This window comes from Lactuca virosa, chromosome 3, assembly GCF_052849685.1.
Source record: "Lactuca virosa cultivar CGN04683 chromosome 3, Lactuca_virosa_CGN04683_v6, whole genome shotgun sequence".
Taxonomy (NCBI): Eukaryota; Viridiplantae; Streptophyta; class Magnoliopsida; order Asterales; family Asteraceae; genus Lactuca; species Lactuca virosa.
Genome location: NC_136428.1, coordinates 126,428,588 through 126,500,676, shown reverse-complemented (window position 1 = coordinate 126,500,676; position 72,089 = coordinate 126,428,588). Strand labels below are relative to the sequence as shown.

The following is a 72,089-nucleotide window of genomic DNA, read 5'->3' as shown; positions in this document are numbered from 1 at the left end:
ATGTTGTACGTGTTAAGGAAAGGATGAGTGTCTCCACAGCAGGTGGCTGTCGGTCAAAGACCGTGTGTGGCATGAAGATTAGTGGTGAATCCTGAAGGAACATATTGTTGTATCTGTGTATGATGCGGTAAGTAGGAGATCAGTGGTTGAGACAGGACATCGTGAGGTTCTGTGATGGTGTACCGAGGTATCCGAGTATGATGTTCTAAATTTCTGATTATTTTGAGACTTGAGTTATGGGATGATGAGTGGTGTATCAGGTGTCTACGGTTCCAGTGGGAGCCCTTTCAGCTAATTGACATCAAGCGGGATTATTCGAGAATGTGGATTGTAGCAGGGAAAGGTGTTTTGTATGGCGGGTGTTGTTAGAAATAGAAATGCATAATTTGGGTAAGTGTGTACACCTATGGTTGGTCCGCAGGGCATGAGTTAATGATCGCAGTGTGGCGTCGACCTGAGGATGAGATTGTGAAGTGATAAGAGCAAGGGCGGTGATTCTACGGGGAGCCGTAGTACTCACTAATCAGTGAGAGGTTGTGGTGATGTTACGGGGATCCGTAGTACTCACTATTCAGTGAGAAGTTGTGGTGATGCTACGGGGAGCCGTAGTACTCACTAATCAGTGAGAGGTTGTGGTGATGCTACGGGGAGCCGTAGTACTCACTAATCAGTGAGAGGTTGTGGTGATGCTACGGGGAGCCGTAGTACTCACTATTCAGTGAGAGGTTGTGGTGATGCTACGGGGAGCCGTAGTACTCACTATTCAGTGAGAGGTTGTGGTGATGCTACGGGGAGCCGTAGTACTCACTATTCAGTGAGGAGTTGTGGTGATGCTGCGGGGAGCCGTAGTACTCACTAATCAGTGAGAGGTTGTTGTGATGCTGCGGGGAGCCGTAGTACTCACTATTCAGTGAGAGGTCGTTGTGATACTGCGGGGAGCCATAGCACCCACTAGTCAGCAAGAGAATGTTGTGACGAAGTACTCTATGATCAGAGCGTGACGCAGAAGAGTTTTGGTGTTGGGTAGCCCTAATATTTCAGTTTGTGGGAGTTTGGTGGTCGAACTAGGGGCGAGACTTGTTAGGAATCGGACCGGGTACACGCAGCGGAAACACACTATCACACACTCACAAACGAAACGAGAAAATAAAGCAAGAAGAACACAAGAATATTATGTGGTTCGGATTCGGTGTAAATCCTACGTCCACGGGCTGCAACTAGATTTTCTTATTAACTCAATAAGATTACAATTTATAACTCTACAAGTTATATTTGATGCACACTTTCTCTGCTACACAACACACATATATATAGCTGTATATGTGCATAAACTTCCAAATATATATTATTATATATATTGCTTTACGCCAATAAAATAAGAGAAAAGTAAGAGCACACAAATGTTAAACAATTGTTGGAAATTGACGTTCACCAATTCTATGGCCATCTTCTTTGACCACCTTTTCCTCCACCAATTTTCTCCACCAACCAACAATATCCCACTTGGAGAAAATAACCCAACAATTCTCCAGTAATCTTAAAACAACCAAGTCTTCCAAGCCTCCAGTTCCCAAGAACAAGCTAAACTTAGTCCAATTTTTCTAATTGCAGCCGCCCCTCATCATCATCTAGAAGGGCCAGTTGAAGTTCCCACTAGCTCCAACTCAGCCGTGGCTAATCCCACCACCGACTCATCCTCTGTCTCAACCGGTTTGGACACTCCACCAGATCCATAGATACACCGAGGACCACTAACACTCTCCAAACATAGCAAACATCCAACAGGAGAGAATTTTTCAGTCTTAGTCTTCAAAACCCAACAGCTCTTTGTAACTTTACCCGAAACACGTCCCGTGCTCCCATTGTCACCAAATCCCCTGAATGGTTTAGACTTTCAAACTCGTTCAGCTAACATCTCTTTGGCTCCAGAGTTCATGTTTGCAAAATGAACTCTCTTAGCACCAGATTTAGCGAACCAGATTTTGTCATTCTTAACCGCGACGGTCATACTTCCCTCAGTAGGTACCTCAACCATATACAATGACCCACACTTCATACCATGAGCAATCACCGAATTACCATTGACCACCCTCCATTTACCACCACCAAACCTTACTTCCAGTCCTTGTTTATCCAGCTGACCAACAGAAATCAATTTCTTTTTCAGCTCCGGAATCACCCTGACATTCTTCAGGTTCCATGTAGTTCCCAATGAAGTAACCAGATCAATATCTCCTATGCCCGTTACTTGAAGCTGTTGGATTAGTGTCTAAGCCCGTAACCATATTTGGTAAATACTTGACCCGGTTGTGCATGGTCCTTTTTGGGTTGCCTTCACCAAAGCAACTTGACTGGAGAAATTAAATAGAGAGGTTATTATGATTTATTAATATGTTATAAGAATAATATATTAAAGGAAAAATCATATTTGATTAATTAATATTGGTCAATAATTAATTAGGAACTAATTTTGTGATCAAGTGTAATTAATTAAACTAGAGGGGCTGAATTGTAATTATGAGATAGTTGCAAGATAGGGCAATAATTATCCTTATTAAAGGATGAACGAATTCAAGGATAAGGATATCCTTAAAATCGTCCAAGGTCCAAGAGATAAGGGTTTTTCAAGGCTTATCTTGTGGTTGCTTGGTGGGCAAGCAACTGTATAAGGATAAGGACTGAAACCCTAATCTAAACCCTATATAAAGACCCCTAGGCCTTGATAATTCGTGTACATGCTCCTAAGAGGTCCCAAGGACGAATTCCCACCTCTTCCCTTCTCTATCTAAAGCCTCTTCAATTGCTTGTGGTGTTTGTGAGCCATTAGAGGCACTACACTTGTGATGCTTGCTTTCAAGACTAAGGGTTTGAAGATTTAAGTTGTTATTGCAATATAACAACAAGAGGTATGTAATCTAACCTTATATATTAATTTCGAAAATAGCATTGTACTTTAGAGTTTTATTCTTGTGTTCATAATGTTGTGTATCTAATAGCAAAACATAGATCCAAATCTAGGGTTGCATGCACACATAGGATTGTTTGTATAAAACCTATCAGTGGTATCAGAGACATTGGTTAAATTGTTTTCAATTAGCATTATACAATTGTATGAACTTGACAAATTTGGGTTTATAGCCAATAAACCCTAGGAGGCATAAAAAATTCGAGATTAGGGTTTCCTAACCCTAATTTGCGAAAATTGTAGAAAGGTTTTTTGAATCCTTTCCTTTTAACCCTAAGATTTCGAGATTTGCCTCCTTCCCCAAGATAAGATCCTAAATTTTAGGGATTTGGATAATCCCATATCTTGTAATTATCCTTTAATAGTTAAATATGGTAATTAAAGATCATGAATTATCCTATCCCTATTTTCGAAATTTATAGAGGGATTTAAGGGATTAGGATAACTTAAATGTTTAAATGGTAATTATCCATATGATTTAGATAATCCCTTATGATTTGATAATTTAAATTAATAGTTTAATTTAAGATAATTATTAAATCAAGAGTTTTAATATTTAAAATTTTAATGGTATTAAATTTTGAAAATTTTAAATTGAAGATTAAAACCCTAGTATTTCGAAATGTTTAAAATACATCCTATACTATTATATTATTACAAGCTTAATAAATATATATGTATAATTAAAATGCTAGTCTTACCGTTAGTAGGTTACCACATTTGTTCTGAATTGCAGGGACTAAGAAGAAATAGGGATGTGGAGCATGGAAGAATAAATCTAATCATGGGGAACAGAAGATCGTCGTCTGTGACCAAGATTGGAGTATATTCTTTGGTGCTTAGGAATGGTTTATGTTTAGATTTAAATAATTGTTGCTACTCGCCAGAAATGGAAAGAAACATCATTTCGTTTCATGGTTTGTTTAGACAAGGATTTAGATTTTCTTTTAATAATGAGAATCGTTCAATTTATGCTTATCTGAATGGTGTCTTATATTTTGAAGCAATGTCATGTAATGGAATTTATGAAACTGTTATGATTGTAGATAACCTAGGAAATGATGTTTTATGCATGGATTCGTCCAATAGTATGGATAAAGCATGTTTGTGGCATTGTCGTCTTGGACATGTCAACAAGAAGCACATAGCCCAACTCCAAAAGGATGGAGTGTTGGAGTCATTCGACCTTAGGGAAGATGACACGTGTGAGTCTTGTTTACTTGGAAAGATGACCAAGTCACCCTTCACTAGTTCTTGTGCAAGGGGTGAGGGATTGTTGGATCTCATACATACCGATGTATGTGGACCCTTTAGATCCACCACAAAGGATGCGAACCGCTTCTATGTGACTTTCACCGATGATTATAGTAGATATGGGTATATTTACTTAATCAAGCAAAAGTCAGAAACGTTTGAAAAGTTCAAAGAATTCAAACATGAAGTGGAGAATCAATTGGGCAGGAAAATCAAGATGCTTCGATCCGATCGAGGAGGAGAGTACCTAAGTCTTGAATTCTACGATTATCTTAAAGAATGCGGAATCGTTTCGCAATTGACGCCACCTAGGACACCGCAGTTGAATGGTGTGGCAGAAAGGCGTAATCGAACCTTGTTGGACATGGTTCGTTCTATGATGAGTCGTGCTTCACTACCTATCTCTTTCTGGGGGTATGCCTTAGAGACTGCCGCCCATATCCTTAACCTAGTCCCTACGAAGAAGGTTGCCAAAACACCTCACGAGATGTGGACAGGGAAAGCTCCCTCGTTGGCACATATCAAGGTTTGGGGTTGCGAGGCTTTCGTAAGACGAGATACTCACGACAAGCTCGAACCTCGTAGTGAGCGATGTATTTTCATCGGCTACCCGCAGAAATCCTTTGGATATCTCTTCTATAGACCAAGTGACAATGTTGTCTTCGTTGCAAGGAGTGGGGTTTTCCAAGAGCGAGAACTCATAAGCCAAGGAGACAGTGGGAGGCAAATCGAACTTGAAGAGATTCAAGAGTCGAGTGATGAAGGAACCTCTACCGCTGGCACTCAACCCGAGGAGGAAACTCCGGTTGAACCAATTGACAAGTCCTTACCTCTAAGACGTTCCAAAAGAGTTAGAGTTCAACCCCAGTTATATGGTTTTCATATTACTACCGAAGGGGATACGTATATTAGTGATGGTACACTAATAAATCTAGATGAACCTAAAAGCTATAAGGAAGCCATGGCAGGCCCGGAGTCTGCGAAATGGAAGGAGGCAATGGACAGCGAGATTCAATCCATGTATGATAACCAAGTTTGGAATTTGGTTGATAATGTGCCCGGACGTAAGACCGTTGGGTGCAAATGGATCTTCAAGAAGAAGACCGACGTGGATGGAAATGTACACACATATAAGGCGTGATTGGTTGCGAAGGGCTTTACTCAAACTCCCGGAGTTGACTATGATGAGACCTTCTCACCAGTTGCAAAAATAAAGTCTATTAGGGTGATGCTAGCCATTGTTGCATTTCATGATTATGAAATATGGCAGATGGATGTCAAGACCGCTTTTCTTAATGGAAAGTTGGATGAGGATGTTTACATGGCTCAGCCAGAGGGTTTTGTCGATACGAAGCATCCGAATAGAGTGTGCAAGCTTGAGAAGTCCATTTATGGGCTTAAGCAAGCGTCTCGCAGATGGAATCTTTGTTTCGATGAGAAAGTCAAAAAGTTTGGATTTGTACGAAGCGAAGATGAATCATGTGTATATGTCAAATCCAGTGGGAGTATAGTTAGCTTCCTCGTTTTGTATGTCAATGACATACTACTCATAGGAAACGACGTCCCGACACTGTAGGAGGTTAAGTACTGGCTCGGAAAGTGTTTCGCTATGAAGGACCTCGGAGAGGCTTCCTATATTTTGGGAATAAGGATAGTGAGAGAACAAAGTAAGAGACTAATAGGACTTAGTCAGAAAACTTACTTAGATAAAGTACTAAAACGTTTTAGTATGGAAAATTCGAAGAAGGGAGAATTACCGATACAAAGTAATGCCAAGTTGAGTAAGACTCAAAGTCCGAGTACAGAAGCTGAGATAGCATAAATGAGCCGAGTTCCATACGCTTCCGCAGTTGGCTCAATCATGTATGCTATGACTTGTACTCGCCCTGATGTAGCCTTTGCTTTGAGCATGGTTAGTAGATATCAAGGGAAACCTGGCAGAGCCCATTGGATTGCGGTCAAGAATATACTTAAGTACCTTCGGAGGACGAAGGAATGGTTTTTAGTCCTCGGAGGGAGTGATGACTTGAAGGTGCGAGGGTATAGTGACGCTAGTTTTCAGACCGACAGGGACAACTACCGTTCGCAGTCGGGCTGGGTATTTACCCTGAATGGAGGAGCAGTTACTTGGAAAAGTTCCAAGCAGGAAACAGTAGCTGATTCAACGTGCGAATCAGAGTACATTGCAGCAAGCGAAGCGTCAAAGGAGGCAATATGGTTGAAGAACTTCATCGGTGATCTTGGAGTTGTACCTGCCATACAGGAGCCTATGGAAATTTTCTGTGATAATGAAGGAGCGGTTGCCTTGACAAAGGAACCGAGGGATCATGGTAGATCTCGTCATATCGACAGGAAATATCACTTTATTAGACATCGAGTAGAAGAAGGACAACTCATGGTCAAGAGGATATCATCAGAAGATAACCCAGCAGATCCGCTTACGAAGGGACTGAGCAGGGTTAAGCACTTGCAGCATGCTAGGAGTGTTGGGCTGAAGGATGATATTAGTTTAGATTAGATAGTATTAGAAACATATAATAGATAAATGTAATTAACATTTGATGATTAAATAAAGGAGTATTATTTATGAGTAATGTTACTGTCTTATGTTAATTGTTTGACTATTGTTTCACTTTGCATGTTTTGACTTCCAGAATAATTGAGTTATTAAGAATAATTGAATTATTCGAATGATCCACAATCGTTCATATGTTGGAAGTAGATATGAAAGAAGATTGTCATGAATTGGTATGTAGATTGTCTAAATGGTATTAGACATAGCAAAGGTTTGCTGCAACGTTCATGAGTGCTTATGAACTAGTTTTGAGCATTGGAACAAACTCGCGCTTGCTGGGATCACCTTATGGAATGTGATAAAAAGGGTGATCGCAAGACGATAATATCATATGGTCTTAAAACCTAGATATAGGGTTTATTATTTACTAATTGGTTGTGCATTGATAATGCGAAACCGCATCAGTAAATTGATGTTATAAAACGCATTGTTGTGTATAGCTTATTAGTGGATAAGTAAATGCATATAAGTCGAAGTTTATCTATTACTTTTATCCTAAGAGGGTAAAAGTGATATCACGGCCGCTCGATGATTTGATTTGACTTATGTGCCGGGCCCGGTCAGGACTGAATTGATGTGTTCAATTAAGTTCTATGTCAAATGAATCTGAGATCGAGAAACCAACTGCTGGACAATTAGTTCCGTAAAAATTGTCCGCACAATATCTAAACAGAGGACTGTACGATCCCTTATCTAAAGGACAGGTTACTGATGAGATCAGAGTTCGACAGCATCTTTGAGAGCTACGATTGCTAATCGAGTTGCACATTACATTTGTGGTTACTAGACTTATCCAAGTGGGAGACTGTTGGATTAGTGTCTAAGCCCATAACCATATTTGGTAAATACTTGACCCGGTTGTGCATGGTCCTTTTGGGTTGCCTTCACCAAAGCAACTTGACTGGAGAAATTAAATAGAGAGAGAGGTTATTATGATTTATTAATATGTTATAAGAATAATATATTAAAGGAAAAATCATATTTGATTAATTAATATTGGTCAATAATTAATTAGGAATTAATTTTGTGATCAAGTGTAATTAATTAAACTAGAGGGGCTGAATTGTAATTATGAGATAGTTGCAAGATAGGGCAATAATTATCCTTATTAAAGGATGGACGAATTCAAGGATTAGGATATCCTTAAAATCGTCCAAGGTCCAAGAGATAAGGGTTTTTCAAGGCTTATCTTGTGGTTGCTTGGTGGGCAAGCAACTGTATAAGGATAAGGACTGAAACCCTAATCTAAACCCTATATAAAGACCCCTAGGCCTTGAGAATTCGTGTACATGCTCCTAAGAGGTCCCAAGGACGAATTCCCACCTCTTCCCTTCTCTATCTAAAGCCTCTCCAATTGCTTGTGGTGTTTGTGAGCCATTAGAGGCACTACACTTGTGGTGCTTGCTTTCAAGACTAAGGGTTTGAAGATTTAAGTTGTTATTGCAATATAACAACAAGAGGTATGTAATCTAACCTTATATATTAATTTCAAAAATAGCATTGTACTTTAGAGTTTTATTCTTGTGTTCATAATGTTGTGTATCTAATAGCAAAACATAGATCCAAATCTAGGGTTGCATGCACACATAGGATTGTTTGTATAAAACCTATCAGAAGCATCTCGTCATTTGCCAACCGTACCTTCCCAAAATCTCCTTCTTTTAGATTCACCATCGTTTCCCCGTTGTCCATGGCGTGAAACGAAGCCCCTGAATCCATGACCCAAGAGTCTACAGAACTTTCCATACTGAGTAACAATGCATCATCCCCAGAAAAATTCTCAGCATCAGCAATGTTCAATTCTTTCTTTGGACATTGACTCTTAACATGTCCCACTTCTTAACAGTTCCAGCATTTCACATTCTTCAAAGTTCTAGAATAACTTTTTCCCCGACTCCCACTGCTCCCACTATTCCTGCTATTCCCTCTACATCTTCCGACATTTAATAAATCAGAAGAGGAAGATCCACCTTGATTCTTGCGTCTGATATCCTCGCCTAGAACCAAATCTCTAACCCCTTCAAAAGTCATACCACTGGTCCCCACAGAACTTGTAACAGCAGTAACTGTTCCGGACCAGCTATCAGGTAGAGAAGCTAGTAGCAGCGAAGCTTGAGTCTCATTATCAAATTTAATTCCCACAGATGATAATCTGGACAGAATTGAATTTAGATTGTTAATGTGAACCGTAACTGAGCCTTCCTCATTCATCCTTGTAGTGAACAGCTCCTTCATCAAGAACACCTTGTTAGCCGCCGATGGTTTCTCATACATATTTGACAGAGCCTCCATCATACCACGCGTCGTGGTTTCATTCATGATGTTGAAAGCAACGCTCTTCGTCAACGACAATGTAATAACCGCCTTGGCTTTCTTGTCCTTTGAGTTCCACGCATCTTCAGCAGCTTTTTCCATTTTCTCCGGTTTGTCTCCGAGTACCACGTCCAAGTCTTTCTGACATAGCAATGCTTCTAATTGCATTTTCCACCAGCTAAAATCAGAACCATTGAACCTTTCGATTATAACCTTGTCTTCAGCCATTACGGCAAACAAAAAAAAATAAGGTACACTCGTGTGTGACAGAAAAACGATCGTACCCTCCAAAACCTCGCTGACCAGGCTCTGATACCAGTTGTTAGGAATCGGACCGGGTACACGCAGCGGAAACACACTATCACACACTCACAAACGAAACGATAAAATAAAGCAAGAAGAACCCAAGAATATTACGTGGTTCGGATTCGGTGTAAATCCTACGTCCACGGGCTGCAACTAGATTTTCTTATTAACTCAATAAGATTACAATTTATAACTCTACAAGTTATATTTGATGCACACTTTCTCTGCTACACAACACACATATATATAGCTGTATATGTGCATAAACTTCCAAATATATATTATTATATATATTGCTTTACGCCAATAAAATAAGAGAAAAGTAAGAGCACACAAATGTTAAACAATTGTTGGAAATTGACGTTCACCAATTCTATGGCCATCTTCTTTGACCACCTTTTCCTCCACCAATTTTCTCCACCAACCAACAAGACTGGGGTCTCCATATTTGTCGGGAGTCGTTATATTCTGAATTGAGTAATGGTTGTCACAACCAAAGGGAAGTGGATAAGTGAGGAACGCATGAGTTGCAGGTCATGAGTCATGACTTGAGTGGTTCGTTGGGACGAGTGGCTCCAATTCTGTGCCGGATCAGACTCTCGAGTTGAGTTCGATTCTAGTGGTGTATTGAGTAGACAGAATGAGATTCTAGATTCAGAGATTCATTTCATTTGGAAGGGGGTATTGTTCCATCTGGTGTCTTAGACCGGAGTGGGTCAATTCGTTGGTATGAGAAAACCGCGAAACGCATGGAACTAATGAGTAGTAGACGGCAGAGATCGAGAGTGAGTCGAATTCCGTATTCGCTTGAGGTAAAGCGAACTTCGTGACTTGTGTGTCACACTGGGCCGAGATAGTAGTATTGATAAGGAAGTCAGTGAGACGTTTTGGTACATGCAATGGGTAATCTTTGGAGGTTCAATTACGGGGTCGGGAGATGACATGGTGCTCAGTCTTGAAAGGGATATTGAGAAGGGAGCCGAGGTTATGTTTGTCAGATGTCGGAGGACGCTTCTGAACAAGCATGATCATTTTTCGTGCCTGAGGTCAAGATGTTGAGGGTTCGTGTTCAGAAGGGTTGTGATTGCAGTACAGTGGATGAGTCTCTGGTGTGTTATGATCCTTTCATTCCTTGGTATATGATCTGGGTTGTTTATCATGTCTGGGACGAGTGATCGGTAGCCATTTTTGGGCATGGACTTGTTTTTATCGGTCCCCACCAGAGAATCAGAGGTGCAGTGAGCTATCGGGATTTATTATTCGAGGAGCGAATAACGTGGTGACATCTGGAGAGAGCGGTCTGGCTGTGTTTCAGGCTACTAGAGTTTCCAGATTCTTGAGAGTCAGGAGGGGTAGCGTAGTGGCAATGGGTCTGTCCTTTTTCAGGGAGGAGTTCCTGTTTGGATTCAGGTGCCCAGAGAGGAAGATATATGTGTGGTATAAGATCATTTCGATGGTGCTGTTCGGTTATTGGATTAGTTCTATATGTTGTTGAGAAGCGATTTCGAGGGCGAAATCTAATTCAAGTGGGGAGAATGTAACATTCGGTTTACCAGGTATATTGTTTTGAGTATTTAATTCAAGGACTTTGGAGGGACTCGACGAGTCGGTGCCTCAACTCGTCGACTAGGGTCGCGACTTGGTGACGTGGTTAATGAATGGACTCGACGAGTCGGAGAGATGACTCGTCGAGTCAGCACTGTTGACAAAAACCCTAATTCTCTCGGGCATGGGCCTATTTAAAGGCTCTTAAGGCCTCCTATTGCGGCTACCTTTCAGAAGAGAGAACCCTAAACGAGTCCTTAATGTTTTGGGCAAGAGAGAGAACCATTTTGAGCTTCTTGGTGGATGGTTTGCAAGGAAGAAGGAGGTTTCAAGCTAAAGGGGACAGAGGAGGTTGTAGATCCGCGATTTACAACCTAGGAGCATCAGTTGGAGGTATCAATTCGGACCCCTTTTGTTCCCTAATTGTGTAGATCTTCCTTTTGAGGATTAGCCCTTGTATTATCTTCTTGGTGGGGTTTTGATTGCATCAAACCCCTCTTGTGAGCTGGTAGCATAGATCTGGACCTTGTAAGGTCCAGAAAGTCAGAAAGTAGAAAGCCATTGTTGTGCAACCATGGGGTTTGGAGGTTAGGAAGCTTTAATGGAGTCTAAATGGCATATTGAGCGAAATATGCCATGCATGGACATCAAGATCGGACCTTTACGTGACTTTTGGGTCCTAGAAGGCCATATCTATAAGTTAGAGAAACAGATCTGACCTCAGAAGGTCAAATGAGTGTTGCCATGGAGGAAACTCGCCGATTCGTGATCAGTGGAAACCCGTCGAGTGAGAGGTTAACTCGACGAGTCGAGTGGGGCCTTAGGAGGAGTCTGAGGGCATTCATGGACTCGCCGAGTCACCTGAGTGCACTCGGCGAGTCTGTTCAAAGTTAGACCGTTGACTGGAGTTGATTTCAGTTGACCTTAGGGTTTGGTCAAACTGATTCAAGAAAGGCTATGGAGGGGTAGAATGGTCTTCTACCCATTCTTTAGAGATGAGGGTATAAAGAGAGTATTGATTCGAGATATTATCATTTTGATAGGCGGAGGCTAGATCGGGGATATCGAGCGCGAGAGTTTACTAGAAATCATCGAGGTGAGTCTTCTCACTATACATTACCTAGAGTGGTAACTATCTGCAGACCGGAGGGTCTTATGTGTTATGTGTATGTTTGAGTTTATGTACATTGTGATATATGTATGTTATGTGTTATATAGACCGGACCGGAGGGTCCAACGATCTAGACCGGACCAGAGGGTCCAACGATTTAGACCGGACCGGAGGGTCCAACGATTTAGACCGGACTGGAGGGTCCAACGAGCTAGACCGGACTGAAGGGTCCAACGAGCTACGGGACTGGAGGGTCCCGCTGAGACACATTGACCGGAGGGTCATACCGAGTTATAGCCTCGAGTGGCTTATGTGCTATGTGTGGTATATTGGGAATCTCACTAAGCATTTATGCTTACCGTGTTATCTGATATGTGTTTCAGGTACCAGCGAGGGTCATGGGAAGGCGCCGGCATGATTTGTACACACTGACAGAAGATTATGTGTTGAGATCTGGGATATGTTTTATTGTGATGACATTGATACATGAGATTTTGAGAATATTATATGAGTTTTATTATGTTTGAAGAATGAAAAATTGTTTTAAAATTTACGTCGTTACAGGTTGAGGGCCTAGGGTATTCCAATCCGATGGTTGACTAGACTCGTAGTATGCTATTTATGATTATATGTATATTATTGTGTGTATGGGTATTTTGGGGGAACTCACTAAGCTTTGGGCTTACAGTTTCAGTTTTTGTTTCTGGTACATCAGATGATCGCGGAAAGGCAAAGGCGTGATCGTAAAGCTCCTCATGTTTATGACTTGTTTCTGGGATACTCTGATATTATACTATTTTGAAAACAAGTTTTGTAATAATTAATGGTTTTGAAATATTTTGAAAAAGTTTAAATTTGGCATGATTTTTATGGATGTTACAAGAATCCTGAGTTTTCATTACCCTCAATACTCCATTGCACCTTGGCTTTCTAGGCCAACTTTAACTGGGAAAAATTCCCTAAAGTTCAATGCTCACTAATCGATGAAATACGCCTCTCATAAATATCATTAGAACCATCAAAGTCTATAAGTTGTGTGTCAAACAAATCAAGCATATCATACAAACCCTTTCAACACACCTCCACCTATGATCAAGAGAAACTAAACCAAACCCTAAGATTATGTTTAAGAATCTAAAATTTTTTCTATAAACACGACCCAAGGATTATCCACCTCCAAATTAGGAGTAGCCTAAGAAATTCTCACCACATCATCAAACCCATGAATACCAAACCAAGAATGAAACAATAGGAAAAAATAAGGACCATAGTCTACCATGTGCTCCATAGTGATCAATAATTTTCTTCTTTAAAACCATCCCCAACAGGTGAGGAAAAGACTCATAAACCATAAGTAGCTAGAAAATTATCAACCTTACTAAACTTTGACTACAACTTGTCACACCACATGAATCTAGGACCACCTAAAGTAATATCCACAAGATCCAAGACATCAATAAACTTATTATAAACCATCACAAGAGCCGTGGAAAACTAAGAACCAAGCCTCTCACACTCATCTCAGAACTCAATGAAACCCCCCATCACAACACATTCCCCATAATTAAATTTAAACTCATAGCCCTTCCCACAACTGCCTCGTCATGTAGTACATACACTGAAATATATAACACCATAAGATCATAGTGAATCAGCTCCGCCTCAACCAAAACAAATCAGTCATGAGTCACCATCCAAAAACTATGAATAAGATCTAGATTTCAAATAACCAAAATACCACTTGAAGCACCCCGAGAGGGGGCCACTAAAAAAGACGAGACAAATGTCCCCAACCAAAAACAAATCAATCGACTACATTATTATGTCGACATATACATAACAGATAACATATATTAGTAACAGATAATCATATCAATAGTCAAAAATTAACAGGCAAATCTATAGTTCACTATCGCATAATAATATCCTATATACCAGGACTCAGTACTAAAAGATCTACAATTCATCATAGCAATATCCTCAAACCAGATACATAACTTAATGGGCTGGCATTGGTGCCTTCGATCCATAAGTACAGTGAGAAAACTCACCTGAACCACTTGACAGAAGCCCAAACGCTCCCTCAGCAACAACACAGCCAACCCAAGCTTCCTAAAACTAAATCGAGACCATTTATGCTTAAATACAAAGTAAGATGGTACGGTAAGAATCACCAAAGATAAGGTTTTGGGTCAAAGATATATTTTATGTTAAGTTTTAAGCTTTAGGTGGAGACAACCTAAAGGTAAATTTGTAGCGTAGAAGAGAAGTCTCATGTATTAGTAACAATGGATTGAACTTTCATGTCTCCTCATGAATCATATTAGGGATGCTCACCAATGGGATCCAAGTGATTACTCGTGGCGACTCATATACCTCCTAGCGCAATGCTCCAATTGTCTTCCTTGTCGGTGTTGAAATGATTTTCCTAGTTGTAACTCTAGTATGATGGCGATAAATAGGTATTGAGGTATAATTGGTATTGGTTTCGACTTAAGATTATTACTAGTGGCTATCTAGCTACTAACCTTACGTCTAAAGTCAATAGCTACTAAGGAATAATCATTATCAATACTAAGTGGATTGCTCCTAGAGTGGCTAGTGATATAACCTAACTTGTTAGCCTAGTACTTGATAATGGATAAAAATATTTCTAAATAAAGGCATTGTGATAATAGTGAACTTAGTTTCTAAGTGTACCTAGATGAATGCCTATAATATGCAATGCCCATACACACCGAAAAAATTTGTTTTTCAAAAGTTTAAGTTGAAAATCGTTTTGAACATATTTCTACTATAACCGTTTCCAACCTCGCATTAATTTTCCTTAATTAAGCGTAGTTGACCAGGATATACTTAATTAAAGTCCAATAATGCATACTCGAATTAGTTATACCAGTAGTATGTTTAGTATCTTAAACACTTTTTGAAATTTTTTGCCTATAGTTGTGGTTCTGTAAAGGAAAATCAGTATTCTCTATAACCTTTGGCTCTGATACCATTTCTGTCACACCCCGCTAAAGCAGAAACACGAGGCGCAACAGTACAAAGGGTCTCATAGCAAAAGTTAAAAGACAACACCAACCATAGTATTAAAAGTTTTACAATATACATTAAATTTGAACAACTTTTAAAAGTAATTACAACGTATAAAAAGAATCACACATGCGAATGCTCCTACAAGTGACATGTCTCTATGTGCCACATACCCGATTATTCCTGAAAAAGCATGTAAAACGAGCGTCAACTATAAAATAGTTGGTGAGTTCACAGGTTTATGCTAATGTTAATGTCTTAATTTTTTTTCCTTGATTACATTTTCCTGAATTTAGTCATTTTAAATTGACATTATAATGTTCATAACAAATTTTATGGAGTTTTAGGTGTTAAAGTTTATAAATTTGAGTTTTTAGGGCTTTTAGGGTTTTGCTAAACTTTGGATATCAAAATAAAAATGAATATTTGAGAATTCAAATTACTTTTGAGTCTTATAACTCTTTTATAGTTATAAATAATGTTTGTAATTTGTTTTTTTCGGTTTATTGGCAATTCTATGTAGTGGTTCCGAGATTCAAGTGAAGCTGAAGAACGAAGTATACTAGTCATAGTTTCAACTTTGAATTAAGTTCCTACGAGACTCAGATCTAATTTATAGTACTAGGTCAAGTGCATGATGTGTCTATATGATTCATGCAAAGATGTTCAAGTCAAGGAATGACCTGAATTTGGATAGTCGCTACAGTTAAAGTAGTTGTAGAATTCACATATCAATGTGAATCTAAGTACACTATCCTTCATTTCTAATTGTTTCCAAGTTTCTAGTAGGTTATAACTTAGCTTCTAGCTACTAAGTCTAGCATGTGTCGTGCATATACGTGAAACTAAGTTTATTCAAATCTAAAACCGACTCGAATTTGGACGGTTGTCACAGTCTCCCCAGTTGAAAGAATTTCGTCCCAAAATTCAATTCGTGAAGTATTCAATTAGAGCTTAGTCAACTCACTGGCTTATTTCAAGAGGCTTACAGAATTATCCAACCTTATTAGGGTTCATTTTGATAAAAACCAATCCAGTGGAGATATATCAGATAGCTTTGGGTCTATCCAAACTTATATTACGTAGATATCAGTCACAATAATTTTCACGGGCAACTTTCTCAAAACTGGAGTAAATGCAAGAATTTGACAGGCTTAGTGATGGCCTATAACAACATCAATGGTAGCATACCACCAGAGTTTGCAAATTCAACTAAACTACAAAGGATTGATCTTTCTTACAATCATTTGGTAGGGGAAATCCCAAAGGAGTTTGGGAAGATGAAAAGTATGTTGAATTTGTCCTCGGCTAATAACAACTTTCAGGTATTACTCCTCCAGAGCTCGGAGCTTTAGAACTCCTTGAAGTACTCTATCTATCCACAAATAGATTGAATGGACCAATACCAAGAACTATTAGTCAATGGGAACATATCCACTCTTTGAATCTTAGTAATAACAAGCTTAGTGACAAAATACCATCAGAGATTGGTAAATTAGTTCAACTTACCCAAGTTTATTTATCTCAGAATTTGCTCACACAAGAGATATTATTTGAAGTTCAAAGTTTGAAAAATATGCAAAAGTTGAACCTTTCTCACAATAGACTATCTGGTTCTATTCCTAACGCTTTTACAAGTTTGCCTAGTGGGATTGAAATTGACATGTCCAACAATAAGCTCACAGGTCCAGTTCCCCTTTACTCTAACTTTGTGAACATGTCCTTAATACCCTTGGGGTACAAGCATTAACGAACATAAGGCATCAAAACATAATGAAACTCTATGGATGCTACTCCCATGCCCGCCATTCATTTTTTATTTATGAATACCTTGAAAAGGGAAGCCTTGGATCGATCTTCAAATGCGATGTCTTAGCAAAAGAATTGGATTGGTTGAAAAGGGTCAATATTGTAAAGACTATAGCTAATGGTTTGGCTTATATGCATCATGACTGCTCACCTCCTATAATTCATAGAGGCATTTGCATTGCCAACATCCTTCTTGATTCTGATTATGAGGCACATATTTCTGATTTTGGCACGTCCAAGCTTTTAAAGCTAGACTCATCCAACTGGACCACAATTGCAGGCACCTATGGTAATCTTGTGATTGTAGTTCAACATCTTCTCAAGTTTCATGATATATATAAATATATATACGTATTTATGTTAGAATCTTTTGGGATTGAAGTAGTTTTTTTTAATGTTTCATTGGATGTAGAGCTTGCTTATACGATGGTGGCAACCGAGAGATGTGATGTGTATAGCTTTGGGATTGTGGCACTAGAAGTGATCATGGGAAAGCATCCCGGTGAACTACCAACATTGTCTGCTGATTTTCTGGTGTTAGCCTGGGACATTTACACAAGATAACTAACTAAAAAGTTCAAATAAAAATAAAAACATACATGTTTTCAACTATTAGTGCAGTTCACATCACTTTAAAATATGACTCCAATTCAGAGTTTATGTGGGTAAGTTTGGTATAACATGGATTTGACTGGTTTTATGTCATCTCCCATTCATTTCATTTGAACATGATATGGCATAACATGGATGTAATGTTAAATGATTTTATGTATAAAAAAAAGTCAACAGAGAGAAACGAAAGGTGCTCTGTTTGCCTTTCTAGTTGCTTGTAAACAGAGAGAAACGAAAGGGAAAGGATGGACCACCACCATTACCTAAAAAATGTGGCATCCATATTCTATATGAAGTTATCATGTCACCACCCACTAGCTGTGAGCCTATGATACAGAATATGAAGGGAAGAAAAAGTTGAGTGTAATTCTTAGCAACTGGAAACACACATAATAAAAGGGAAGGTAAAAAAGGACCTCCACAATAACTTTCAGATATAAGAGGAAAGGTGCTATGTTTGCAAGACACCCAACTTATGTTATGGACAACCGAAAATAAAAGAAAGACAAATAAAAGAGAAGTAATAATAGATTGTCAAAGTGTAGCAGAAGGTACGAACATTTTCATCACATATCGGCATGGTTAGTCTATAGAGCTGATGCTTCGGGGCCTCCACATTAGCTGAACTGGTGAGCGATATTTGCAGGGACTGGATATGTATTGTTTAAAGAGGAAGGATTAAGGTTGTCAAGGATTATATTATTTTAGAAAAGAAATAAATTAAAGGAAAATTGATTCATTTATTCTTTCAAGGTGAAATTGGAGAAAACAAAACATAGACTTCCCTAACTACCGAAGGTTGCTGATTTAGTCCAATTTTAAAAGATTTATTTTGGATAATCACCTCTCGCGTTAAAGCGATCGCGACGCTGTGTTATTTGAAGCTAATTTGTTAGCCATTTGAGGTCCTAATTAAGGTAAAACCTTGCTTTTGAGTTTTAGGTTTATAAAGGGGAAATCATTGATTAATTCCAAAATTTATACGAATAGATGAATGATTTTAGTTTTGGATGTTTAGAGGATTGTAGCATATTATTAAGAGGTTATGTTTGATTCTGATATACGAAATCCTATGTGATTGTCAATAACTGATGAAGTTTGGACAAATTACATCAAAAAATTTGAATTGTTATTACAAGATTGGTATTGAGTGTTGCTTTGAGATGGTAATGTGAGATAAGGTTAGATATGTAATAGATTTGAGATAACCAGTAGATAGGGTGTGATTCTGAAATCTCTATTCTAATAAAAGAATTAGGTGTAAGACTCGTGTATTATACGAGTTGATTTTAAAAAAGATTAAACATTAAATTAAAGTGTAAACAAAAAATATTTTTTAAATGTACAATTTTTAAAATAAGAAAAGAAGAAATGTATTTATTGCAATTTAATATCATATATATGATATTTAATACTTTACATACATAACTATATGACTTTAATTTTAAAATTGAAACAAATCAAAAATTGACAAGTGTATAATATTTATTTCAAAAATACCACAAAATGATAAGTGTCAAAACTCATGAGATATTGACATGTGGCAAAAAAAACATTCATTTATTAAGGAGGATAGGTTGATTTTTCTTTTGTCATGTGTCACCTTATTAGACATCCTAATTAATGTCATGCCACATGTCAACCTATTAATTCTCCATTTTAAATTTCAAATTTTAAATTTTCACTCTAACTACACTAAATTAAATAATATTAGAATAAAAATTAAAATAAATGTAATATAAATTATAAGGTCGTGTATTTATTTAAATGAATGATTATAATTTTATACATAACTAGAAAAATATCTCTTAATTAATAATTTATTTAAAATAATTGATTAATAATTTTGCGTTTTCACTATGAAAGTTTAATTAACTTTGTAACCGTGGTTCTCACGGGTTATAAACTAGTTGGAAAAAAATGGTATCCATCCTATAATTTCAGTGTATTATCATGTTAAATTGTTTATTATATAATAAATGGAAGTTTGAATTAGAAAAGGTGCACAAGTACTACTTATTACAGTCAACGACAATGTCAAATTTAGAACCAACAACCACGTGGTTCCTTATATAAATAAAGCAAAAATAGGTAGGCGTTTTAGCATAAATAAGATAGGTTCTACATTTTTTTATAGACAAAATTGCAAAAATGGTCCCTGTGGTATGCATTTTTTGGGGGTTTTAGTCCAAACCACGACTTTTTTGGATTGGTGGTCCTTTTGAGCTAGTTTCGTTGGGTTTTTGGTCCCTCTGAATAGTGAAATGACTGTAATGCCCTTCTGATATATATATTTTTTGTTTTTTCTATTTAATTTAATATTTTATTAATTAAAAATATGGGGTCCTCTCTCTCTCTCTCTCTCTCTCTCCACAAAAACGAAATCAGCCCTTGTCATTACCTAATCCTCCAAAAACAAAATCCATATTCTTCGTCTTCTCTATCTCTCGTTCATCAGAAAGGTGTCGACTTCAACGATTCTTCTTCACATCATCGTTGACTCTTTAGCTTTCTCACAACGCCTCTTACCTGTTATCTAAGTTTGTGGGTAAAGGTGGAAGTCGATATGAGTCCATCAGCCGACAAGAGGAAAGGGGGCAGAGTCGAGTGGTGGGTGTCAATTGCTTGCGATGATGAATGTTTTCTTCTTATTCTTCCAGATGTTATTGCACATCGCCATGGCTTTTACAGCTGTTGTTCCTTCATCGAGTAATAAAGCATTTGACATGGGTAAACCAGTAAGATCTGTTACCATGGTTTGGAAATTGAGCAGGGATTCGAGCCTTCCCTGTGCAATTTCAGCCTGGTAGGGAGTGTATTGGGTGTACCAACCAGGGTTTTTTCCATAATGTTCCTCAAAATCACATAATACCCCATACCAATAAATGACTTATAAACCCTATTTTTGGAAACAAACCCATGAAAGTTTCTTTCTGATCTAACAATTCTGTCACGAGAAAGGTATGGATATAACGAGGAAACATACCTCAAAGATGAATACAACGCATGGGATGGTCTTGGTTTGTGAAACCAGGCGCTTGAGAATGGCTTTGTTTGCTAGCAGAGATTATTTGGGGAAGAAGATGGATCGGGTGGTTTTTTGACTTTTTGGAGAGAGAGAGAGAGAGAGAGGTGGGCCCCTTTTTATTTTTTTAGTTGTTAAAATAAATAAATAAATATTAAATTTTAAGAAAAATGAAAAATAAATACCCCAAGGGTATTATAGTCATTTCAATTTTTGGATGGACCATTTTTCACATACAAACCACTCCAAAATGACCATGAATCCAAAAAACTCGGGGTTTGGACTAAAAACCCAAAATTTTGCATACCACAGTGATCATTTTTGCAATTTTGTCTTTTTTATATATATTTGTTGTATTAAAAAAAAGATAGGCCTAGGACCCACTTTTGGAGTCTAAAACTGATTAATTAAGGGATAATGACTTAAAAGGGTAATGTAGTTTTCGATTTGTACACATTTGGCCACTGAGTTTTTTTTCGTCCACATTTACCCCTTCAACTTGTTAAACCGTACACATTCAGTCTTTATGACCGGCTACTTCAGGTTAGCCGGTAAAAATGACTTAATAGGGTAATATATTTCTCACTTTGTACACATTTAGTCCTTAATATTTTTGTACACATTTAGTCCTTAAATTTTTTTTATACAAAATAAGTGATTTTTGTTTTTGTACTCATTAAGTACTTATGAATGATTACTTTAGGTTTTCTCACGAAATCTTACGTGAGAAATTCATTAATGAAGTGTTTGAGCCTTTTGATGCTTATGTCCATCGCAATCTCAACTAGTTGGTTGCTTAGGTCATGTGTTCTGAACGTCATAACTTCTTCATACGATCTCGGATTTTAACGATCTTTATATATCCATGCGAACGATCTTTATATCCACGTGTTCGTATTTTAGTTTACTACAACATTTATTTAGATTACTCCCATTAAAAAATAATATATTTTTACTTACGATTTTTATATCCATACGCAGGGGCAAATTTAGTCTGGTCTCGGTGTTGCACCTGCAACACCTGTTTTTTCTGTCTGCATTGGAAGAATTTTCGATTTTTTTCGTTTATACCTATTTTTCATGTATCAGCAACACCTATTTCATCTCGGAAACACCTACTATGTATTCATGCGTCTACCCCTGTCTATATGTTTTTTTATGAATGCATGTATGAATGTTTTTTTATAAAATCGTAAGTAAAAATATATTATAGTTTAACAAGTTGAAGGGGTAATATGGACGAAAAAAAAACTCATTGACCAAATGTGTACAAAACGAAAAATACATTACCTTTTTAAGTCATTATCCCATTAATTAATGAAAGAGGGATTAATTAGAATGATGTTAATTGAGTTGGAAGGAAGTGTGTAGTTGTCCGAATATTTATGTAGTGCGGCAATCATATTCATATTTCATACGTAAGGGTTTAGTGGGCTGCTATTTCCTGAAGGCCAATTATTTTAGTGGGCTGGGAATCGGTCCAAGTCATACATTTAAATTAGAACACAATCTTTTGGGCTGCTATTTTAAGTTGTAGTGAACTGCACGTTTTATTAGGCTAATGAATGGCTGGATGTTGTTTGTTGGGACTAGCTTGTTAATGTTGGTTAGTTGCACCACAGTGGTTAGTAATTATTTCTAGTTAGATTAAATTGAATTGTTAATGTTTTGTGGATCATTAATTTAAAATGAAATAATCATAGTCTAATTATTTAGATTATTCTACTTTAATCTAAATACTAAATTGGATTGGGGTTTGGTGATTAATTGGTAATGTTATAAAGTTTATATGTTTAAAATCTTAAGGTTGTGATATTGTAAAGTAATTAGGTTTAGAGGGAATTAACAAATATGATGATTTAAGAGATTGGGGATTGTTACGACTAGGGTGGCAAGTCTCGATCAAATCCCTAACCCGACACTAACCCATCCTGACAATAAACGAGTCAACCCGCCAACCCGTATATATATATATATATATATATATATATATATATATATATATATATATATATATATATATATATATATATATATATATATATATAATAAATTGTCCTAAATATGTTGAATTGATGTGTGATTGCCCAAGAATGACACGACTTTGATGGAATGTTGAACATTATGTGCAGGTAATTCTATTTGACTAAAAGTGGGCGGAACCTGCAACAAAAATGTGCAAAAAGGAGGCTAACAAACAGGGAGATGAATTGTTGAATTAATGAAGGAAAATGTTATTGGGAAAATTGACCACTATTGACTATTTTGGTCACATCTCAAGCTCTGGAGCTCCGATTGACTTGATTCAAAAAGTTTCGGAAACTAAAAACAATTTCCCACAACTTTCATCTTTTGTGTTTTTATCGATTCTACGGTTTTCATCACCAGAATGTGCTCGGAAGATGAAGGACGTGGATTAGGCGTCAAAGACGCCCCCTAGGTCGTCTATCCATTTTAGGCCATTTTCAAGTGAAAATCAAGTACAACAGAAGACATCTAAAATGTCCCGAAGGACGCCCAGGCATCCCACACAATTTCTAAGACGCCTACAACGACGTCAACGTGGAAAATTGATCAGAAAATATATTTTTCAGCACCTATTTTAAAGAGATTTAACCCTAATCAATGGAGGACTTCTCTCCTGCGATTTTCCACAGTTTTGGAGGCTTCCAAACACATTCAAACCTTCTCCAAACACGTTCCTAATCATCAATTTCCAAATCAAAGGCGTTAAACCATCAAATTCGTTATCATTCAACGTTTGAAGATCGTTCAACCGGCGGATCTACATCATTTCCATCAAGCTCCAGATTTGATTACTTCATCCCCAAGGTTTCATCGTTCCATAGTTGATTGATCATTAAACTTCATTGGTTTTATGATTTCAAGTTGGTTTGTGAGTTTTAGTATAAATTCCATTGTTTTTATTGAAGTTGTGTGTTTTGTTAATCGTATGGAAGGCTAAACCACCTAGGTTACTTCCGGGAATGTTGTAAGATGCTAGGATGAACATGTTTTGATTATTATTTTTATTCTAGTTAAATTTAGATATTGTTTCATGATTAAAGTTATGATTTTTATTTATAGTAATTGAAGTTGGGTTTTCTTATTGTGTGATATTGCAAATTAAGATAGTGTATTGTTAATTCACTAATCATTTTGAATTCAAGTAGTTTAGGAACTAAGATGATCGGTTGAATCCACATACACTATTTCAAACTTGTATTATTATATGTTCAACATTGTAATAGGTAATCGTAAGACACATCATCGCCAAACCACTAATTGTTCCTAATCCAATTAGACATAAGGAGTAAGACAATTAGCTGAACCAATATTATGTGTGCCCAAAATTATTTATTGCATGTGAGTGAAGCTTAATTATGTCCCGAAGACATCTAAAATGTCCTGAAGGACGCCCAGACGGCCCACACAATTTCTAAGACGCCTACAAGGACGTCGACGTGGAAAATTAATCAGAAAATATATTTTTTAGCACCTATTTAAAGGAGATTTAGCCCTAATCAATGGAGGACTTCTCTCCTGTGATTTTCCATAGTTTTGGAGGCTTCCAAACACATTCAAACATTCTCCAAACACGTTCCTAGTCATCAATTTCCAAATCAAAGGTGTTAAACCATCAAATTCGTTATCATTCAACGTTTGAAGATCATTCAACCGGCGGATCTACATCATTTCCATCAAGCTCCAAATTTGATTACTTCATCCCCAAGGTTTCATCATTCCATAGTTGATTGATCATTAAACTTCATTGGTTTTATGATTTCAAGTTGGTTTGTGAGTTTTAGTATAAATTACATTGTTTTTATTGAAGTTGTGTGTTTTGTTAATCGTATGGAAGGCTAAACCACCTAGGTTACTTCCGGGAATGTTGTAAGATGCTAGGATGAACATGTTTTGATTATTATTTTTATTCTAGTTAAATTTAGATATTGTTTCATGATTAAAGTTATGATTTTTATTTATAGTAATTGAAGTTGGGTTTTCTTATTGTGTGATAGTGCAAATTAAGATAGTGTATTGTTAATTCACTAATCATTTTGAATTCAAGTAGTTTAGGAACTAAGATGATCGGTTGAATCCACATACACTATTTCAAACTTGTATTATTATATGTTCAACATTGTAATAGGTAATCGTAAGACACATGATCGCCAAACCACTAATTGTTCCTAATCCAATTAGACATATGGAGTAAGACAATTAGTTGAACCAATATTATGTGTGCCCAAAATTATTTATTGCATGTGAGTGAAGCTTAATTATGTCCCGAAGACATCTAAAATGTCCTGAAGGACGCCCAGACGGCCCACACAATTTCTAAGACGCCTACAAGGAAGTCGACGTGGAAAATTAATCAGAAAATATATTTTTAGCACCTATTTAAAGGAGATTTAGCCCTAATCAATGGAGGACTTCTCTCCTGTGATTTTCCATAGTTTTGGAGGCTTCCAAACACATTCAAACATTCTCCAAACACGTTCCTAGTCATCAATTTCCAAATCAAAGGTGTTAAACCATCAAATTCGTTATCATTCAACGTTTGAAGATCGTTCAACCGGCGGATCTACATCATTTCCATCAAGCTCCAAATTTGATTACTTCATCCCCAAGGTTTCATCATTCCATAGTTGATTGATCATTAAACTTCATTGGTCTTATGATTTCAAGTTGGTTTGTGAGTTTTAGTATAAATTCCATTGTTTTTATTGAAGTTGTGTGTTTTGTTAATCGTATGGAAGGCTAAACCACCTAGGTTACTTCCGGGAATGTTGTAAGATGCTAGGATGAACATGTTTTGATTATTATTTTTATTCTAGTTAAATTTAGATATTGTTTCATGATTAAAGTTATGATTTTTATTTATAGTAATTGAAGTTGGGTTTTCTTATTGTGTGATATTGCAAATTAAGATAGTGTATTGTTAATTCACTAATCATTTTGAATTCAAGTAGTTTAGGAACTAAGATGATCGGTTGAATCCACATACACTATTTCAAACTTGTATTATTATATGTTCAACATTGTAATAGGTAATCGTAAGACACATCATCGCCAAACCACTAATTGTTCCTAATCCAATTAGACATAAGGAGTAAGACAATTAGTTGAACCAATATTATGTGTGCCCAAAATTATTTATTGCATGTGAGTGAAGCTTAATTATGTCCCGAAGACATCTAAAATGTCCTGAAGGATGCCCAGACGGCCCACACAATTTCTAAGACGCCTACAAGGACGTCGACGTGGAAAATTAATCAGAAAATATATTTTTTAGCACCTATTTAAAGGAGATTTAGCCCTAATCAATGGAGGACTTCTCTCCTGTGATTTTCCATAGTTTTGGAGGCTTCCAAACACATTCAAACATTCTCCAAACACGTTCCTAATCATCAATTTCCAAATCAAAGGTGTTAAACCATCAAATTCGTTATCATTCAACGTTTGAAGATCGTTCAACCGGCGGATCTACATCATTTCCATCAAGCTCCAAATTTGATTACTTCATCCCCAAGGTTTCATCATTCCATAGTTGATTGATCATTAAACTTCATTGGTTTTATGATTTCAAGTTGGTTTGTGAGTTTTAGTATAAATTCCATTGTTTTTATTGAAGTTGTGTGTTTTGTTAATCGTATGGAAGGCTAAACCACCTAGGTTACTTCCGGGAATGTTGTAAGATGCTAGGATGAACATGTTTTGATTATTATTTTTATTCTAGTTAAATTTAGATATTGTTTCATGATTAAAGTTATGATTTTTATTTATAGTAATTGAAGTTGGGTTTTCTTATTGTGTGATATTGCAAATTAAGATAGTGTATTGTTAATTCACTAATCATTTTGAATTCAAGTAGTTTAGGAACTAAGATGATCGGTTGAATCCACATACACTATTTCAAACTTGTATTATTATATGTTCAACATTGTAATAGGTAATCGTAAGACACATTATCGCCAAACCACTAATTGTTCCTAATCCAATTAGACATATGGAGTAAGACAATTAGTTGAACCAATATTATGTGTGCCCAAAATTATTTATTGCATGTGAGTGAAGCTTAATTATGTCCCGAAGACATCTAAAATGTCCTGAAGGACGCCCAGACGGCCCACACAATTTCTAAGACGCCTACAAGGACGTCGACGTGGAAAATTAATCAGAAAATATATTTTTTAGCACCTATTTAAAGGAGATTTAGCCCTAATCAATGGAGGACTTCTCTCCTGTGATTTTCCATAGTTTTGGAGGCTTCCAAACACATTCAAACATTCTCCAAACACGTTCCTAGTCATCAATTTCCAAATCAAAGGTGTTAAACCATCAAATTCGTTATCATTCAACGTTTGAAGATCATTCAACCGGCGGATCTACATCATTTCCATCAAGCTCCAAATTTGATTACTTCATCCCCAAGGTTTCATCATTCCATAGTTGATTGATCATTAAACTTCATTGGTTTTATGATTTCAAGTTGGTTTGTGAGTTTTAGTATAAATTACATTGTTTTTATTGAAGTTGTGTGTTTTGTTAATCGTATGGAAGGCTAAACCACCTAGGTTACTTCCGGGAATGTTGTAAGATGCTAGGATGAACATGTTTTGATTATTATTTTTATTCTAGTTAAATTTAGATATTGTTTCATGATTAAAGTTATGATTTTTATTTATAGTAATTGAAGTTGGGTTTTCTTATTGTGTGATAGTGCAAATTAAGATAGTGTATTGTTAATTCACTAATCATTTTGAATTCAAGTAGTTTAGGAACTAAGATGATCGGTTGAATCCACATACACTATTTCAAACTTGTATTATTATATGTTCAACATTGTAATAGGTAATCGTAAGACACATGATCGCCAAACCACTAATTGTTCCTAATCCAATTAGACATATGGAGTAAGACAATTAGTTGAACCAATATTATGTGTGCCCAAAATTATTTATTGCATGTGAGTGAAGCTTAATTATGTCCCGAAGACATCTAAAATGTCCTGAAGGACGCCCAGACGGCCCACACAATTTCTAAGACGCCTACAAGGAAGTCGACGTGGAAAATTAATCAGAAAATATATTTTTAGCACCTATTTAAAGGAGATTTAGCCCTAATCAATGGAGGACTTCTCTCCTGTGATTTTCCATAGTTTTGGAGGCTTCCAAACACATTCAAACATTCTCCAAACACGTTCCTAGTCATCAATTTCCAAATCAAAGGTGTTAAACCATCAAATTCGTTATCATTCAACGTTTGAAGATCGTTCAACCGGCGGATCTACATCATTTCCATCAAGCTCCAAATTTGATTACTTCATCCCCAAGGTTTCATCATTCCATAGTTGATTGATCATTAAACTTCATTGGTCTTATGATTTCAAGTTGGTTTGTGAGTTTTAGTATAAATTCCATTGTTTTTATTGAAGTTGTGTGTTTTGTTAATCGTATGGAAGGCTAAACCACCTAGGTTACTTCCGGGAATGTTGTAAGATGCTAGGATGAACATGTTTTGATTATTATTTTTATTCTAGTTAAATTTAGATATTGTTTCATGATTAAAGTTATGATTTTTATTTATAGTAATTGAAGTTGGGTTTTCTTATTGTGTGATATTGCAAATTAAGATAGTGTATTGTTAATTCACTAATCATTTTGAATTCAAGTAGTTTAGGAACTAAGATGATCGGTTGAATCCACATACACTATTTCAAACTTGTATTATTATATGTTCAACATTGTAATAGGTAATCGTAAGACACATCATCGCCAAACCACTAATTGTTCCTAATCCAATTAGACATAAGGAGTAAGACAATTAGTTGAACCAATATTATGTGTGCCCAAAATTATTTATTGCATGTGAGTGAAGCTTAATTATGTCCCGAAGACATCTAAAATGTCCTGAAGGATGCCCAGACGGCCCACACAATTTCTAAGACGCCTACAAGGACGTCGACGTGGAAAATTAATCAGAAAATATATTTTTTAGCACCTATTTAAAGGAGATTTAGCCCTAATCAATGGAGGACTTCTCTCCTGTGATTTTCCATAGTTTTGGAGGCTTCCAAACACATTCAAACATTCTCCAAACACGTTCCTAATCATCAATTTCCAAATCAAAGGTGTTAAACCATCAAATTCGTTATCATTCAACGTTTGAAGATCGTTCAACCGGCGGATCTACATCATTTCCATCAAGCTCCAAATTTGATTACTTCATCCCCAAGGTTTCATCATTCCATAGTTGATTGATCATTAAACTTCATTGGTTTTATGATTTCAAGTTGGTTTGTGAGTTTTAGTATAAATTCCATTGTTTTTATTGAAGTTGTGTGTTTTGTTAATCGTATGGAAGGCTAAACCACCTAGGTTACTTCCGGGAATGTTGTAAGATGCTAGGATGAACATGTTTTGATTATTATTTTTATTCTAGTTAAATTTAGATATTGTTTCATGATTAAAGTTATGATTTTTATTTATAGTAATTGAAGTTGGGTTTTCTTATTGTGTGATATTGCAAATTAAGATAGTGTATTGTTAATTCACTAATCATTTTGAATTCAAGTAGTTTAGGAACTAAGATGATCGGTTGAATCCACATACACTATTTCAAACTTGTATTATTATATGTTCAACATTGTAATAGGTAATCGTAAGACACATTATCGCCAAACCACTAATTGTTCCTAATCCAATTAGACATATGGAGTAAGACAATTAGTTGAACCAATATTATGTGTGCCCAAAATTATTTATTGCATGTGAGTGAAGCTTAATTATGTCCCGAAGACATCTAAAATGTCCTGAAGGACGCCCAGACGGCCCACACAATTTCTAAGACGCCTACAAGGAAGTCGACGTGGAAAATTAATCAGAAAATATATTTTTTAGCACCTATTTAAAGGAGATTTAGCCCTAATCAATGGAGGACTTCTCTCCTGTGATTTTCCATAGTTTTGGAGGCTTCCAAACACATTCAAACATTCTCCAAACACGTTCCTAGTCATCAATTTCCAAATCAAAGGTGTTAAACCATCAAATTCGTTATCATTCAACGTTTGAAGATCGTTCAACCGGCGGATCTACATCATTTCCATCAAGCTCCAAATTTGATTACTTCATCCCCAAGGTTTCATCATTCCATAGTTGATTGATCATTAAACTTCATTGGTTTTATGATTTCAAGTTGGTTTGTGAGTTTTAGTATAAATTCCATTGTTTTTATTGAAGTTGTGTGTTTTGTTAATCGTATGGAAGGCTAAACCACCTAGGTTACTTCCGGGAATGTTGTAAGATGCTAGGATGAACATGTTTTGATTATTATTTTTATTCTAGTTAAATTTAGATATTGTTTCATGAATAAAGTTATGATTTTTATTTATAGTAATTGAAGTTGGGTTTTCTTATTGTGTGATATTGCAAATTAAGATAGTGTATTGTTAATTCAATAATCATTTTGAATTCAAGTAGTTTAGGAACTAAGATGATCGGTTGAATCCACATACACTATTTCAAACTTGTATTATTATATGTTCAACATTGTAATAGGTAATCGTAAGACACATTATCGTCAAACCACTAATTGTTCCTAATCCAATTAGACATAAGGAGTAAGACAATTAGTTGAACCAATATTATGTGTGCCCAAAATTATTTATTGCATGTGAGTGAAGCTTAATTATGTCCCGAAGACATCTAAAATGTCCTGAAGGACGCCCAGACGGCCCACACAATTTCTAAGACGCCTACAAGGAAGTCGACGTGGAAAATTAATCAGAAAATATATTTTTAGCACCTATTTAAAGGAGATTTAGCCCTAATCAATGGAGGACTTCTCTCCTGTGATTTTCTATAGTTTTGGAGGCTTCCAAACACATTCAAACATTCTCCAAACACGTTCCTAGTCATCAATTTCCAAATCAAAGGTGTTAAACCATCAAATTCGTTATCATTCAACGTTTGAAGATCGTTCAACCGGCGGATCTACATCATTTCCATCAAGCTCCAAATTTGATTACTTCATCCCCAAGGTTTCATCATTCCATAGTTGATTGATCATTAAACTTCATTGGTTTTATGATTTCAAGTTGGTTTGTGAGTTTTAGTATAAATTCCATTGTTTTTATTGAAGTTGTGTGTTTTGTTAATCGTATGGAAGGCTAAACCACCTAGGTTACTTCCGGGAATGTTGTAGGATGCTAGGATGAACATGTTTTGATTATTATTTTTATTCTAGTTAAATTTAGTTATTGTTTCATGATTAAAGTTGTGATTTTTATTTATAGTAATTGAAGTTGGGTTTTCTTATTGTGTGATATTGCAACTAAGATAGTGTATTGTTAATTCACTAATCATTTTGAATTCAAGTAGTTTAGAAACTAAGATGATCGGTTGAATCCACATACACTATTTCAAACTTGTATTATTATATGTTCAACATTGTAATAGGTAATCGTAAGACACATTATCGTCAAACCACTAATTGTTCCTAATCCAATTAGACATAAGGAGTAAGACAATTAGTTGAACCAATATTATGTGTGCCCAAAATTATTTATTGCATGTGAGTGAACCTTAATTATGTCTAGATAATTAAATTCGAATATAAGGGAAGAAAAATGTATTTGTCTAACCATCTGAACAGTTGAACCGGATGTACCATGTTTTCTTATTCATAATATTTGTTTTAACAACCTTTTGCAATATAAAGTTTCTAGCTGTTTAGTTTAGTTTTAGTTTAATTTGATTTTGTAACAATTACAAGCATTAGTTCTTTTTTTTCTATATTTAACACAAGGTTTGACCATAATCTCCTCGTAGATTCAACCCATACTTACCCTAGCTATCTAGTGTGTGTGTGAGAGATTTATTTTTGACCGAGACAATAACTTCGATCACCTATGTTTGCGGTGCCCTAATAAAAAAAGTAAAAAACACATATCTTCATTTTTAGATACTCACTAGTCATGGACAAAGAACACATCCGCTTTGTATGAATGTTTTCAGTTTTCAATTTTATTTTGATGTTAATGACTTTATGAATTTATGCTGAAAACCTCTTTTTTTGATGTTAATTGCTTTAATCACTTTATGACTTTAGGTTGAAAAAACCTCATTTTTAATGTGTTGCTTATTTATTAAACGAGTTATATGGGTTGAGTTCGACCCACTAACTTGTGAACCCGTAAACCCATATACTAAAATGCGTTATATGGGTTGCGTTGGGTTGAGGTTCCCTACCCACCAAAATGTGACCCACCATCCCGCTAACCCATATATTATATGGGTTGGGTTGAGTTTATGTTTTTTGACCCGCCAACCCAAACCCAACCCGATTGCCAGGCCTAGTTACGCTCAATTGACATGATGTGAGTTTAAATGTTTATATATGATGATTTAAGAGATTCATGATTGTTACGGCTCAATTGACATCATGTGAGTTTAAATGAGATAAATGGATCCCCAATAGTTGATATCATTGGAACTTGTTTTGTTTCTCTCTCTACAAGTTTTGCCGTTAGAAAAATCCTTAAAAAATTTTGCGATTTTATAGAAGTTGCATCATTTTCACAATATATGCAATGAAAAAGCCATTTTATGAAAAGTTTGATTCACTATTCTATTTTTAGACAAATTTTCAAAAATGGTCCCTGTGGTATGCATTTTTTTAGGGTTTTAGTACAAACCTTTACTTTTTTGGATTAGTGGTCTTTTTAAGCTAGTTTCGTTGCAGATTTGGTCCCTCTGGGGTATTTATTTTCTATTTTTCTTTCATTTTTCTTAAAGCTAATAATTATTTATTTATTTAAACAATAAAAAAATAAGAGGGCTCACCTCTCTCTCTCTCTCTCTCGTTCATACCTCACCAGACCAACCTTCCCCTTCCTTCTTCTTCACTTACAACCAAGAACCACCGATGTCGGCCACCAGAGCAGCTCCCTCCGCCACTCCCCGCTGCCATGGTAAAAACCCACCACCACCATGTTTATTTTGTCGAGTACAGCAGCCCCAAACATCCTCCAAACATCTCCGATCCTTACTCCTTCCTCCCCTCGTTTCTCACACATCGACCTCGCCAGATGAAATAAACAGAAGCAGTGGGAGTCGCCGGAGCGAGCACCAACGGTTGCCACCGTCGTTCTCAGCCCACTCCGCTCTCCCATGTCATGACCCACTGCTTCGACTGCCTTCCTTCTTTCTATCGAGATAAATCACAGTAGCCGTCACCTCCTTCATTTATGTCGGCTCTTAGGTCTTTCACAAGCTCCACCATTTGACAGTTGTTGGAATCACTACCCAGATTTTCCAATAAACAACATTATATACAAAAACAACTTCAAACCAACAAATTAAAGTCCATCCAATGTACCTGGAACGAAATCGGGGATGAGAGGGCCAAATCGGAGACAAATACACCGATGTAGGTACACACAAAAACATTCAGAAAAGCACAACCAGTATTTCTCAGAAGCTAAACACCCACCAAGAAATTAAAAACCATAAAGTGATAGAGAGGTGGGAATGGGTCTGATAAAAAATCATCAATCTTGAGTCTCTTTTTGTTGAAACAAGGTCTGTTAAAAGAAAAATAGAAAAGGACAAATGTGGAAGAAGGAAGAAGATGAGGGTCAGGGGAATTGGGCGTGTTTTCTGGAGAGAGAGAGAGAGAGAGAGAGAGAGAGAGAGAGAGAGAGAGAGAGAGAGAGAGAGAGAGAGAGAGAGAGAGAGAGAGAGAGAGAGAGGTCATCTCATTTTTAATTATTAAAATGAATAAATAATTATTAAACATTAAAAAACGGATTTTAAAAATAGAAAATAAATACCCCAAGGGTATTAAAGTCATTTCAGTTTACCGATGGACCAAATCAGCAATAAAACTAGCTCAAAAGAGCCATTAATCCAAAAAATTTGGATTTGGACTAAAACCCAAAAAAAATATATAACACAGGAACCATTTTTACAATTTTGTCCTATTTTTATTCCCAGGATACATGGCCTTTTATAATAAAAGTTAAAAATATTAGCTTGGTGAGTGGGCGTTGTTCACTTTTCTTTTTTCGTCATTTTTTTGCTTATCTTATGAAATAACCCACTTTTTTCTTTTCGTCATTTTTTGCTTATCTTATGAAATAACCCAAATGATAATCACAACTAATTTCTAAACGATCTGCTTTTCCCTTGTTCAGTTAATATACAAGGTTCGTTCATTTATTTTAGATTCTTTTGAAGGACCATAAGAAGTCTTCTCCATTGATCCACTAACTTAGATTGGACCCGAGAACATTAATTTCTGAAGTAAAATTTTGTCTTCTTCAAATGAAAAGGGTGGCTATTTAAAGATTGAAAATTCAGTTGACGAAGACATTTTGATAGCAACTTTTTCCGTCATAAGTTTTCGGTTTTCCATGTTAACATATATATATATATATATATATATATATATATATATATATATATATATATATATATATATATATATATATATATATATATACACACACACTAGCCGTTTACCCGCGCTAAGCGCCGGGCGGCAAAATGTTTCTTTCGGAAGATAGTTTTAATGTGATGATTAGTTTCATTTAGACGTGAGCTATTCATTGCGGCCATTTGGTCGACTATTTTGTGTCGAATAGTTCATTTCAACAGATAGTTTCTTGCTAGGTGCGTAGTCATACAATACGACAAAAGTTGAGTCTACATCTCAAATAATTCATCTAATAGTTCATACTTGATTTTACAATATATAAATAACAACAATATGCAATCATGTAGTTTTGTACATTTATAACATGTCCAATATATAAACTACACCAATCTGCAATCATGTTGTTTCATCTGCTAGCCCTGCATTAAACATCAAATAAGCATCTAAGATACATATTTGAAGAAATTGTAAAATAATAAGTTGTTGATTGTACCTTGTTAATCACATAACACTTCTTTGTACACAACGTTTGATGTGTAGATTCCATCATTATCAAACGTTTTTTTCGGCTTTACTTAATACCTTGGTATTGACACGTGTTATTCCTCTGGACAACGCCACATAAAGCTGGCCATGTGAGAATACCGATTCTGGTAGATAAACACCTACATTTGGAATTGTTTGTCCTTGAGCTTTGTTGATTGTCATAGAGAAACTAAGCTGAATTGGAAACTGCTTTCTCTTAAGTTTGAATGGGAACATCTCATCGTCAGACGGACATAGAGGAATTTTTGGTAAAAACATTCCAACATGTTGGCCAACAGCTATCTCTGCATCAATGAAATTTTGTTGGAAAGCTCGACATATCAATCTGGTGCCATTACACAACCCATTTGAAGGATCGATAGTTCGCAAAAGTATTACAGGGCACCTAGTTTTTAACCGAAGATAATGAGGGGGTACACCACTAATATTTAGCGAGTTCAAATATTCCATCGGATATAAGTTATTTTTGTCATCTTCCGCTTTATCAAAACTGTAGTAAACTTTTTGCTCGCCAGAAAATCGTTCGATCAACTTATTATTAATCTCATCAACACTTCCATTTTTAGTTGACAATATCGCCCTCGAAATGATAAATTTTGAATCGGCGTCGTTGGATTGCAAAGAAGGAAATATTGCATCAATTAGAGTGTCCACTGATTTAGTTTTATCAGTGTATGGAATGGACATGTTATCACGTATACGAATATAGGACTCGTCCAATGTTTCCTCCTTTCCATCACCGACTCGTAATAAAAAATCAGAAAACCATGGGTCATTTACCGCTCTCATGTTAATATTTAATCGAAACCTTTTAACTGAAGCCCATAGAGGTGACATTCGTAAGCTAGAGTCGACAATTTGTGCTCGAGTGCCACGTCTCACGACCGGCAACACTTGTCTAAAGTCACCTCCCATAACCATTATCTTTCCACCGAAAGGGAGCTTCTCATCTGTGATGTCTTGCATTGTCCGATCAACTGCTTCTACTGCCTGCCTCTTAGCCATTGCTGCTTCATACCATATGATTACCTTTGCCTCGCGAAGTATCTGAGCCTTCCCGCTTTGTTTAGTGATCTTGCACATCGAGTTATTATCAAGATTGAGGGGAATTCCAAATCGTAAATGGGCTGTTCTCCCTCCTGGCATGTTGTTAGCCGCAACACCTGACGTGGCAGTTGCAAGTGCAATAAGACCACGGGCACGAATATTGGCCAACAAAGCTTTGTACAAAAATGTCTTTCCAGTTCCACCGGGACCATCTATGAAGAACACACCCGAAATATTTTGATCCACATGCCTCATTATCTCATCATATGCTAACTTCTGGTCTGGATTGAGAGAGTCCCGCGCATGTAAGTCTTCATATTCCACATTTATAGAGTATTCTTCTTGCACCTCACGATAGCCTCTTGATTGTAAATCGATGTGTGCACTGACATTTGGAAGGTCGTAATCACTAAGCTTTTTACTCATAGATTCTAGGAAGACTCTAATGTCGATGAGGACCATATTTTGCACTCGTTCGACACATCCATATTGTTTCCTATAATCTTCAGAAAGAGAATCATAGTGGTCGTTCCATAACTTGCGAACATTTCCTGGTTCACAAAAAATCAGCATCGTCGCAAATAACCTTCTAAGTGCGCTGGGAAATTGAAATAAGGAAGCCTCTGCAAGACTTTGTGATAAATTATCATCGGTCTCTATTAAACCTCTTTCAAGAGCTACTTTTCGAAATGTAGGGTGTAATACACCATTGGCTGTGTATAAATCTTCAAAGCAGGTAGGCCCAGTGATATGACATAAAAGCAGGCGTAGGTAGTATCTCTCTCCTTCAGCTGGATTAGCATAAACAAGTCGACCAATCTTTGATTTATGTTCCTTGGTCCTCCAACAATGGTTGCTCCGATTCCATGTAAAATGTTTGGGAAAATCCTTATACAAATATTTTCTCGCATTGGAAATTTTCTTTATTCTTCTTGAAAAATGCCGTCAACATTGAATTTTTTTCTTTCTCCCTATCAACAATGTCTTCCATTCTGTCACCGTCTTTGAACCTAACCAACTGTTGATTCGGGAGATGTATTTGCAAGGCCATCACACAAGGGTGGATTTTTGAAAGAGGAAAGCTAAAAACTCGCCATAATGCCTCAGGAGGGGACACATAACGTGCGTCTTGAAACTTTCGTATCTCATTAATAACAACATTTTCTTGGTCTTTATCAATATGGATAACTTGTTTGTCATGGCCCTTATAAACATATTTGAAAAGGTACTTCACAGACTTTATACCCGAACAAACCTCAACGTTGATATGACAGTTAAACATCATTAACAACTTTGGGTTGTATGGAGCCACCCATATGTTATCCAATGATGTATTTCTTACAGTCACCTCAATTCCATTATTTCTCCTTCTATATAATGGATATTAGTCCTCTCCTTGTGATGTCTTTTCATTGAATTGCCTAGGATATCTGAAACGACATATTTTTGGTACACCTTGCATACATGGACTTTTTTCTCGTAAGCTACCACAAGGACCGTGCATCATGTGACTTTTGACAAGATCATGCATTTCAGGAAACCTTATTGGGTCGGGAATTTCCGCACACACAAGTTTGTCATAATCGTCTGGATTATTCATCTTATATCCAGGTGTCATTATTAAGAGGAAATGTGCATGTGGCAATCCACGCTTTTGAAACTCTATCACATACACATATGACCCCACCACACCGATTATATGTCTCTGGAATAACTGTACCTTGAGATCCTCTAACTTAGCATGAAAAACTCTTGCAACAAGGTCCTTGCAACAAGGTCCGGTCGATCTTGAGCTGACTGTCCAGGCAATAACTCATCATCGATTTCTTTCCATTTTGGGTTGCACGTCATTGTAAGAAATATATCAGGCCTCCCATCATCTTGAACTAAAGCCATGGCATCCAGAAATCTTTGACGCATGTCACGTGGACCTCCAATGAAACTTGCAGGTAACACAACTCTCTGTCCAACCCTACTTGGTTGAGCCTCACCGGCATTGAAGCAATCAACAACGCCCTGGTATAAATCGGCTCTAATTTTGGTTTGGTTCTTTTCAACAAAAACCAAACGTGTAGTCTCAATCTTTATATAGGTATCTACTGCAAACTGTTGGAACAATCTCCCTCCCATCAAAATCACATTATCATTCGACCGTATCTGGAACTTGTAACAATAGTATTCCCGCATACTTACAATATTTCTGCCTTTTTTTGAAGTAGATCCTGTGATATCATAATTTATGTGAAAAATATAAATTTAATATCCAAATATTTAAGGCAATATCTGTTACATGTTTTAAGTATGTAAAAGAATGTTAAAGGCGTACCTTCTGAACCTTCATCATTGTCTTCATTGTCACTATTAATTTCATCCATGGCGACCCCATATCTTGGTATTTTAGGATGCCATCCAGACTCACCATTGGGAAAGAATAAAGGATACGACAAAGGATCATAACAACCAAAGTGAGGTTGAATTTCAATACTATAGTTAGACCTCCCATAGACAATAATACTTCTTTTATATGCAGTGATGTTGTCATTTCCTTCAACCCAAATACCAGCAACCTATGCAAAGGTGTAGTTCAATATGGTGATTAATATGATATGTATAATAATAAATATGACACATTTAATTTTAAAATGAATAAAGATAAATGTTAATATTCACACCTCAGATGTGGTCGGCTTATTGTACACCCTTTGGTCAATTTCCACCGATGCATTCAAAGTCACTCTATAAGTATCAAGCGGTCCTAGATCAGAAAGCCGTTTAAATTTTCTAACGTACGGATTCGAAGCTAGAATACGTGTTAGTTTTTGGATGATTCTTCTATCAACATTCTTCCAGGAGGATCTCTGTGATATTTCAGCTTCACCGTCATAAAAATACAACTATAAATACCTTGATTTTCCATCCCTTGAAATTAACTGATCGATATTATGATAGAGTGTTCCGTGCGCAAAAAAAGTGTAAACTCTAGAAGTCATATTGGCCAATTCTTTATCCACCTTTACACCCAGTGATGCGAAAGAAAAGTTTGAGTTATACGCCCTTATATTGTACCTGAAGCTTTCTTCTAGTTGCTCTTGCCTTGTGAAGAGTTGGTGCAATTCTGTGGGAATAGGGGAGTGTGCCAGTTTTGTCTTCCCACTCATGCAACAAAAGGTAGGGAATTCATATTGTAGTCGCTTTGCTCCACAATAAACACAAGGGTTTTGAGCCTTTAATATACGATGTTCCATACGGATATTTTCATAAACAAAATCATATGGATCCTCCTGAAAGGCGTATACTCTTCTTTTTGTCATCATAGTTCGTTCCTTTCTTCGTTGATAATATTCTTTATTATAAGTACTCGTCCTCTGAGCAACACTTATAACACTCATAGAGGAATCTTCGTTGATATTTGTTTCGTTTGTCTCCATTGTAGTGCAACTTGTGAGTGTTGTAGGTTGACTACATCCTTCACCGTTAGCTATCATTCTCATTTTGTTTTTCTCTTTTTTTCGTGCATAATAGTTTCTATTGTATCTTTTTCGATTTTCTACAACTATATTATTTTGATAAATAGTCATATATTATAAATGCAAATATATACTCATATAAACGACATACCTTTTTCTATATCTATCGGGTTTTGGGAATCATCACAGTTTTCGTTTCCCTTATCTACGGTCTTCATTGAACACTATAATGGAAATGTTAAGAATAAACACATATTATATCATCAAATATGTAACATTTTGTAATGTAGACCATGTGATTTAGTAGTCATGTATGTGTGTATTTCAGAAAACAACACAACCCTTAATAAATAACCAACTATGCTAAAAACTTGTAATCCAAAAACACAATAGAAGAAACTTATACATAGTTAAAAGAAAATTTCCATAGATATCCAAAAATTATTATTTATCAATTCATAAGTCAATACAAGAAAAATAAACCACACATGAAAAAATTCACCACAATATGTCTAACATTAATGTAGATCAACAATAAAAGCAACGCACTCGTAAAAGTTGTCAAAACTTCAAAAAAAACACCACCAAATGTCTCACACGGAATTAAAAACTCTTCTAGGCATATTTATGATGTTAAATGCTTCCGGCATCCGCGGTTGGAACTCTACGTTGCTTAGTTTGGTTGATATCAAAATGTTCACTGAAAATAAGATAAAAACTATTAAAATGTATTGATTTAGTTATTTTAATATCACTACAAGTATTATAATTTTCTAGAAATAACTTACTTGAATCCAAATGAACCAATTTCACCCGAGAAACAAATATTATATACTTTCTCTTTATCGCATAGACAGTCCTCACAATCTTATGGCGTGTTCGGTCGGTTATATGTAGTTTCATCTTTATTATACTCCCCCAATTTATAATCAAATATTTCCAAAGTCACCTAATTTTGTTTTAGTGTAATAATAATAATAATAATAATAATAATAATAATAATAATAATAATAATAATAATAATAAACACTTACGGCCCATCTTGGAGATATAAAGTGAAAGAAGTTAACGTTAGTAAACCAGAGTAACGGGAATAGTTTTGCTTGCCTCTGATGATTTTTCCAACAATATCTAAAAATAGCGATAATTAAAAGGATAACTTGTTATTATTTTAAAAACTTTATAATGCTAAAAGTATATATAATTTATCAAATTTACCGATCATCATTTTTCTCTCATTCCGATCCTCTACTAAACTTTTTATTGAGGGAACCAATGGGAAAACCGAAAACCATGATATGATAGCATCGGCCAAACGATTAAACCGTGTGTTATTGCTGATCTTAATCATCAAATCGCCACGTAATAAACTGTATTCTTGATACCTCGGATACTCAACATAGGTTGGTTCGATTTGGAAATGGTTTAAAGAAAACACACCACCCAATAGATTCCCTCCATAAATAAAGCGCATCATTTGTTGTGGAACAACTGCTAACAATTTCTCTCTCTAATAGAAAATGTAATATTTTTATAAACAAAATACTTATGATAAATTATGAAAATGAAAATAAGATATAAATAGTTTTTTAAACATACATTTTGATCAATGAGAACCATAAAGAGTTTGTTTGCTCTTGAGTCCCTCCAAATGAAATCAACATGAACGGGTGTCAAAACATACACAAATGGTAGTTTAGTAGCAATGAAAATGCATCAACGTAAATTTGACCATTCATGATTCTACAAAACGAAAGTCAGATGTGATTGATGTAGAATTGATTTACATCATTTTTTATATTAAAAACTATGTCGATTTGAGATGCCCAAAGTATAATAACATATGTATCGTAAATTTGAAATATCCAAGCAATAAGAGTTTTTGTTACATGATTTATTTATTAAATATTACAGAAAACCTAAAGCATATATTAATAACAAATATTAATAAGATTTATTTGATCTGAATTGTAAGATTTAAAAAGTTTAATAACAAATATTTAAGTAAATAATGGATGTTACAAAAAGTCAAAAACAAATTTTGAAGACCGTTGGATAAAACTGCTTTAAAGACTAAAAAAGATAGGAGTCTGAACTCTGAAACTCTGAATTCTGTTCGCAAATAAACCGAGAGAAAAAGGACCACTTATTTTTAATAAGGCCCAATACTGTTTATACTTTTGGGCCATGAGAATGTTATATGACTTCTGAAGACATTAAAATAAAACCCAATTCATAGTACACTTATTTTTAATAAGGCCCAATATGTTCAGAGTCGAGACCGATATCATGTTTTTTGCTCTATCGCTCTAAAATCTAAATAAATATATAGCACACAAGTCAAATCAGTTTTAAAGCCATCTAAAGCAAGCTACGCTAAGGTAAAATTATATGTATATACAAGTTATGATAAGGAAATAACATATAATAATTTAAAGAATACGATGTGAGGACATTGACGAATCAAATAATAAAAAAAAACTTTTAGCCCACGACTGTTCATCTTCTTCAAAGCTGTTAAATTTTAAGAAAAAGACAACTCCTTTTGTCTCGTTAAAAATGGAAGATTTCTATTTTAAGATATTTTTATAAATATTCGCAAGATTTTGATTTAAATAGAAGGTTTTTTTTAGTACTAACATGAAACACAATGCCCTATTTCAAGCCCGTGTGCTAATGTTATAATGATTGTGTCTATTTTAAAGTTTTTCGTATATTTGCAACATAAAATATTTAAATTTAAATGCATGAAAAAAGTTATGGTTATTTGAAATCACATTACATAAGTTTGATCTTGTTATTTTTAGGTCACAAGTTTCTTTTTTTAACATATTTTAGATATTGTTAAAATTCATATATTTTGTTAGATTATGTGTTAAAATGATTCACTTAGTATTTATTATATCACCGGCAAGACTTCTTGATATTATCTATATTATAAAAACTAATTTTAATAATTTTCTTTGGACTTGAAACTTTCTACACCCACTTATAAAAAAAAATTACTTATTGTTGGAACAGTATAATATTGTAACTACGTAATTTGTTAATTATTATTTACTATCAAAAGAAAAAATTACTGATAAACTCGAATCAAGTCAAATTGACCAATTATTAAATCCTTATGAATATATTATATTACTGTTAATTAATAACAAATTTTGTGTTACTTATACATTATAATGATAATTTTTTTTGTTGTAGATGGTATAGTTCTTATAAACATGAATTGTGTTATAAAAAATTATTGTATATAACGAAAAATTATGTTATTTGTTTTAATGCAAACACATTAAGACCCACTAAAGTATGATGAAATGAACAAACCGGAGCAATTTTAATGGTCATTCGTGATAATATAATATTATGAGTACCGTGGTAAAATGATTATGTATATTAATAGACGTATTAATTAACTTAAATTATAAAACCAGTTTGTTATTTTTAAAAGAACAAATGTTATTACAGTTCACATTAAAAATAAGAAAAGAAAAATGACAGCCAGAAAATAGATTATACTTAACTGTGAATGATATATATGTATCAAAGTACTTTATACCATTCATGAACAACAATATATTGAATTGATAATCAAACAAACAAGCATGATGCAAACAACAAAAACTAAACCTCATCCTGAATGCAATTTTTAAAAAACAATCTTCACATGGTTACACCAAATTCGATCTAGTAAAGTAGAAGAAGTAATAATATTTTCTTTTAAATAATATCATACTAAAAATAAAATATATATTAGAAGCTGAAATTACTGTAAATGTTAGTAAATTTTACAAATAAAAATAATTCCTTCTAGTTATTTTTAGAAAAGAAACTTATCATTTAATTAAATATCATGAAATACTAAATTTTTTTTTTTAATAAAAAAGGGTTATATTACAATTTTCATTCCAATCCAGGACCGGAATGAAAATTAACAAAATGGAAGGAATCAGAATTCAAATGCCTTTGGGAATGCTCAATTCCATTCCATTCTTCCGATTCCATCATACCAAACAAAACAAAATAATTCTTAATGTAAAACCCACAGGCCCAACATACAGCTTATATTTCAAGTTGAGTCATATTCAAATTGTGAAGGAAAAATATTAATTTTTATTAAATGTTAAAATTTATAATATATAAAAATAATACCTTCTTTTCCTCAACTACAGGTGCAGAAGGTTTAGGTGCAGTGGGGTCTTCTGCAGGCAATCCAAGCTTCCTCCTCCTTTCAGCCTGTAAAACAGATTTATAGTGATAATTAATTAATTATTAATTATTATTATTATATTAAGAATTTAAGACCTTATCTTCTTCCAACTTTTGTCTGATTGTTTCTCTAGCCCTTCTTTCCTCTTCCTTTTCTGCTTTACGCAAGGCTATAATGCTACAAAATACAATAAAAAAATTCCTTTTAGGAAATAGGAATATAGAATTAAATATTTTGGAGTAAAAATAAATAAATAAATAAAGTTACCGTTTTCTTTCATTTTCTTCCTCCATGCGTTTTCTTAAAAGAGAAGAACATATTACACATTCTACTTGGAATATTGGATGAAATTATGTTAAGAGTTTCACAAACTGAAGGCCACTTTAAGAACCAAGAGTATAAATGTATAATTTAACACAATTTTACAAAACTGAAATTAAGTTTTGAGATTATTTATCTTTCAAGAAAAAGAAATAATAACCTTCTCTCTTTCTCTTTCCATTCTCTTTTCTTCCTCCTCTTTCTTCTTGCTTGCTCGCTCTCTTAAACATAAGCAAAGACCAAAATATGAGTTAACTAAAGAAGTAAAATAAAAAAAAAACATTTTCCAAATTTTTAATAAACGGATAAAGAAAGAAGAATAAAAAAATTATACTTCAGTTCTTGTGCTTTTGATTTTCTTTCTTCAGATGTAAGAGAAGGCTTCGAAGGTTCTGATTTACTCTTCGCAGACACCTTAGCAAAGAGTAACATAAAACTTAGTAAAAAAGTAAGCTTGATAAATTATTTTCCCATTTGATACTATAAAGGCAAAAGAATTTTAAACAGATACATGTTAAATATTAATAAACAGATTTCTTGGAATAAGCAATGTTAAGTGAGTATGAGAGAAAGAGAGTAAGAGTACCAAAGGCATTTGATCTATGTCTGCATCTTCTTCATGTTCAACAATCCAATTTGTACCAGTCTGGCTCTTTCATCTTCTAAATCAGAAGCTGCAATCCATTCAATGGAGGGTTTCAACGAACATGCAATGCATGCATGGAGAAGGGCCTGCACTTGATTTCAAGTTCAAGTTCATGTCTAGTAAAACTAAAACAAACATACTGTAATGTTATTGCAAAACTATAACTCTAACTGTACCTTAACAACAGAAAAATAGGAGTCTGTTAGGCCAACATATTTCCCAACCATTGCAATCTTCACCTGCAGTTGCACACCAACACGAAAAGAGACAGGGTATTAAGTAACTGAAATGCAGTAGTAAGTAGTAAAGGAGGAAAATGATACCAACAGAATTGGTGAGGTTGTCAAAAGTTTCTGCCCTGTTAGTCCACTCTTGTAAATTTGGAGGTCTTGCTACACTGAAGCAGAGAGAGAGAGAGAGAGAGAGAGAGAGAGAGAGAGAGAGACAATAAATATTATCACATTCCTTCTACACATACTACTGACAATAAATATGTGCTCACCGCAGTAGTGCTAGCTGTTTCAGGATTGCCTCATGAGCATTTTGGTTCTGGGAAAATTTAGAGATGATGAGAAATATATCTATCTCAATTATCAAAGGAATACAAACATCTACGCACCCGAAGTAAAAGAGGAACATGACAAATGTTTGGAACATCATGTATATTAAGAATGTTGGCAGCCTGTTTGTTGACAAAATCAATCAATCAATCAGAAATGAACAACACAAAGCCAAGGACAGCCTATTAACCAGAAACTTACAGGTACATGACAAAATTGTGAGAGTTTCTGCTTTGTGTTTTCCAACAATGGCTGCAAGGTAAACCAATACTTTGATTGCTTAAGTCTTAACTCTTAACCACAACACACCCATTCATAAATCATACCTGAGCTGAACGACATGCTAAAAAGTGAGGGGTCAGGCCTAAAGCTCGCAGTTCCCGGACACTGTGATGTGTAGGCTTAGTTTTCTGAAGAAAAAAAAAAACAATCGGAGTGATTCAGTAGATAATTTAGAAAAAGAAAAATGTATTTCTCCAAAAATAGAATAAACTGTTTGTTAAATGTTAGTCAAGAAAATTCCAGAAAATAATTTAGAAAAAGAAAGAGCACATGGATTCAGTAGAAGCTCCAGAGACGAATTTCACCAGCTTCTTCATCGGAGGGATCAAATGAAGACTCGCTGTTCATCACATCATTGTACCTTGGTGAATCAAAGACGTTGCACCATGGTGCAACCATCGACATCAAGGTGCCATCAAGTGGATCGTTTTCAAAAGACAATCTCTGGCTTTTCTCATTAGATGAAGTTATTGATTGAGATGGTGAAACCGGTGATAATGGTGATGAATAAGATGGAGATGGTGGTGGTGGTGGAGATGGAGATGGAGATGGACCGGTACTGGTGGCAGCCGCCGCTAGATTTGCAGTTGGGCCCTTAACGCATAAAAAGGCTGCATCATAGGCTCTTGCTGCTGCTTCAGGAGTTGAGTAAGATCCTAACCATATTATTGATTTCTGATTTGGTGCTCTTATCTCAGAAACCCATGAACCCCAACTCCTCATTCGCACTCCTTTGTATCTCCCTCTGGTAATCAATGGTGATGGTGACAGTAGAGAAGTAACATAAACCGACTGTTAATAGCTAGAAGAGTTAGGGCTTTTTCTTGTTTATGGTGTGCGATGTCTGGTGGCGATGGAGGGGACACTCTAGGGTTAGGGCTTGCAGTTAGGGTGGCGATAGCGACGACTATAGGAGGGTGGTGGTAATGGAAGCCTATCGGAGATTGAAGAAAGTGAGGAGGTAGACGGAATAGATTTGGAAGAAGCTTTTGGAAGAAACGATGGCTGATAGTGTCTAGAGGGTATTAGGGTTTTCCACGAGAAGCTTTGACCGTACGTTATAATGATACGTGCGTGTATACGTATACATTGTAAGCTATTAATAGATCGTACATGGTGTTATAAAATGTATACCTCTTTCAATTTTCAAAATATGTTTAATATATATATATATATATATATATAGAGATTTTCAGAAATTACTTTGGTCTGTAATTTAAAACAATAACGAGTCCCATTTGATTTCAGAAAACAACTATACACAATTTGATCAATTTGGTGGGTACATTTGTTTTTAGAATGAAGCTTTATTTAGAATCACTTGGAAAACAAAATTAAATATGTCTAACAATTTGATTGTAGTTATAGTGCACTCCTATTTCCATCAAAAAATCTGTTTTGTCACTAAAATGTGAAGATAAGGACACTAAGAGAAAGAATTGATCAAGAAATGTGATTATGTGCAGAGGAATTCTAAAGATTTGCGTAAACTAATCAGTTGTGGAAAAGATGAGAAAAAAACAATAATACAATTGTATTTCATATTTTATTTTGTAAACTAACAAGTGAAAGACATATAATGGCTAGGGTTTCGTATTATTATCAAAGAGAAGTACAAATACAATGAAAGGGAAAGACATAATATATAGACAAACTAATTAGGGTTTCCTAGCGAAAAGGTCCAATCATAAAACTCAATACAAAATAAAGCCCAAAATCTTATTAGGCTAACACCCCCCTTTAAACTCACAATGCAACAGCAATAAGCATTGAGAGTTTGTCAGACAGAAAATGAAATCGAGGAGCAGTCAACGGCTTCGTAAGAATATCAGCAATCTGCAAAGAGGAAGGAACATAAGGAAGGAGATAGTGCCCTTCTAGAGATGATGACGTGTGAAATGACAGTCAATCTCAATGTGCTTTGTGCGCTCATGAAACACTGAATTCTTGGCAATCATTATCGCACTCTCGTTATCACAATACAAAGGGGTAGGCTGAGAGATGTGAATGCCCATATCTGCAAGAAGCCATCTCAACCAAACAATCTCACAAGTGGCGATAGCCATGGCTCGATACTCAGATTCTGTAGAAGATCGAGAAACAACATCTTGTTTCTTGCTTTTCCATGATATCAATGAATCTCCAAGAAAAACACAATACCCAGTAGTGGACTTACGATCATAAATATCACTATCCCAATTTGCATCACTATAGGCACGCAACTCAAGAGAGGATGAAGAAGGAAACATAAGAGTGTGGAACTGAGTACCACGTAAATATCTTAAAATACGAAGAACAACTCCCCAATGAACAGTAGTATGAGCAGTGACAAACTGGCTAACCACATGAACTGCATGAGCAATATCCGCTCTAGTGACAGTCAGGAAAACCAAACTCCCAACAATGGTACGATAAAGGCTTGGATCTGATAATGGGACACCATCAGTTGGAGAGTACTTTGCATTACTCTCTATAGGCGTATCAACTGTTCGATTATCCGTGAGTTATGCATGTTCAAACAAATCTGAAATATACTTCGTTTGAGATAAAAGATAACCCTTTGGAGATTGAGCAACTTCAATCCCCAAGAAATAACGAAGCAATCCCAAGTCTTTCATAGCAAAACGGTGAGCCAAATCACGCTTTAAAGACTCTATACCATCATGATCATCACCAGTAATAATCATGTCATCGACATATAAGGAAAGAATAATCCGACCTGCATTCGTACATCGAATAAATAGAGCCGAATCATGGTTACTTGGTTGAAAACCAAGAGAAGTAATCATCGTAGAAATTTTCTCAAACCAAGCACGAGGGGCTTGTTTGAGGCCATATAAAGCCTTCCAAAGTCGACAAACTTTACCTGGTCGGTGAGCAATACCAGGGGGAGGAGACATGTATACTTCTTCATGAAGATCACCATTCAAGAAAGCATTATTGACATCCATCTGATAAATCTTCCATTGGCGAATGGAAGAAACTGCAATCAAGGTGCGAACAGTCGTCATTTTTCCAACAGGAGCAAACGTCTCCTCATAATCCATACCATACTTTTGCGCGTACCCTTTCGCAACAAGTCTGGCTTTATAATGCTCAACGGATTCATCAGACTTTGTTTTGATTTTATAAACCCAACGACAACCAATCGTGTGTTTTCCGGGTGGAAGTAGAACCAAATCCCATATATGAGTCTGATAAAGAGCTGCAAGTTCCTCAGCCATAGCGGTGTGCCAAAAGGGATCAGAAATGGCCTCTTTGTAGGATGTTGGCTCAGAGAGACGATGTACATTAGCAATAAAAGAGGCAAAAGCCGGTGAGTAAAAGGAATAGACAAAGTCAGGAAGATTTGTGGACTTCTTATTATGATAAGGCCTCGATGGAGGGGGATCTTGATGATTTGCAGGCATAGGATCAACGATAGGTGCTGGATCAGCCGCATGTGGTGGATCAGCAACAAGTGGTGGATCAGTGACATGTGGTGGATCACCAATGTCAATGCTAAACGGATCAATACTACGAAGCTCCTCTCGGGTTGCATCATGTGACCGAACAGGAATGCTATAGAATGGAATATGCTCCAAAAAGGTGACATTGCGAGATACATACAGTTTCTGATTTGAAGGATCATAGCATCGATAACCTTTCTGACCAATACCATATCCCAGAAAAACACAAAGAGCTGATTTTGAAGACAACTTATCTCTCTCTACATGAGGCTTCAAGACAAAACATGTACACCCAAACACTCGTAATGAAAAATAATCTAGGAGTTGTCCAAACAACATTTCATAAGGAGACTTCCCTGAAGTGTACGCAGTAGGAATGCGATTAATAACATAAGTGGCGGTATGAACAGCTTCTCCCCAAAACATATTGGGAACTTGAGCAGAGAGTAGTAACGATCTGGCAGTTTCTAGGAGATGTCGATGTTTTCTTTCCGCAACACCATTCTGATGAGGAGTGTCTGTATAAGATGATTGATGTATAGTGCCATCAGATGCCAATAATTGTTTAAAATAATTTGAGGTAAATTTTCCTCCCCGATCACACCGAAAACATTTTACGACAACAGAGTGTTGAGTCTTGACAAGAGCTCTGAATTCACTATATATGGTGAAAAAGTCAGACCTGCGCTTCATAAAATAAACCCACGTATAACGAGTGTAATCATCAATGAATGAAGCATAATAGTTAGCTCCTGATTTGGAGGTGATCGGAGAGGGACCCCACACATCAGAATGCACAATATCAAAGGGAGCAACAGAACGAGTGACACTTTTATTAAACGGTAAAGCAGAAAATTTTCCCAGTTTACAACCACAACAATAAAAAATATCATCAAATTTCAAAGAGCCTAACACACCAGTGGAAACCAAAAACTGTAAACGAGATGCCGACACATGTCCCACACGAGAATGCCAAAGATAAAAAGGAGACGATGAAGGGTTTAAACGAAAAGACGACAAATCGACACTAGATGCAGCAACATCAGCAACATGTAGCTGCTCCAAGACATAAAGCTCCCCAAGTCTACGGCCTATCCCAATCACCCTCCGAGACCGAATGTCCTGTATACAGCAGAATGAATCAGAAAGAAGACCTAACAACCAGATTTAGACAACTGACTGACCGATGCAAGATTCAAAGCAAGTGTAGGAATGTAATACACATCTGTTAAAGATATATAAGGAGTGACAATAGAACCAACACCCTCTACTGACATGGGTGTAGCACTAGCAGACATAACAGAGACAGGTGTACGAGAAGATAATGAAGCAAAAGATGAAAAATGTGGTGACATGTGATGAGATGCACCAGAATCCAATATCCACGACGATGAAGGAATACCTGACGTGTTGGATGAAGACAGACCTGAATGAGACATGGAAGCTGACATGGTAGTTGGATTGGTAGCTAAGAACTGTCTGAACTGCTCAACAATCTGTGGATCCAAGGCTGATGGTGGTGTGAAATCTGTTTCATTCTTAACTGAAGGTGTAGCAGCAGCGTACCGTGGTGGCCTAAAAGATGAAAAAGAGGGACGTGACTGTCCAGAAGACTTATTCTACTGTGAAGACTGAGACTGTGCTGGTGATCTTGTTTGTTGTTGCTGCTGATTTCCCTTGCTTGTCAGCAAAGGACAATTTGCCTTCCAATGGTTCTTCTTCTTACAGAAAGCACACTCATCAAATGCAACTCTAGGACGAATTTGGTTTGAAGATTGGGGTCGTTGTGAAACAGCAAAGGCAGCAGGAGTGGCTGTCTTGGGAGCTTTGTCAGCATGGGACTTAATACAAGTTTATTCAGCAATCAACTCGTGAACAACCGAATCAACAGTAGGAAGAGGTGTACGATGCAAGATTGATCCACGCAGACCTTCAAAATCTGAATGTAATTCCATCAACAACTGAACCAAATGTTGCTCTTCCCTTCTATCAATATACGGCTTAAAAGCCTTCAACACATCATGTTCTTGATCGATTTCGTTGTCTCAATAAAAAATAACCTCAAAACCACTAGATAGCTAGGGTAAGCAAGGGTCGAATCCACGAGGAGTTTGTGGTCAAACTTTGTGCTATAGTAGTCAATGAAAAAGAACTAATACTTGCAGTTGTCACGAAAAATATTTAAACTAAGATTTAAATAAAAAAAACTAGAAACCTTATATTGCAAACAATTACCAATGAGAAAAATAAGATTACTTCTGGTTCAGTGTCGGATGATTAAGACTCACGTGTTTATCTTCCCTTAAATTTCAAATTAATTATGAAAACATAATTAAGGTCAATTAACATGCAATAAATAACTTTGGGCACACACTATGTTATTCCTACTAATTGTCTTACTCCCTATTTCTAATTGGATTAGGAACAATGAGTGGTTTAGCAATATTGTGTCTTATGGTTACCTTACAATGTTTAGCATTTAAAATCACAAGTTTGGAATAGTGTATGTTGATTCAACCGATCGTCTTAGTTCCTAAACTATATGAACTTGGCACGATTAGTGAATTTGACAATATACTATCTTAATTGTAAAATCAAACACATGAATAATACCCAACTTCAATTATCATTAATCAAAATCATAACTTTAAGAACAAACAATAACTAAAGTTGATTGGAATAGAAGTAATAATCAAAACACATTCATCAAATAATCCTAAACATTCCCGGAAGTAACCCTAATGATTTAGTTTTCTATAAAATGCACAAAACACACAACTAGGATAAAACAATGAAATTCATAATAAAATTCATAAACTAACTTGAAATCATAAAAATAATAAAATGTAATGATCAATCAATCATGGAACGATGAAACCTTGGAGAAGAAGTAATCAAATCTGGAGTTTGATGAAGATTCACCGGTTGAACGACTTCAATTGTTGAATGATGATGGACTTAGTGATTTGTAGCCTCGGATTCTGAAATTGATGATCAAAAACGCGTTTGGAGAATGTTTGAAAGTGTTTGGAACCCTCCAAAACTGTGGAAAATCGCAGGGGAGGAGTACTCTTTCGATTATGGTTAAATCTCCTTTAAATAGGTGCTGAAAAACTGATTTCCGGAGCTGTTTTCCGCGTCGACGTCATAGTGGGCGTCTTAGACGTCATATAGGACGTCTGGGCGTCCTTCAGGACGTTTTACATGTCTTATGCCGTCCTTGATTTGCACTTGAAAATGGCCTAAAACGGGTAGGCGTCCTAGGGCGCGTCGCGTTCTAGGACGTCTCTCATATTTGTTGCCCCTTTTTGGTGATGAAAACAGTAGAATTAGTAAAAAAGCAAAACATGAAAGTTGTAGGAAATTTTGTCTAGTTTCTAGAACTTCTTCATTCATGTCAATTGGAGCTCTAGATATTGATATATGATCAAAATATTGAAGAGTGGTCAAATTTCTCAGCACCATTTTTCTTCGTTCCTTTAGAAATTCGTCTCCCATGCTTGTTAGCTTCCTTTTGCTCGTTTTTCTTGCGGGTTCCGCCTACTTTAGCACTAAGTATTTACCTGCATATGAAGTTCAACAACTCATCAAAGTAGTGCCATTATTGGACAATTATACATCAATTCAACAGATTTATGACAATTTAGTATATTCATAAAATAGACTTATCAAACCTCCCCAACTTTATTCCAAACTTGTCCTGAGATTGGCCAAAAATAATCAGCGTAGGCTTAATCTCTCATCCTAAGAAAAACTCACCAGAATCATCAATTCCGTACATTTTATCATAATATTTTCGATAGCACAATATATTCATTTTGGGGATTATTAGTTGCTTATCCGGACTTTTAAACTCAAAATACATGTTATGCTTGTTTTACTTTGTTGTTTGAAACCCTCCACTTTTTGAACCCTTTCCAATAATCAACCTCATGAGTAATCAGTTGAACTCACTGCCCAAGTCTCGTTTTCAAGGTTCACTAACATAGTTAGCGCGGTCGGTAACACTTAATGGACCAACCCATACACTCCCGCTATCGAGGGGTCACATATTGTTTCACACAATGTCTTCAACTTGAACTTTTCTTCATATTTATCTTGATTGTGCATTCTCTAAGTTCTTTGATGGCTTCATCGGATTTGATCATCTTTGTATTTGACTTGAGCTTGAATATAGATACTTTGAAGTTCTTCAATGTCTTATGATGCTTTTTGGTTGTGTGAAAACAATAATAGTCCCCTCCCAACCCCAAAGGCGCAGGAGTAAGTAAGACCAAGTACTCAAAGCGTGATGACACATATTGTTCGGTTGGGTCCTCAATTGAAAGATCGTAGGCTAGAGCCAAAAACCTTCATTTTTCAAACTTGGGTATTTCACATAACAATTTTTAAATCAATATAAGTATTTCCAAACTGGCCGAGCAACCCCCAAAATCAATATTAGATAGATATTATGACTCGATGTACGAAACTACTATCATTTTCCATCTTGATGAGTTACATTCAAGATATAGAGAAGCTACTAACTCATCACATATTTCATTGTGACCAACTTCAAGATAAGATAATTAAAGATATAGTTTAAGATAGCAGTACATTCATCCTAAGTTGATTATCCAAAAGAAAATTCATCAAAGTTAATGTAAAAAAAATTAAAAATATGGAGGACGACACACCTGATGGTACTAATAGTAGAGGCGGATTTGATTTCCAAAAAACTTCACTAGTTGGAGATATTTGCATAATGTTTCGTTATGCCCAAATAAACATCGAATAATTATGATTTTTTTTTAAATCACTTTTTCTTCAATCCTCCATCGTATTCTTGTGTACACCCCCTCCCCAACTTTAAGTCTTGCATCGTCCTCGATGCATCAAAAAATAAATTCCTAAAACAATAACAAAAAAAAAACTACAAGCACACAAATCAAATCAAATAAAAATAAACTACACTAACTAGCCCTCAATTTCGTCGGGGTCCACGATTGCACTTGGCACGTGCAACAAGCCTTTTAAACCCCTAGGTTACCCCTAGTGGACGAGTGAAGTCTCGTGAGGGTTTGCAGTGAACACACCCACAAAGTTCCAAAATTGCCAAGTTTAACGTCATTAGCGGGACGGGTTACCTCGAGTGATGTCTATGGATGATCATATGTTCGTGGACATCCTTGAAAGTCATCCATGAGGTCGTTTATCTTACTTTGAGTAACTTTAAGTTTTCCACGATAATGCTTAGACCTAGTTTTCAAGTCCAATGTATCTTTCCTTCTAGTAAACTTCTTTAATCGATGCTTGATATCATGTAAAACTTTCATTTTTGATTTATGGGAGCATGTGATATCATGCTTCTTGTCCTGTAACCTTCTTTTCAAGTGTTGACTTGTGCTATTATCTAATGGTTTTGACCTGTTGCATGAGAAAATTTTCTCCAAATCGAGGGTAGTGTTGGAGAGCATATTTACGGTATGCTCATAGACATTATCATGAATAGTATTGATTACACACAAGTCACCACTGATTGGAGAATCATTAGTAGGTCCAAATAATAGGAGTCTCAGTTTATGGCTTGCAAAGATCACATTTATCGCACCTTCCTGGCAACTAATATGGGCATATATAGTTTTCAAAAAAGGACGATCAATGATTATACTTGGTTGTTTGTATTTGGCCAATATTTTAGAATCCATCAGAAGAAGTTGTGGGTCGGATTTTTTAAAAGTTGTTGGGTAGGGGGTGGTATTAGCCTCCACAAACACCTCCCCAACTTTGGACACTTCAAACTCATGAAACTCTTTATTATATTTTTCCTTTTCGATTACAACTTCTTTTATTTCAATTATCCTTTCAGTATTATTCTCATATAAATGCACATAATCCTCCACCACAACCTCAAGTTCGGGTAGTGTAGGATTATGCACTTTGTTATCAAAATATCTATCACTACCTAAAATTGTTACCTCATTATCTTGTGTAGTGTCTGAAAGATTATTTGATCATTGTTGATTTAGCTGCTCCTTTATTTCTTTCAATTGATCTTCAAGAGCCGAAATAGATTTGGAATTGTCTTCCTCCTCGTTGAAGGTTTCATTCAACATGTCCAACATTTGATCCAACTTCTTGCTAAATGAAGAATTTTCTGATTCTTGGTCGTCTGGGAAATAATATGGTTCATGGTGTTGGTTTTGAGTCGATTCGTCAGATCACCAACAATCATCATCATATGGATCATTGTATGGATAATCATTATATGACTCATTGTATGGATCATTATTGTATTGATCTTGACCTGGATTTCCACTCCCCCACTACATATCTTGGTTGATATAAATGTATTCCTCCATTCACGACAGTCCCTACACAATAACAGTAAAATAGTGAAGATTCTAAACTAAAAATAAAACAAAATAAAATAAAACTTAATGACTACTTCAACACAATAGTTTAAGCGCACAATCTCCCCGGCAACGACGCCAAATTTTGATCGATGTCGTTGTCTCAATCAAAAATAACCTCAAAACCACTAGATAGCTAGGGTAAGTAAGGGTCGAATCCACGAGGAGTTTGTGGTCAAACTTTGTGCTATAGTAGTCAATGAAAAAGAACTAATACTTGCAGTTGTCACGAAAAATATTTACCTGCATATGAAGTTCAACAACTCATCAAAGTAGTGCCATTATTGGACAATTATACATCAATTCAACAGATTTATGACAATTTAGTATATTCATAAAATAGACTTATCAGTTCTGTAAGAGCTAACTGATCCCACAAATCCGACATAGCTGCATAAAATTCCTGAACACTGAGATTGTTCTGTTGGAGGGCTCGAATATCGAAATCTAACTGATACTGCTTTGCAAAGTTAGACTGAGTATACAACCTAGCCAAGTGATCGCAAACCTCCTTTGCCGTGTCATACTTCGCCAACTGAGTACCAATAGACTGGATGACAAGATTTTTAATCCAAGTAATGATCTTGAAGTTATCAGTATCCCATGAATCCAGTAAGGTTGCATAATTAGCGGCCTTCTCGTTTATTGGTTTCTTCTTGTCACCTGTAACAATCCCCCACATAGTCTTGCCCCGCAAGAATTTTTTTCATAACATAACTCCAATAGGCATAGTTTTTGCCATCAAGTTGAATACTAATGGACTGAAGAGAATCATCTCTTGGGGCCATATTTCAATATCAGTCAAATAGTAAATACGAGTAGCATAAAAAACGATCAAGATCTCGAAATCAACAAAGCTAGACGAAACGAAACCTCAACAACGTCAAACGAACAAATCAAACCAAACAAAATACAGAAACGAGCAAAAAAGGCATACCCAAAATTGCAAATGGTGGCAATGAACAGTGCACGTGAACAACACCGATGAACAGTGCGATGAACAGTAACTGTGAACAGTAACCGTGATGAACAGTAACGCTGATGAACAATAATCGTCGGGTGAATAGTAGCACCGATGAACAGTAATCGTGAACAGTAATCGTCGGGTGAACAGTAACGCTGATGAACAGTATCATGAACAGTAACGCCGATGAACAGTATTCGTCGATGAACAGTACTCGCCCCCAAAAACGAAAAACTAAAGATAATTAACCGAGCTCTGATACGATGTAAACTAACAAGTGAAAGACATATAATGGCTAGGGTTTCGTATTATTATCAAAGAGAAGTATAAATACAATGAAAAGGAAAGACATAATATATAGACAAGCTAATTAGGGTTTCCTAGCGAAAAGGCCCAATCATAAAACCCAATACAAAATAAAGCCCAAAATCTTATTAGGCTAACATATTTAATTATCTTCATTTTTAAGTTTATGCAAGTATGAGACGTTTAAAGGATGAACAGATGCAATAAATGCATGAAACAATAAGAACCATAGGCTTTCATTTAATAATCTTCATATTTATCTTCTTGTCGCTTATTCACACTTTCAAGGAAAATGGGAAAAGATTATTTTCCCTTGTTCATTTGTTTTTAAGATTCTTTTAAAGGGCACTTACATCCCCATCTCCATTGACCCATTGACACAGTTTTGAAGTGACAATCATCTATATAATAGTCAGTCATCAGTTACAGAATTGATTATCAAGTAAAACACACTTTTAGTGAAACATCTATTAAAGCATTAACTGAAAAACAAAAATAAATACGTCTAGATAATCAAGTTATATAAGTTGAATTATTACACTGTTAAATACAATAATAACATGTAATAACTCATGTTGTCTTTTTATAATCCTGGCACCTTGATAAATTTCGGGTTACAACGAATTTCATTGTTCAAAGAAAAAAGATTAATGTCATGTAATATACAATTCATGAAATATACAATCCAAATTGTCATACACTCCTTTGTGGAAAAAATATGCCACTGACTTCTAACAATACACCCCTTTGTGGAAAAGTATGACACTGGCGGCTAACAATACTTTCCTTTGTGGAAAAATATGACATTGCCCAAATTTCCTTTTCGAGTTCGTGAAAAAGAAAACAAGAGAAAAAGGTAGCTCAAATATAAGTTAGGATATGTAAACCATCCTCTTTTATTAAAAGTAACAACACAAAGCAAATAATGTCGTCTTCAAACTTCTTGTTTATCTGTGTAACTATACTAATCATCACACTCTCCCCCATACTGAATTTTGCTTTTGCTACTTTGGAGGAAGCCAATGCTCTTCTCAAATGGAAAGAAAACCTTGAAATTCCACACAACTCCTTGCTCTCTTCATGGATTCCACTTCCTATGAACTCCACGACATCATTTCCATGCACTTCTTGGTTTGGAGTAGTTTGCAATGCTGTTGGGAGCATTCAGAGGTTGAACCTCAGTTCATCGGGCTTAAAAGGTACACTCCACCAATTTCCATTCTCTTTGCTACACAATCTTACGCATTTTGATCTCTAAGAGAACAACTTCTTTGGCCCCATCCCACCAGAAATCAGACTCTTGTCCAAACTTGTCTACCTTGATTTTTTAGAGAATAATTCCACCTGAAATAGGAAACCTGCACCAGCTGACCAACTTGTACCTAGACTCGAACAATATATCTAGCTCAATTCCTTCATCATCGGGTGATTTGACGTCTTTAAAAATTCTTTGTTTGCACCAAAATCAACTTAGTGGTTCTATTCCTTCGTCATTGGGTGATTTGACATCTTTGAATACCCTTTATTTGTACAAAAATCTTCTATCTGGTCCCATTCCTATTGAACTTGGGAATTTGAAGTCTCTCACTCATCTTGCGGTATACAAAAATCAACTTAGTGGTTCTATTCCTTCATCATTGGGTGATTTGACATCTCTGAATATTCGTTTTTTGTATAAAAATCAACTCTCTGGTCCCATTCCTATTGAACTTGGGAATTTGAAGTCTCTCAATTCAATTTCCATGAGCTACAATCAACTTAGTGGTTCCATTCCTTCGTCACTAGGAAACATGGGCAACCTACAGTCTCTACGCCTCTATGAGAATAGATTATCTGGTCCCATTCCTATTGAACTTGGGAATGTGAAGTCTCTCGCTGATCTTCAGGTTGGCAAAAATCAACTTAGTGGTTCTATTCCTTCATCACTAACAAACTTAAGCAAGCTTGTACCTTAAAGGGAATAAATTATCGGGTATCATTCCTATTGAACTTGGGAATTTGAAGTCTCTCACTGATCTTATATTGAGCGACAATGATCTGACTCTATTCCTTCATTGCTAGCAAACCTGAGCAACCTACAATATCTGTACCTCAAATACAATAAATTATCAGGTCCTATTCCTATTGAATTTGGGAATTTGAAGTCTCTTGAAGAATTGGTGGTGAACGGCAATCAACTTAGTGGTTCTATTCCATCATCACTAGCAAACATGAGTAACCTACAGACTATGTACCTCCACGAGAATAAATTATCTGGTCCAATTCCTGTTGAACTTGGAAATATGAAGTCCCTCACTCAGCTTATGGCAAACCACAATCAACTTAGTGGTTCTGTTCCTTCCGATTTTACAAATTCAACTCAACTACGAAGGCTTAATCTGTCTACAAATAATTTGGTTGGTGAGATCCCAAAAGCATTTGAGAAGATGAAAAGTATGTTATATTTGTACATTTCCGATAACCAAATGTCAGGTAATATACCTATGAAAATGGAAAAAGCTGTTGAAGATGCGTGGAACTCAAAGGACAAGAAAGCCAAGGCGGTTATTACATTGTCGTTGACGAAGAGCGTTGCTTTCAACATCATGAATGAAACCACGGCGCGTGGTATGATGGAGGCTCTGTCAAATATGTATGAGAAACCATCGGCGGCTAACAAGGTGTTCTTGATGAAGGAGCTGTTCACTACAAGGATGAATGAGGAAGGCTCAGTTACGGTTCACATTAACAATGTAAATTCAATTCTGTCCAGATTATCATCTGTGGGAATTAAATTTGATAATGAGACTCAAGCTTCGCTGCTACTAGCTTCTCTACCTGATAGCTGGTCCGGAACAGTTACTGCTGTTACAAGTTCCGTGGGGACCAGTGGTATGACTTTTGAAGGGGTTAGAGATTTGGTTCTAGGCGAGGATATCAGACGCAAGAATCAAGGTGGATCTTCCTCTTCTGATTTATTAAATGTCGGAAGAGGTAGAGGGAATAGCAGGAATAGTGGGAGCAGTGGGAGTCGGGGAAAAAGTTCTTCTAGAACTTTGAAGAATGTGAAATATTGGAACTGTCAAGAAGTGGGACATGTTAAGAGTCAATGTCCAAAGAAAGAATTGAACATTGCTGATGCTGAGAATTTTTCTGGGGATGATGCATTGTTACTCAGTATGGAAAGTTCTGTGGACTCTTGGGTCATGGATTCAGGGGCTTCGTTTCACGCCATGGACAACGGGGAAACGATGGTGAATCTAAAAGAAGGAGATTTTGGGAAGGTACGATTGGCAAATGACGAGATGCTTCAAGTAACGGGCATGGGAGATATTGATCTAGTTACTTCATTAGGAACTACATGGAGCCTGAAGAATGTCAGGGTTATTCCGGAGCTGAAGAAAAAATTGATTTCTGTTGGTCAGCTGGATAAACAAGGACTGGAAGTAAGGTTTGGTGGTGGTAAATGGATGGTGGTCAATGGTAATTCGGTGATTGCTCAAGGTTTGAAGCGTGGGTCATTGTATATGGTTGAGGTACCTGCTGAGGGAAGTATGACCATCCCGATTAAGCAAAACAAAATCTGGTTCGCTAAATCTACTGCTAAGAGAGTTCATTTTGCAAACATGAATTCTGGAGCCAAGGGGATGTTAGCTGAACGAGTCAAAAATTCTAAACCATTCAGGGGATTCTGTGACAGTGGGAGCACGGGGTGTGTCCCGGGTATAGTTACAACGAGCCGTTGGGTTTTGAAGACTAAGACTGGAAAATTCTCTCTTGTTGGAAGTTTGCAAAGTTTGGAGAGTGTTAGTGGTCCTCGGTGTATCTCTGGATCTGGTGGAGTGTCCAAACCGGTTGAGACAGAGGATGAGTCGGTGGTGGGATTAGCCACGACTGAGTTGGAGCTAGTGGGAGCTTCAACTAGCCCTTCTAGTACTTGAAGATGAGGGGCGGCTGCAATTAGAGAAATCAGACTAAGTTTTAGCTTGTTCTTTGAAACTGGAAGCTTGAAGGACTTGGTTGTTTTTTAAGATTACTGGAGTAATTGAGAGTTGAATGGCGGAGAAAGACTAAGTTGTTCAAGTCTCCAAGTGGGAGATTGTTAAGATTTATGGAGTCTTGAACAAATTGACAAGTTCCTAAAAGTTCAAGGGCCATAAATGAAACTTGGAAATATTAAACAATTGAATATGAAATGGACGATGCAATTATGGAGCACACCTTTTGAATTCATTTGTTGGACTGTCAAAGTTTTGGATGGCAAATAATTGGACGGTGGAAAAAATTGTCAAACACATGCATGAGAATTATTTTTTCAAACTATGCGGCAATCTTGTGTATATTGCGGCTCACAAATATACCTATATATATGCATGTATGTTTTGCATCTTTTGTGTGCAAAAACTTGAGAGAACATCAAGTGTAGAGTGTCAAGCTAATTGTAATCTTGTGAGTTTTAATAAAATTCTCTAGTTGCAGCCCGTGGACGTAGGATTTACACCGAATCTGAACCACGTAAAATCCTTGTGTTCTTTATTGCTTTATTTTCTCGTTTCGTTTGTGAGTGTGTGATAGTGTTTCCGCTGCGTGTACCCTGTCTCAATTCCTAACAATGTCAGGTAATATACCTATGGAGCTCGGGTCATTCCGTGAACTCCTTGAACTAGATCTATCCACAAATAGATTGAATGGGTTGATACCCAAAAGCATTGGTAATTGGGCACACATCCATTACTTGAATCTTAGTAATAACCAACTTAGTGAGAAAATTCCACGTGAGATTGGTAAATTAGTTCAACTTACGGAACTTGATTTATCTTAGAATTTTCTCACAATAGATATATCATCTGAAGTTCAAAGTTTGCAAAATGTGCAAAAATTGGATCTTTCTCACAATAGACTATCTGGTTCTAACCCTGAAGCTTTTACATGTTTGCCTCGCGGTATTGATATCAACCTTTCTTACAATGAGCTCTCAGGTCCGGTTCCCGCTAGCGCCAACTTTGTGAATGCGTCCCTACAAGGCAATCCAGGTTTGTGTGGAAATGTTACGGGAGTGTAACTTTGTGCAAGTCAAATTATGAAGAAGAAAAATGATATCTTTCATCAACAGCTCATCCTTGTAATTATGCTCCCTCCTATTGGGGCAATTTTACTTGGTTTATTCGTGTGTGGCCTCATTGCTTATCGAAAAGAAAAGAGACATTCTCCACAGAAACCTTTGGACAAAGAAGGTGGTGATTATTTCTCCATGATAAGTTTTGAATGGAGGAGTAGTGTATGATGACATTGTGAAAGTAACGAATGATTTTGATGAAGCATACTCAATTGGGACCGGAGGATATGGGACTGTGTACAAAGCCGAGCTACAACCTAACAATGTGGTAGCTGTCAAGAAACTTCACTCATCATCTGAGAATGTTGATCATAATGGATTCCTTAATGAGGTACAAGCATTAACAAACATAAGGCATCGAAACATAGTCAAACTCTATGGATATTGCTCCCATGCCCGCCACTCATTTTTGATTTATGAATACCTTGAAAAGGGAAGCCTTGGATCAATCTTAAGAAGTAATGTCTTAGCAAAAGAATTGGATTGGTTGAAAAGGGTAAATATTGTAAAGGGTGTAGCTAATGGTTTGGCATATATGCATCATGATTGCTCGCCTCGTATAATTCATAGAGACATTTCCATTGCAAACATCCTTCTCGATTCTGATTATGAGGCACATATATCTGATTTTGGCACGTCCAAGCTTTTAAAGCTAGACTCATCAAACTGGACCACAATTGCAGGCACCTATGGTTATATCGCGCCAGGTAACGTAATCTTGTGATTGTAATTGTACATCTTCTTAAGTTTCGTAATATATATAAGTATCTATGTTAGAATCTTGTGAGGTTGATATAGCTTTTTTGTTTTTATCTTTTGTTTCTTGGGATGTAGAGCTTGCTTATACAATGGTGGTATCCGAGAAATATGATGTGTATAGCTTTGGAGTTGTTGCACTAGAAGTGATGATGGGAAAGCATCCTGGAGAACTGATAACATGTTTACCAACATTGTCTGCTGATTATTTGGTGTTAGCAAATGTGGGAGATAGCCGGATACCTCCTCCGTCATCCCAAGTTGAGAAACAAGTTAAGTCCGTGCTGACTCTCGCAAGAGCATGTTTGAACTCAAATCCACATGAAAGGCCAACAATGCACCAAGTTTCAAATCTGTTAATTAGAATCTGCTTTGAATTGACATCTTCGGCTTGATAAAGTGTACATTGTATGTTCTTAACTTTTTTGTAGTTTCGTATGATGCTCCTGACTATATGTATACAATTGAATGCCAAGGACGATTGCCATCCTTCAAGAAATTCAATACTGGAAAAGTGTGTTAGCTACACAAGTTTCGCCTTTATTTTCTTGTGCAATATTGAAGCGGAAAAGTAATATACAAGGTTTCTACAAAGAGATCAACAAGTCATTAGTTAACCCTAACAAACATGATTAAAATCAGCATGTACAAATTACGATTGCCATTAATGTAAAGCATTTTGCCTGTCATTGGATGAACATAAACTATGATTAAAATATTTAAAAAGTGTCCTCTTTGTTATATTTACTTTGGTCTCCGACTCAAGGGTTAAATATGACAGTTGTTTGTTATCCTTTTTGATAATATATCACCCTTCCATCAACCTCCATACCATCAAATTCAATATCAAGAGGGAGGCCAAAGATTTTAGCCAAGTGGCTACAACTAATTTCCTGATATGGATGCTATATACCCCCTGCTGGGGTTAGGGAGGATTAATTGACTTTATATGGCATAACATGGGGGTAGCATTCATTGACTTTTAACAAAGAGGGTAGCAGATACCCATGGCCGGTCCTGAAAAATGAAATATTCTTAAAGGCCCAGGACGAACAAGAAAAAAATGGCCCTTATCTTTATTATAATTTTGTATTTTTAAATAAAAATATATAATGAAAAAAATTAGGTCCTGTGCAACTGCCCACTTTGCCCCCCCTCTAAGCCCCCCATGCAGATACCAAATCCTCTGTTCCATTTAAGCTCGAGGACGAAAGGGAAAGGTTCACGTTCATTCCTTTACATCTATTCTTACTCAGTTTTTATGTTCAAAGCTTGACAAGTAAAATGACACATAATGCACTGATCAAGGTTCACGTTCATTCCTTTACATTTATTTAAAGGGATTTATTGAGCTTCTTGTGAATGCAAGTCACCCTTCCCTGCCATTGGCCTAATGTTTAAGCAGGTTAGTAACCAGGGTCTTTCTTATCTTAAACATTTACTTGAAAAATATGACATATAAGTGCTATATATCATCTTATTTTGATACATTCCTAGCAAAGAACAAATCAAGACTCATTAATGCAAGTATAAAAGCTTCATCATCTGAACCTCCCTTGCATGTCTACTGGGAGCCACTACAAGAAATGGGGGCATTAGCGGCGACACCTTTAGCGGCGACATGTAATTGACGCGTTACATGTCGCCGCTAATGCTAGGTGTCGCCGCTAAAGGTGTCGCCGCTAAAGGTGTCGCCGCTAATAGTCACATAATAGCGATCCGCGTCAAACGAGCCCCATCCGTTCGATTTGTTTTCAATCGTAGGGTTTAAATGGAACAAGAAAAGGTGCTGACTTTTCCCTCCAGGTGGTCGCCGTTAATGCCTCCGCGTCGCCGCTACTGCCCTTCGCCGCTAAAGCCCTGTACAGATAACCCCCCTTTCAGCTTCCTTTCTATTCCTTTCTGTGTATCGTGTTTTGTCTGTGAAACCTCCCAGCCGACTCAATTTCGTTCGTCGATCAATCGCGTCCAGCCATCATTCCTGCCACAAGACCGCCAACTCTGCCGATCCAGCCTCCATTCCGTCAATTTCGAGGAAGACTCGTATCACCGGCGACGACGAATCATACTACCGGCGATGAGGAAGTAAAACCGGCGACCACAGGTGGTTTTATGGATTCTCAATCGATCATGGAAGAATTTGCAAACTATTTGTCATGTGTGACTATTGTTACTGGAATCTGGAAAGAACTAAAACAAGGGCTACTAATGTTGATAGACATCATAATTTTCCAGAGACATGATATCTAATGTTGAGCAACTTTTCTGAAGACATCATAGCAAGATTAACTAGTTATAACAACAGGCAAATCTGGTTCATCTGAAAGTGTAATGATAGCTAACTATTAGACAATTACAAAATACTTTAGTATTATAGGGATGCATAGTGTAATTGTATGATCTATATATACTCCTTATGTACGTGATTATTGATATAATACAATACATAATATTTGACCAAGTTTGTCTTGGTATCAGAGCATAATTCTCGGCAACCCTAATTGCCGCCATCTTCTAATCCTTCTTCTAAACCTTCGGCTGTACAATGGCCCTAATCGCTGTGCACCTAAGAAAACTTCCTAGAATTCTCACAAGTTCGGTTTCACCCTCTCTCCTACAAACTATGGTTTTTGGAAAACCATGATTCATCCTTTTCTTGTTACAAACAATCTCATTGGTTATGTCGATGGTACCATTCCTTGCCCACCGGAAACAATTGAACATACCAGTACTTCAGAAAAAGAAACCACCACAAAATCTTAGCCAAACCCTAACTATCCGATTTGGATTTCTAATGATGCCCAAGTCAGGATGTTGATTATCTCTACAATCTCGGAGGCTGCCTTCCCACATGTTCAAGGAACTACTACATCACGTGAAGTCTGGCTATCTCTAGAACGTGCCTACGCTCACGTCTTCCAATGAATACACTCTCAAAACACATTTACTGAAGATACAAATGAAGGGCGATGAACCATAAGAAGTCTATCTCAATAGGGAAAAAGAGTATGCTGATGCTTTATCCAACATTGGTGAAGCTTTTAAAGAAAAAGATTTGGTTATGCTTGTAATTGCAGGTCTTCGTGAAGATTATAATAGTTTGAAATCGACTCTTCTTGCTAGACAGGTTCAACTTCCTTTAATGAGTCACATGGACTACTCTCAGATCACGATTACATGATCAAACAATCTGTTCCTGTTGTTCCATCACCACAGGCCTTTACTACTAATACCGCTGGCATGTCTTCTCTAACAGGGTCTTCACAACAGGATCCCGTTCAAGCTCTTAATCAACTTGCCTCACAACTCGGATTCGGTCTACAACCTTTTACTCAACAGCCATAAGCTTGCTTCACTTCCTACTCTCAAAACAACCGTTCTTGTGGTCGCACCACCAATAATTGTGGTCGTGGACGTAGTCCAAACAACCGAACCCACAGAGGACAATTTAATTGGGCATCCAATCAAAATACAGTGTATGGAACTTGCAAGCGATGTGGCATTGGTCACATCCCATCTAACTGTCGGAACCGTGACCCGGCAACCATCCGAACCAGACAACAATCTTCAGTCAATCATGATGATTATCGGTCTCAATCCCCCTCCTGGATCCTTGACACCAGTGCTAATAGCCATGTAGCACCAAAATCGTCTGGTATCGGCACGTCTGAACCATATTATGGTGAAGATTTTCTCCATGTTGGAAATGGTAAGGATTTACCCATTTTACATTTCGTTTCCACTAAACTTCACTCTCCAAACAAAACTCTTTCTTTACTCAATATTCTTCATGTACCACAAATTAAACAACAACTTCTTTACTCAATATTCTTCATGATAACAATGTTTTCTTTGAATTTCATGAAACTTTTCACTCCATGAAACTTTTCACTCCATGAAGGATGAGAAGTCAGTCACTATCCTCCTCACATGTCCAAGTAAGAACATGCTCTACTCGCTTCATCTCCCATCCTTCCAACCAATTTCTAGAAGTGTCTTCACCGGTGTTCGTGCTCCTGTTCACACATGGCATTAACGGCTTGGTCACCCTCATTCGCAACTTTTACATTCCATGTTAACAAAATACTCTCTTCTAGTTTGGCACAAAAAGTCAAGTATTCCTCGTAATGCATGTCATGTAGGAAAATCCTCTAAACTTTCTTTGCCTTTATCGAATTTTAAAAGTTCTTGCATTTTAGATTTGTTTTTCTGTGATGTTTGGGACCTTCTCCTATTACCTCTTCTGATGGACATAAGTATTTCCTACTTTGTGTTGATCATTTTACTCGTTACATGTGGTTTTCCCCTTTAAAACATAAATATGATGTGTTTGCTCACTTTAAACACTTCCTAGCTATGGTTGAACGATATTTTAACACAAAACTTAAATCTGTCCAGATTTGGGTGGAGAATTTTGAAACCTTGTTAATTTCTTTTCTACACTCGGCATTACTCATAGACGTTCATGTCCTCGTACGATTGAGCAAAATGGCTTTGTTGAACATCGTTATCAACACGTTGTGGAAACATGACGCACTTTGCTTGCTCAATTCGGTGTTCCATCTTGTTTTTGGCACTTTTCTTATGACACTGTTGTTTACCTAGTCAATCACATGCCATCCCGTAACGTATCCAATATGTCACCTCTTGAACACGCCTTCTCTCACAAACTCGATTTTTCATTCTTATGTGTTTTTTGTTGTTTGGGTTATCCTCATATTCGTCCATATAATAAACACAAAATGGATTTTCGTTCCCTTCCATGTGTCTTTCTTGGTTATAGTCCCGATCACCATGGTTACCGGTGTCTCGATCCCACTACTGATCGCATGTATATTGCCCGTCATGGTCGTTTTGTTGAACAAAACTTCCCATTTCTGCAAACCGATCCTCCACCTGTGACACATACACCCTTCGACCCATTTATATCCAGTTATCCTACACCCATTCCATCATCCGAAACTATCCCTACAACCTTAACAGACAATCTACCCGTTACTGACACCACACCAAACAACCCAACTTCTTCCATTGATGCCCCACCCACCAGCCCATCTACATCTACTGCTCCTAATACTACCTCACATGTATCTCCATCTGCTACCTCCACTAATACTTCTTTTCATAATCATCAGCCGCCTCCTCGAGTTCGACCATCCAATCTTCTCCCAAATCCCAAACCACGAGTTCCATTCGACCCATATGCCTTCGCCACCCATACCGACTTCTCTACTATCGAACCGATAACCTTTGTCGATTCCAACAAATCATCAAAATGGCAAGTTTCCATGAATGAATAATATCAAGTGCTAATACATTATAAAACATGGTCTCTTGTTCCACCTATTCTTGATGCGAATGTAGTTGATTGCAAATGGGTGTACAAACTAAAAACGGATCAAACCGTGAAAATCACTCGGTACAAAGCACGTCTCGTTGCAAAAGGGTTCAATCGACAATCAAGTATTGACTACACTGAAACATTCAGTCATGCTGTAAAATCTACTACTATTCGTACAATGCTTTCTCTTGCTGTTACACAGAAATGGGCTCTACGACAATTGGATGTTTAAGATGCCTTCTTGCATGCAAAACTCCAAGAGACTATTTACTTACGACGGCCACCTGGTTTCATTGATCCCCTAAACCTCATCATATATGCTTGCTTCATAAATCTATATACGGGCTCAAATAGGCTCCCCATGCGTGGTTTCATTGATTAACAAAGGCTCTACAAGCTCTCGGCTTCCGTTGCTCAAAGACCGACCCCTATTTTCTTTTATTCATCTAAGGGCACCAACTTGTATATGTTAGTTTATGTTGATGATATTATACTCACCGGTAACAAATCTGCTGTCATCGATCAGATCATTAAAAAGCTGAGTCAAACCTTTACAATTCAATATTTGGGAATTCTTTCATATTTTTTGGGCATTGAAGTGGTTCACAAAAGTAATATATTTTAGAATTACTGTAGTAGGCAAATCTATCTCATGCGAAACCGGTATTATCTCCGATTACTACCACTGCAAATTCGTACCTCGGTGACAATCCCTTATCCGATGACCCGGTTAAATATTGTCAACAAGGTTTTCCAGTTCATGCATTCTCCTACAACAAATCATTTGTATGCCATTAAAAGGATTCTTCGGTATCTTCAAGGAACATCTGACTATGGTGTTCTCATCAAATAGAACTCGGGGTTTGTCCTTCATGCTTACATCGATTCTCTTGCTCCTTCCTTGAGTGCTTTTTCGGATACTAACTGGGCTCGTTGCCCGAATAACCGTTTATCCACTGGGGGATATGCCATTTATCTTGGAAACAATCTCATATTTGGTCGGCCAAAAAACAACGAACTATCTCTAGGTCATCAACAGAATCAGAGTACAAACAACGAACTATCTCTAGGTCATCAACAGCATCAGAGTACAAAGCCTTAGCTGACATTGTAGCTGAACTCACTTGGCTTGAAGCCCTTCTCCAGGAAACTCAAAGTTTCTATGACATCTGCCCCGGTATTGTGGTGTGATAATTTGGGTGCCACATACTTATCAGCAAATCCGATCTTTCATGCTCGCACGAAACATGTTGAGGTTGATTTCCATTTTGTCGGAGAAAAGGTAGGTCTACGGAAACTCTCAGTACAATTCATTTCCACACATAATCACATTGCATATATCTTTATAAAGCCATTGTGATCCCAACGGTTTGCTGAGTTAAGATCCAAGCTACAGGTCGCTCCCTAGCCTTAGCTTGTGGGGGACTATTAGACAATTATAAAATACTTTAGCATTATAGGGATGCAAAGTGTAATTGTATGATCTATATATATGTTAGGAACCGGACCGGGTACACGCAGCGGAAACACACTATCACACACACACAAACTCACGAAAATAAAGCAAGAAGAACACAAGGATTTTACGTGGTTCGGATTCGGTGCAAATCCTACGTCCACGGGCTGCAACTAGAGAATTTTATTAAAACTCACAAGATTACAATTGGCTTGACACTCTACACTTGATGTTCTCTCAAGTTTTTGCACACAAAATATGCAAAACATACATGCATATATATAAGTATATTTGTGAGCCGCAATATGCACAAGATTGCCGCAAAGATTGAAAAATGCGTAGATTTTTCTTTAGCCGTCCATTGATTATTCCACCGAAAGTTCGCGTCCAATTCAAATGTTCAATTGTTGCGTTCACATTAGAGATAGTGACAATAAATATTAAACAATTGATTCCACCGTCCATTCAACAATTCAATTGTTTTAATTTCCAAGTTTCATTTATGGCCCTTGAACTCTTAGGAACTTGTCAATTTGTTCATGACTCCATAAATCTTAACAATATACTCATTATGTACGTGATTATTGATATAATACAATACACAACATTTGACAAAGTTTGTCTCTTATATATGGGAACCATTACTTTTTTTTCATATTGTATTGTGTGAATAAACATATGTTTGGATACCGTTATGGTACTTATTTCCTGTAAATATCCTTTGTTTTCTAGTAGTCTATGAAATCACAACACTACACTATGAACAAACCATACAACTAATCTCAGCATTTAATTCAAAAAAAAAATCATTCAGGCATTTCATCTAACGGTTAATATGTATTAATCTTTTCTTAAAACAACCATGTGTAAAGGAACATAATTTGAGCATAAATGGAGTGTTGTAATTCGATGGTAAAAAAAATGAGCAAATGATTTCGTAGCGATTTTTGATAGATTCAAAACGAATTTGTGTCATCTATCAAGGATTCAAATGATTTGGTTTGTGTTTCTGCACTTGGAAATTGACGCTGCTGGAAGGAATGTGGAGGATTGTGGAAGGGGTATGGGGCATGAAAAGTAGGCAGGGAGCTATGAAAATCGATGAGGAGAGTAATATGATTGTGAGCATCGACGAAGGAGTAGCGCGTTTAGTTGGTTAGGGTCGTGTTGGATGAAGTGAAGGAATGGAATTTGGGTTTCGTAAAATGGTGAAATGTAAGTGTTTTTAGGGAAATCAACTAAACTTAACTAACCTATCTGTCGTTCCATTATATATAAAAAAAACACAACAAAATGTCATTTAGGCTGTCCGGAGTACTCCTCACGAACTACAAACCACTTCAATCTTCATCTCGTTCCACATGGCCATCTTCTTCTTCTACAATAGCTGGTGTACACAGTACATACCACAAACCAATTTGTAGGAAACGCAGAGGGTAGAAGAAAGCTCATTGGTCATTGTGGCTAGTGCTCCCCACTACATTCAAGGACGATCACGACTCACCACAGACCACCGGGGTAGTGCTCACCTTTGTGGTGGGTTGGAGAACCATCGTAGAGAGTACTAAGGAGAGCCTTATTAACAAAAATAACCAACTTTTTTCAGTTTATATAAACTAACAATTTAATCTGGATTATAAATAATCAATTCCCACTTTTCATAGTTTCTCTTGGTGGCTCTGCTGATACAAGTTGATCAAGCTCTAGGATGTTGTTACAAATTCAAGTTTGGCCCTACTTTATGGTCAAATCTACATGCTCTGCTGCAATCGTGCAATTTCATGGCTCTACATGATTCACCAAACTACATGCAATGCAAGTTCAAGGCTTCTTTTGTTCCTATAATGCCCTCGTATATCTCCAATGCCCTAAAAAAATTCCTAACTTCATAGTCTAAAAGGGTGTTGCTATCAATTTTTTCCGTCTTCCAAATCCAAATCCTAGAGTCTTTATTTTTTACTTTGATTATAACTCAATTTCTTTTTTCCAGCTTGGTGTTGGGCCTTTATATATATATATATATATATATATATATATGTATATATATATATATAGGAGAGAGAAAGAGAGAGAGACATGTTCAAATGTTTCTAACAACTATTGTATTCTTATAGGGACCAATGAGACTTCAGGAAATAATAAATAATTAAATAAATAAATAAGGGTTTAATGGTAATCTTAGTATATCTAATTATAGTAAAAGAATAATTCAATTAATATCTCCTAAAATTAGGCAATAAGCTAAACCCTAAAAGCCATCGTCCCTTTATTAGTCGCCAATCACTTTCTTCTTCTTCTTCTTCACCTGTTGGTTCTACTGGTGTCGTTCTTCTCCCTCAATTTTCCTACTTGTTGACCACTAAGCAAGAAGGGAAAAGAAGTTAGTCAACTTGCTTAGTGGCTGCCATTCCACCAGCAATGTCTGATGTCCGATTGTACCCGCTAAATGTTTTCCCATGGTGCGATTTTCAGCGTTTAGACCTCACTAACCATCGTCATCTTTGTTAATCACCATCGTCGACGAAGAAATTTTCCACTCTCACGTCAGCCGCTATCACCGGAGCATAGGTCAGCCCGGTATGAATTTGTTGCTCCTTCAAGTGTGGTTTTACTTTCCTTTATTTTTAGTTTTGGTTTATTTCGCCATGTGTTTGTATGATTACAAATTTCCAATTCTGAGAATTAAATAATGGAATCAAACCTGTCTTATTTTGTTTTAGAGATTGAATACTAAAAAAATATTGAAATAATTTTACTTTATTGATTATGTTTGAGATGAATCAATTTAATGAAGAGTTAACCATATTGGAAGGAGGTTTGAAATCTTTAATTAGAAGAAATCTGATTATTCGAGAAGACATTTCTTTTTTGAATTGATATATGTGAATATTGAAGTACATTTTCACATTTAAACCAACCAAGTATATACAACTTTCATGTTCTGTACATCATTTATTATATTAAGTCATTTATATAATAACCAAATATAAATAGTACAAATGGGCATAGGTTGGTATAATCCTTTAATTCCTATAATATCATATGCGACTTTCATGTTCTTTATTGTCTATAATAGTGGCATATGCATATATTCTCATACCTATCAACATGTTTTTGACTATTAAAAAAAAATTGATTATTCATCGTCTCATAAATTTCATTTTAAATCATTCATAAAACCATAATATTATTCATCGTCTCATAAAACATAAGTAATGTATCTCAAAATATCATAACATTTGTCAACAACATCAGAG

At 36.3% G+C, this 72,089-nt stretch overlaps 1 protein-coding gene across 7 annotated transcripts; it reads right to left on the bottom strand.

The window, feature by feature from the left end:
• Window positions 1-34,360: 34,360 nt before the first annotated feature.
• Window positions 34,361-46,137, bottom strand: LOC145166529 (uncharacterized). 7 transcript variants are annotated; one of them, XM_079085533.1, is made up of 15 exons: window positions 45,379-46,137; window positions 45,118-45,201; window positions 44,993-45,043; window positions 44,851-44,913; window positions 44,734-44,780; window positions 44,559-44,628; window positions 44,408-44,470; window positions 44,172-44,317; window positions 43,920-43,999; window positions 43,532-43,806; window positions 43,360-43,441; window positions 43,207-43,290; window positions 40,273-40,797; window positions 39,843-40,185; window positions 39,465-39,754 (listed from the first exon to the last, which is right to left on the bottom strand). In XM_079085533.1, the coding sequence occupies exons 1-8, from the start codon at window positions 45,388-45,390 to the stop codon at window positions 44,186-44,188; spliced, it is 522 nt and encodes a 173-aa protein (XP_078941659.1). In that variant the 5' UTR covers window positions 45,391-46,137; the 3' UTR covers window positions 39,465-39,754; window positions 39,843-40,185; window positions 40,273-40,797; window positions 43,207-43,290; window positions 43,360-43,441; window positions 43,532-43,806; window positions 43,920-43,999; window positions 44,172-44,185. The 7 variants fall into 7 exon arrangements, with proteins under 7 accessions (XP_078941655.1, XP_078941654.1, XP_078941659.1 ...); XM_079085532.1 differs by having other exon boundaries at window positions 39,843-40,797; XM_079085531.1 differs by lacking the exons at window positions 39,843-40,185; window positions 40,273-40,797.
• Window positions 46,138-72,089: the final 25,952 nt, after the last annotated feature.

Coding starts and splice junctions, on each gene's coding strand:
- LOC145166529 (XM_079085528.1), bottom strand. CDS start 36,160: ATGCTGATTTTTTGTGAACCAGGAAATGTTCGCAAGTTATGGAACGAC.